Here is a 72,089-nt window from a genome sequence, read left to right as displayed (position 1 = left end):
CGAATAGCTCATATTCACAGTCAAAGAACGCCTCCACCTTCTCTTTCAACCTCTCTATCCTCGAAAAGAAAAAAGTAAAAGTAAAAGAAAGAGAGAGAGAGAGACCAATGTATGAAGGAAACTAACAGACCAAGAAAACAAAAGGAAAGAAAAATAACCTCGGATGGGAAGGAAAGGGATGATAAAATGGGGACAATTTGTAGCGATGAGATGAGAGAGAGTGGTGGAGAAGACGTTGGGACGATATCCAACAGTGCTGCTACTCTTATGAATGAATTACAATTCCTTGCATTCGTCGAGGGAAAGGAATTCATGGAGGATGAGACGGGGGTGCTTCGCGTCTTCCATAGTTTTTATTTCTCAATCTACCGGTTAACTTCGCTTGTGTGAGTTCTGCCTTAAAAGGAAAATATATATATATATGGAATAAAACTTAATTGCAGATTTCGGTTTGAATCGAACCGAACCGAACCGAACCGAACCGATTTTTATCGGTTCGGTTTGGTTCGGTTATATCATCATAATCGGTTTTTTCGGTTTTTAAAATTTTAAGATTTCGATTTTCAGTTTTTTCGTTCGGTTCGGTTCGGAACCGAACCGACTGATTGCACAGGCCTATTTGCAATAAGTGCATGTTGAATAAACTAAAAAAATAATTAATAATATTTGCTAAAACAAATACATATAAGTTACGTAAGACTTTGAAAAATAATAACAATATATTAGTTTTGCTTGCCGTAGTGATATATAGATTTGGGGGTAAGCAGTATCCAACTGAATTAATTAAGTTTGGTTTGGTTTTGATAACATAATAATAACAGCCCGTTAGATCGTGACATATATGTATGCACACAATTTGGAAGAGTTTCATAAATATTTTTATTCGGTCTGGCAGTAAAGTGTTCGACCTATGGAATATAAAAATCATATCACCAACCCCTGATTTTATCAAGGTCTAGAATACATAAACCAACTTCATCAAAGTTCGAAGCGGACAAGCAAGTCTCTTCACAACTCGCGCAACTGATCTTAGTAATCGAGATGACCCCATCTCGATATGAATTGAATGAACTGAGCACAATTTAATAAGATCAGGGAAGAGAGCCAACCTCCCACGTATCAATCATCACTTTGGTACATTTTTAGAGTTATGATTGCACGTGCGATAGGGCTGACTGACATGATGTACACGATGAACATGATATAGACCAACCGGCTTAGCATTTATTAGCCGACTGTCCACCATTATTGAGTCGCCTGGAATACCTGCCACAACGTATCACTATCCAATCTGATGGAACGTTAGACAGAGTGCACCTATGCGATTGGGATATAAATATTCCTGAATCAACCATATTCAAAGACAAACTTTCAGCTTCAATAAGAACACTACTCACTTATATCTTTCTCCAAATCTTAATATACACAAACCAGTATCCAGTCCTATTAATTTTCAACTACCCATCCAGATCTATTAACTTTTCAGTAAAATCAAACCCTTTGTCCATGCGTATACATTCCATTGAATGCACCGGATCTCAGTTCATCAACTGGTACCGTCTGTGGGAAACGAAGGAAGATTATCCAATCACTGAAATTTTCCAAACAATATCCACTGAGATCCATATGGCCAACCAAGAAAATAACCCATTGACACCTATTAGAAACGAAAACCCAATCCCAAAAACTCTCAATCCTTAGGGATTTTCTATGACATTATTCCCACTCTCCTCTGTCCAAACAATGTCCAAAATACCCTCTACCAGCAACTCCACTCCAACAAACACTATTCCTTAAACTCCCTATCAAATCAAGACCTATAAACTATATCAATGAAACTACAACAAACCATGATGTAGATAAACCAAATCATGCAACAAAGGGGCCTCACCCCACCAATGGTTATGAACTCGATACCTACCAAAACTCCTATCTAAATACCTGTAACGACCCGAAAACCGGACCGCTATCGGCGCTAGGATTCAGGTCGACTTAAGGTCGTCGGAACCTGTAGCAAGCATACTGTGCACTCTGTGTACCTGTTAAATCCCATACATGATCATACAGTTTCATAAAAATTTTGAATTTTTGCATTTACCAAGCTTGATGTAACAGCCCGGCCCCGTACGACCGGCCCTGTTACCGCTCACAGCCCGTTACACCTCCTGGGGGCGGCCACTGTGAGCAGCTCTTAACATCCCTTCACCCTCACGGGTTCCAGGCAGGATTTGTCTATTACATGGCATTTATGAACACTAATGCAATACACCCTATTATCACATGGCATTTATGATGCATGAATCATGCTCAAAACTTTGCATTTATGTAAAAACACAGTTCAGTTCCACTCACCTCGAATAACTGCTGAGCAGTCTCTGTATCTCTAACTCTGTGGGCCTCTTGGGTTCCTCGGGTCCGTACCTACACAAGTGGACTCGAATGAGGGACCGAACATACTCTAACATAGCTATAAACATCTCCCCCAAAACCCCCTAAAATATCATAAACATGCATGGAAAAATGGGCAAAGGAAGGCTGGACAGGGGACTTTCGGCGGCACCTTCGACGGCCGAACCCCTCTCCAGATCTGAAACTCATGCACTTTCGGCGGCACCTTCGGCGGCTGAAAGTCCCTTCCAGATCCGAAAGTCTAAACTTTCGGGGGCAAGGTTAGGGGCTTAAGGACTTTCCAGAGCCGAAAGTCACCCACCTTCAGCGGCATGTTCGGCGGCCGAAACTCCCCTTCAGAGCTGAAAGTCCAAACTTTCGGGGCGAGTTTAGGCGGTCAAAACAGCCTCCTCAAGGGGTTTGGGTGCCGAACCTTGCTTCGGCGGCCGAACCTGAGTTTGCCAAGAAGGCAGAACTCGGGTCAAACATATACTCAGCCTCCAAAACCAAACCAAAACACTCTCAACATGCAACCAACCTCTCATAATCATGCATATACCCTTAACCATGCATATAGGAGCTTAAACACGAGTTTAAACGCCACAAACATCATCAAAGCATCAAGTATGGCATATGAGCAATATACCCTTTAAACCTCTAGATCCACTTAAACCATACCATACAACTCCCTTAAACTCTTTAAAACATGCTTAAAACATAAGGGGAGGTGAGGATCCATGCTTACCTCTTGAAGATCGAGAGGATTGATGGTCCTAACTCGGAGATGCGGAGGAAAACAATCCAAAATCTCCAAAACTCTCAACTTTGCCTTCTTTTGCTCAAAACTTCAAAAACACAATTTAAAAACTCAATACAGCTTGCATGTTTTGAAGAACATGGTGAAAACAGCCAAAGGAGATCACAAACTCACCTTTGCACAAAAAGAGGGTGAAAACACGCCCCATTTCCGGTCAAAGGAGCTTTTATAGGTGGCCAACCGACTCCCCTTCGGCGGCCAAAGCTGCATGCGAAACCATGCAACGTTCGGCGGCCGAACTTCTCTTTTGGCTGCCGAACCTGCAATTTGCCTCCTTGGTCTTTTTCTTTTCAAAACTCAATTTTCTTAATCAAACCATAAAAACCTATAAAAATATTTTGAAAAACCTCTGTTTTACCCCTCTGGAAGGCTTCGACATCCGGGAAGTCCAAATTCCAACGAAAATTCCACCGGAAAGTAGGAATTCCGGTGCCGGTGTCTAGCCGGGTATTACAATACCCATACCTACAATCATCTCAGAAATAGAAAACCGCGAGCAAGCAATCATAGTCCATATGACCAGAAAAAGAAAGGAGGACGAACCTGTCAGGGAACCCCTAGCTAAATCTAAAAGCAGTGCGATGAGAAGCCAAATAAAAGAGGAGATTGACATGAGTAGAAGCACAACACTGGAGAGATACAAAGTAGAAAGTGAAGAAGAAGGACCAGTTCAGAAACCTCGACGAATGTCAAAAAAATTGACCCGAAAGACGAAGGAGTGGCCAAGAAGTTAGAAAGGCTAAAGGAAGAACTGCTAGCCGAACTAAAAAGCCAAGTAGGAGCACACACAAGTCTGAGGACGTCTTCCTCGTTCGTGGCCTACATTCAAGAGGAACCCATTCCCAAAAAGTTCCTGATGCCGACAATGGGGGCATATAATGGCACAAGAAACCCTAGAGACCACATAATCAATTATAAGACTTTCATGGAGCTGCAAACTCACTTTGATGCCTTACTCTATAAGGTATTCCCAACTACCCTAATCAGGATAGCCCTAATCTGGTTTAACAATTTGGAAGCAGAAAGCATCCAAACTTTTTATGACCTAGCCAAATCGTTCATGGAAAGATTCATAGCCAGTGTTCTAACTCAAAGAAAAACTAGCCACCTAGAGACGATCAAACAAAGGAAAGATGAAACCTGAGAGAATATATGGCTCGTTTTAATGTGAAAGCCCTCGAGATCCCAAACCTAGATGAGTCCAGAGTTGTAAAGGCCATGCTGGATGGAACCACCTTGGCTGAGTTTTTTGGATCTCTAAGCAGGAAGTCGCCAACCACATTAGCAGATATGATGCAACGAGCTGAGAAATACATTAGGCAGGATGATGCCATAATGAGCAGTATGTTCGCTAAGGAGTCCCGAGAAAAGGATCTGATGAGGGGACATCTAGAGGGTCAAAGGAGAGAACACGTAGATCGAAGGTTGGAACGAAGCTTGGGAGCCTTGAGCAAATACCATGATAACAAAGAAGCTGACAAGCGACCTACACCCCCTTAGCATTAGGATGTCACCCCCCTGAATGTCTCCATGGCGAAAATCCTGGTGGCAGTGCAAGATAAACACCTGATATCATGGCCTCAACCTCTACGGTCTAACCCTAAGACCCGAGACCCAAACCAATACTGCTAATTCCATCAAACTAATGGTCATGACATGAATAACTGCTACCAGTTGAGAAATAAAATAGAAAAATTGATAAAGAGGGGCCATTTAAAAAACTTTGTCAAAAAGGACACAATGCCTTGAAATAGGTCAGAGGAGAGAAGAGAGCCCGTCAGAGAAAGAGCAGTAAGGCTTATGAACAACGGATCAAGCAGAACTATCAATATGATAGTCAGGGAGGGAGCAGTGCAGCCTCCCCAGTCAAACAGGAAGTTATGCAGGTCACAAAACATATTCATGGGATAGTAAGCTTATCGGCGGCCGACGAGGAAGGGGTAGAAATGCCCCACGATGATGCTCTGATGATAGAAGCCATCCTCCACAACTTCAAAGTCTAGAAAGTTCTAGTGGATGATGGGAGTAAGGTAAACCTTCTTTCCTACTAGGTGTTCAAACCCATAAAGATAGCTGATGAAGAGATGGTGAAGGACCAGGCCCTAGTAAAAGGAATGGGCAGAGTGCTCGTGCCGGTGGAAGGGAATATTAAACTATTACTAACTCTAGGAACGCCGCCCACCACCCGGACCCAATATGCTCAATTCCTAGAGTCAAATTACTATTGGCATATAACGTAATCTTATGCCGAACTATTCTGTATGACTTGGAGGTGGCCACAAGCATCTGATACTTATGCATGAAGTTTCCCATTGGGGGGGGGGAATGGCCACCATGAAGGAAAGACAAGAAGAATCACAATCGATTTACTGGGCAACAATGGCAAGGGAAGAAGAGGAGGAGGTATGCTCGGAAATCATGAAAGTCAAGGATGAGGAGAAGGAACAAAGAACTCAGCCAGCCGGGGAGCTTGAAAGTTTCGTCCTAGATGAGGGGAATCCAGAGAAAACATTCAACATGAACGCAGACTTGAGGTAGGAGTGAAAAACTACAGTAAAGGCCTGAGTATGAGGACACACGACTAACTTTGCTTGGAGGCTAGCCATATGCTTGGCATTGACCCTCAGATTATGTCTCATAAACTGAACATACTCCCTGACACAAAACCAGTTAAATAGAAAAAAAGCATGTATGGGGTAGAAAAAAGAGAAGCCATGAGATCAGAGGTAGAGAAGTTGGTAGAAACCAAATTTGTAAGGGAAGTAGCATATCCAGAATGGTTAGCTAATCTTGTCCTTTTAAAAAATCCAACGGAAAATATCGAATGTGTATAGAATTTACCGATCTCAACTAGACCTATCCTAAATATTGTCATCCTTTGCTTGATATTAATAAATTGGTCAATGCCACGACTAGCTGTGAGTATTTGTCTTTTTTAGATGCTATGTCAGGTTATCACTAAATCTCTATGCACGAGGCAGATAAGAAAAAAAATCTCATTCATAACTGGGGATAGAACTTATTGCTACTGGGCAATGCCGTTTGGGTTGAAGAATGCAGGGACAACCTATCAATGATTGATGTTCGATATTCTATGTAAGCAAGATACTGAAGGGGACAGAGATCAGATATCCCAACATTGAAAAAGTAGCATTGGCAATCCTTTTAGCTGTTCGAAAATTCAAAGTATACCTAGAGAACCATCAGGAGATCGTGGTTACAGACCTACCACTCAGGAGAATCTTACACAAGCCGGGAATGTCAGCTCGGATGCTCGCTTAGTTGGTGGAAATGGGACCCTATTATTTAAATATAGACCTCGCACGTTAATGAAAGCGCAAGTGATGGCATATTTTATAGCCGAGTTCTCATTCAGTGAAGGAAAGAGCAGGGAAAATCTAAGCTAAGAAAGAAAAGAAGGGGAGAGATAGGCAAAAGAGGTTGGAAAAGGTGATCACTCATATCTCTAGACCCTACATGTGGACCAAATTAGAATGGAGCAAGATCAATACTGGAAGGACCAAACGGGTTGATCGTCTCGAATGCCCTATGTTTTAGTTTTCTAGTAACTAACAATATGGTCGAGTATGAGGCATTGATCAATGGAATGCAGTTAGCGTTAAGGACGGGAGTAAGTGACCTAAACATACTCAGGGATTCACAGCTTGTCGTTAACCAGGTCCGAGGGATATACAAAGCCCGAGACGAAACAATGAAATGATATTTGGCCCGAGTGCGAGAACTGCACTGAATTCAAGTCGAAGAACATCCCTCTTCGAGTAGACCTCATTGTACGAACTGAGACTGAAGAAGCCAATATGATGAGCCGAGTAACCCTTCAAGAGTTACGACAATTGCCACAAGAAGCACTCATAGAGACCATACTGCAACTGAGCTTTAAAAGGCCAGCACTTGTTATGCATGTTCATTCTGAGCCAAGCTGGATGGACCTCTTCATCAAATACCTTGACCAAGGAAAATTGCCTAGTGAGAAGAGCGAAGCAAAGAAAATCTCAGACAAAGCAGGAAACTATTTGTATGAAGACGAGATACTTTCAAAAGGGGAAAGTCTATGCCCTGGCTCAGATACATAGGGTAAGAAGAAACCTCCATCATCATTAAAGAAATTCACCAAGGCATATGTGGCACACATGAAGGAACAACTACCCTGACAAATAAGATTTTCAGGCAAGGATACTATTGGCCCACCTTAAAAGTAGATGTGAAAAAATTTGTGAAGAAGTGTGATATCTATTAGCGATATGGAAAGGCAATCAACACACCTGCAACAACTTAAACAAACATCTCGACACCATGGTCATTCTCCCAATGGGAAATTGATATCCTCGGACTTTCCCCCAAATCATTGGTCAAAGAAAGTATGCGATAGTGACTGTAGAATACTTCTCTAAATGGCTAGAGGCTGAAGCATTTAGAAGCATCATCGCACGACAAATGATCGACTTAGTCTAGGACAACATAATATGCTGATTTGGAGTGTCTTGTGTCCTCATATTAGACAATGGGAACCAATTTGATTTCAAAGAGTTCAAGAAGTTCACAAGAAACTTTGGGATAGACCATAAATTTGCATCAGTAGCTCATCCTCAAACTAACGGGCAAACCAAGGTAACCAATTGGATAATCCTGATAGGGCTAAAGAAGAGGCTGAATGGTACAAAAGCTGGTTGGGCGGATGAGCTCCCAAGCATATTGTGGGTCTGTAGGACCTTACACCGGGTAGCAACTAGAGAAACACCTTTTTCCTCTTCCACTCATCGAGTATAGTATTGCGATGAGCTAACCAACGATGAGAAATTGCGAAGCAATCTAGATGCCTTAGAAGAACGGAGAGACATTACGAGTATCCGAACTATAGCCTACCAATAGAGGGCGGTCAGATATCATGAACGTAAAGTCAAAGAAAGAACACTAAAAGCAGGAGACTTGGTCTTGCAGAAGCTAGATGCTACTGACCAAAGAGAAGGTCAGAGAAAGCTAGCCCCCACATGGGAAGAGCCATTCAGAATCATCAAAGTAGTCAGGCCGGGAGTATTTCATTGGGAAGATTTAAGCGGGCTAGAATGTACAACACCTTAAAAAGTACTATGTATAATTTTATGATTGATATGAAATAAAAGGTCTTCCGAATCCTTCCCAAACAGAATAGTTATAACTCATCAAAATCAATGTAGCTGAATGTTATCTTGAAAGCATATAGTGCACAAGCCTTATTTTTTGTAGAATAAGTTTTGAACAAAACTTTGAAGTTACCAGTAAAGCCATGAGCCTGAATCCCAAGAATCGCCAGTAAGGCCATGAGCCTGAATCTTTGAAATTGCCAGTAAGGCTATAAGCCTGAACCTTTGAAATTGTTAGTAAGGCCATGAACGTGAATCCCCGAAATCGCTAGTAAGGGCATGAGTCTGAATCTTTGAAATTGCCAGTAAGGCCACGAGTCTAAATCCCCGAAATCGCCAATAAGGTCACGAGCCTAAATTTTTGAAATCGCCAGTAAGGCCATGAGTCTGAATATTTAAAATCGCCAGTAAGACCATGAGCATATATCCCCGAATTCACCAGTAAAGTCACAAGCCTGAATCTTTGAAAGCGCTAGTAAGGCTACGAGTCTGAATCTTTAAAATCGCCAACAAGGCCATGAGCCTGAATCCTGGAAATCGCCAATAAAACTAAGAGAAAAAATGCTCGAATGGAGACCTAGGGCCACGAGCTTGAAAGATAACAAAAGAGCAATTCTCTCAAAAAATTAGGGCTAAAAAGGCTAGAATAATACAGAGAGCCAAAGAGCTCGAATGAAGAATCAGGGCTAAAGAGTCCGGAATAACGCAGAGAGCCAAAGAGTTCGGACGAAGAATCAAGGCCAAAGAGACCAGAATAATGCAGAAAGGCAAAGAGATCGAACAAAGAATCAAGGCTAAAGAGCTCGAAATAATGCAGAGGTCCAAAGAGCTCAGATGAAGAATCAAGGCTAAAGAGACCGGGATAATGTAGAGGTCCAAAGAACTTGAATGAAGAATCAGTGCTAAGGAGCCCGGAGTAATACAGAGAGCCAAAGAGCTTGAATGGATAATCAAGGCTAAAGAGCTTATAATAATGTAGAGAGTCAAAAGAGCTCGCACGAAGAATCGGGGCTAAAGAGTCCAAAATAATACAAGAAGCTAAAAAAATTTGAGCATAAAAATAATTAGGACTAAAAAGCCCGGTAAAGAGCTAAAATGCTCATAAGGGCTAAAGAGCCCGATAAAGAGCTGAAACGCTCATAAAAAATACTTAGGATTAAAGAACACCGAAAACGATGAAAGTGCTAAAAAGATTAAAAAAATAATTCAGGTCTTGAAAAGTCTAGAAGGTCTTTTCTAGAAGAAGTATGAATTGATAACATGAAAAGAAAAAAGTAAAGTATATCATGACCCTTTGAAATTTTTGAAACATAGATTTGATACAACAACTTTCGATAGCCTTTGTTATGATCTTTATCAAATAGTTTGTCTATTACTCTTTTCGTTTATATGAATCCTAAGTATCGTTACCTCAACATGCTATCAAGGCTAAAGTAAGTTATAAATGATCTATCGACCTAACGAGGCATTAAAATCTCATATAAACGATAAGGCTGATTATGCCCAATAAGAAAATAAAGTCAAACAGAAGGGTAAAAATAATGAATATTAAAGTTGAATAGCAATTAGGAAACTAAAGCAATTTCATTAATAAAAAGATATGTGTTACAAAAAACTAAAAATTATAGACTAATAAGGGCAATGAAAAACAAGCTTGCTATATATTTACAAATAAAAAAATACTCTTAAACTTCCTCAGAGGAAGCAAGTTTAGAAGCCAGGCCAGGCTCAACCTTGGAGATGGTAGGAGTAGGATGAGTAGTTTCGATAGTTGGGTCTGCAAAAATAACATCTCTTGGGGAAGAAACTTGGGCATCTGCAGCCTTTGGAGCAGTGGGATTGACAATCATCTGACCGACTGGATCACTATCCTTCCTTAAGGCATAACGGGAAGAGGTGGTAGGAGCTTTGGAAGTTAAGGTCTTCGAGACAGGGATCTTGGCAGGCTTCTTAATTGGCAAGTCGTAAGGGCCATACTGCATGTCCTCACCATCAGAATCACACTCAGCTCATCGAAGAGCACTAACAGGCTTACTTAGCTCATCTTGACTTGCCTTTAGCGCCAAATATAGCCACTAGCATAAAAATGCATAGCAGGATTAAGAATTTTGGATTTATGCTCATTAGACTGTAAGTATTTTCAATTCATGGTCCTGACAACGCCCTTAGTTTTCTTGCGCATATCCACTATGGCTGCCTCATATTCCTTACAATAGAGCGGAGAGCTCAATTACCTCCAGCTTATACTGATTCTTCATAACTTCATTAGAGCGAGCATCCTTTCGAGACTTTTCCAAATGATGGTGAGCTTGCTTCAAGTCTTCAAACATCTTTAAAAGCTCATCCTCGAGTTGGGAAGTCCGCGAAAGAAAGCCCTTAACCTTCAGCTCTATATTAGCCTGGACATAGGACAATCGAGTTGTCACTTCAAACCACTCTTTAATCAATTGACTATCCAGTTGGACAGCCAGATCATTCTGAAGATGGCTCTGCTTAAGTAACTCATTCAACCTCCTCACCTCAGCCTCATGTTTCCCTTTTAAGGTGACAACACGAGCAGCCTCTTCTTACCTAACCCTCTCAATTTCAGCATGAGCAACCCCTTGGGCACCCTTCATCTTCTCCTCCAACTCGATAAGAGCACTGAGGACCTGTGAATACAAACAGACAATTAACACGATGAAGAAAGCAGAAGTTAGTAAAACAAGTAAATAGAGAAGATACCAGGAGGACTTGTCTTTTGGAGTCAGCAAAAAGCTCTTCAACAGGCTTCGAGCTACTAGCCTCTGACTGTGCACTGAACTTAGCCAAGTGACAAAAGGTTCCGAAGAACCGAGGATCACCGATATAAGGAGAAGACCCAAAAACATGGTTACGTAGAAGCTCCGCAATAGAAGTAGGGGTCAACTCCTAAGGCAGCTCTATACTGACGTCGGTAGATAGGCTCCCCTTATCTCCCTTTACCGTGTTTGGGTTGCTTCCGGCATGACCTCCTGAAGAGACTCCCCTTCCTGGAGACTTATGCAGCTGAGATTCTTTGACCAGCCTCCTTTTCTTCTTTTGAGACTAGGGAGGGTCAAACCTTTGAGAAGCGGCCCAAGAATTCTTCCTCACCAGGCCACCCGAAGCCTCATCCTCCCCTTTCGAGGAGTAGTCAGATGGGAGAACATGGATAGCATAGGAATCGAGGGGGCTGCGAGAGTTATCTCCTTCGTGAGACATTTGCTGAACACCCCTCTCTTCAACTATTTTCCCAGCACCTACTTCCTCCATAGTCTTCACAACATCCTCCTCAGCAGCTTTATTTGAGGGAGGTCCCATGATTGTCATAGGTGGCACATTCTCCTCTTGCTGAGGATCAAGACCAAGGGCATCATGAACGACCTTCATAGTCTTTCGGATAGTAAATTGCTCAACAGCCTGCTTGATAAAATCCCTGAACAATGTGAAATTTAGGGGCATTGTGGTCTCACCTATTAGAATCTCAGAAGCTGCTAACCATAAAAATGAAAATTTTAGTCAAGGAAAGAAAAAGCAAAAAAAAAATAAAAGAAATAAAAAAAAAGAAATCAGTCAATGTATACCAGTGGTTTATTCCCAAGAGAAAGTTGTAGACATTTGAAAATATCGTACTTATAAAGGAAAGAGGTCAGACGAGCAAAATATAATTGCTCCCACCCAGACAACTAAAGAAAAATATTACACTTAGAATTAATATTCTCCTAAGTTATCTTGAAGCCCCAACTCCATTCTCCCCTTAAATAAACAACAACAAAGCTTTTGATCTAATGACAGATATAATCCTTATGACCTGTGAAAATAGACAAATCCATACGGCCACTAAAGTTTCATAACCCATTATTTGACTTGAAGATCCTAAAGAGAGACCTAAAAAGGCTCACAGATGGTTTGAATCCCCATCCTCAGCACACCACCTCAAAGGCATGCATGAATAAAATGGAATTAGGAATTAACATTCAAGGAGACACTCGATAGACTTGGAAGACCTCAACAAAGAGGTGAGAAAGAGGAAAAGATAGTCCATAGTTGAATTGTTTCAAGTAAAAGACTAGCTTTTTGTCGTGTTGAGCGTCAACTAGCTTAGGGGGAGGAGGAGAGGAGAACAGAGAAATTCTCTCAAAGGAGTGTGGAGTCTTGATATAATAGGACTCCGTTGAACTAACTCTTCAAGAATGGCTCTCCGAAGATTATTTGGAGTAATGTTAGACTGCAACCCTTCTACAAGGGGGAAATTCTAAGGGAGCTATGAAACATGGAGACGTACCTAAAGCAGGAAAACTCTCAAAGGAAGAGCTGAAGAAGGGAGTTCGAAACATGAAGGAAAGAATTCGAAAATGCCAAAGAAGTTTAAAACGTCCAAAGGAAGGGTTAAGAATTCAAAATTCAAAATCTCCAAAAAAGGATCTCGGATAACGATTCTTCAAAAACCCCCAATAATTATTGCCTTCATTTAATAGCACCTGCTAAGATCCGATAGCGATGAGGACGCATTTCTCGGAAGAAAAAGCGTCGAAAACTGTCCGCAACGGGCTCAATAGAAATAAATTCGCTCCTCCAACCGTCATAAATAACCCTCAAGGAAGCGAAAGAGCATTTGATAACATAATAATAATGGGCTCGTTAAGATCATGACATGTATACACAAGATTTAAAAGGGTTTCATAAATCTTTCCATTCAGTCTGATTGGACAGTAGAGAGTCCGATCTATGGGGTATAAAGATCAGACTACCAGCACCCTTGATTACTAAGGCCCAGAACAAACAAGCTGACCTCATCAAAGCCCAGAGCGGACAAGCAAGTTTTTTCACAACTTAAGCGACCGACCTTAGTAACCGAGAGGACCCCATCTCGATATGAATTGGGTGAGCCGAGCACAATTTAATAAGACTAAAGAAGAGAGCTGAACTCCCACATATTAGTCATCACCTCGGCACATCTCTAGAGTCATGATTTTGCATGCGGTAGGACTGATTGACATGACGTACACAATGGATAGGGTATGGGCTAACCGACTCAGTATTTATTAGCCGACTGCCCACCATTAATGAGCCGCCTGATATATCTACCAGAACATGTCATTATCCAATCTGATGGGACGTTAGACAGAGTGCATGCAGGTGATTGGGTATAATATTCCTAAACCAACCATATTCAAGGATAGACTTTCGGCTTCACCAAGAACACTACTCAAATCTTTTTCTAAACCTTAATCTACACAAATCAATATCCAGCCCTATTAATTTCCAACTACCCATTCAGATCTATTAATTTTCTAGTAAAATCAAACCTTTTGCCTACACGTACACATCTCATTAAATCCACCGAATCCTAGTTTATCAGGTTTTATACACTCTTTTCGGGTTCGATTTTGATTTTTAAAAATTTGAATATTTCAGTTTGATTTTAATTAAAAAAATGATTAAAATTGAATCGAACTAATTAGTTAGCAATATTATATCTTTTAATAATATAAGGAGATCATACTTGATTAAAGTTGAAATATTTTATTTAATTTTAGAATATTAAAATATTATATAAAAAAAAAATCTATTAGACAATTCAATTCAACAATTCAATTTGAATCAGACTTATTTCGATTTAGATTGATTTTTTCTTTAAATTAAATTATTTTAATTTATTCAATTCGATTTAACCAATAAGACCGACTATATATATATATATATATGTATAAAAGGGGTTTGACAATGTGTGGTATTTAATGAACCTTGCTAGTTCCTTGAACGCAAAGGAAGATTCATTGGAATAAGAATGCTCGACAATTCTGCTCCCTCTCCGCATCTACTGGACCTTATATGCCTCTCTCTCTCTCTTTCTGCAATAAATAAATAATCCCAGAGAAAATTCAAGTAGTCTCATGGAAGAAATCACACTCCAATCTCAACACTTTCCACCATTTCTTGTGCTATAGTCTACAGCTAGCTTCCTTCCTTCTTCCATTTTTAAGCTCTCAATCTTTACACTCTCTTATCTGTAATTTCTCTCTCTCTCTCCATGCAATCTTTTCTTTCCATCCTCTCCTCTTTCTTCTTCATCAGTTCTAGCCATGAAAATCTTGCTTTCTTCTCTCTTTAGGATCATTATTTGCCTCTCTCTTCTCTTCATCTTCTTCCATGGTTGGTGCTTTTTGTTTTCTAATAATGGTGAGGATAATATTCATGTGTCTCTATATCAAGTTCAAACTTTGAGCAATAGAAGAATGTTGTCTACCAAATTTGACTTCACCCCTTTTCTCAAGAAATCACATCGGATTCACCACTGGCATTTGCCGGTGCATCCCCACCCCGCCGGAACTGAGATTGATCCACGTTATGGTGCTGAAAAGCGACTCGTTCCAACCGGTCCAAACCCTTTGCACCATTGAGGTTTCTTTTCTTTCTTTCTTTTTTTTTTTTTTTTTCTTTTTTGGTATTTTTATTTTTTATACAGCTTTTTGTATTATTCCTGTTAATGGGTAATCATCCATTTATTCTTCAATACAAGAGTTTAGTTGTATGATTCTATACTTGTGAATTTAGAGAATGAGAAAATCTGAATTCATGTACATCTCTTCTTGGAATTTCTCTACCACTGAGTTTGTGGTCTAGACATAGTTGAAGTTTTATCTTTGCTGTTATTAATTAATTTTAAAAAAATATTAAAATGAAAATAAATTCTTTGTTTAGCATATATATATATATATACTATATGTTTTGGGATCTAATTTGCATGTGCAGATTATTTATGAATCCATATGCTTTGTGATGATTCTCTATATGATTCACAGAATTACATGTTTGATCATGCAAAGAATAATTAACTTAGGCAAGTATTAATTAATTAATTAATTAAATTAAGTGTGAGGGAAGCAATAGTGCCTGTGACGGCACGGCACGTCATGGGAAGCGAAAATTTAGCAGCATTAATTACTAATGCTTATTATTTATAGTTTATTAAAGATTAGTTAGGATATGACCTTTGAGATAATTGGTGTAGCTTCCCCTTACCTCAAAAGGTTGACTATGTGAAACATGCTTACATCATTATAGATTTAGTGGATTTTTTTTCTTCTAAATAATATATATATATATATATATAGGAAATATTGGGTTCATACTCACACCTATTTTAAAAAATTTATTAATAACACTATATAAATTTATTAATACTTTTTAAAAAAATTAAAACTATATAATATAAAATAAATTATTATATTGAAAAATACTTTTCACAAAAAATATCTTTTATAAAAATATTTTTAAATGTAAATTATTTTTTATTCGTAAATAAATAAATGCTTAATTTTTTAATCATCAGGTGGAGAATTGTGGGTCATTCAATTAAAAGAAAAAGAAAAGGAATTAACAAGAGAGAAGAGACAAATGGTATTGGAACAATAAGCAAGCATAGGATCCTCCATGGGGCAGGGCTTCCATTTTGACCATAAAAAGTGTAATGCTTTTCATGGTCAAATCTAAAGAGATAATTTCTTGATTTGAGCTTAAAGATGTCCAAAATTTCAATGCAGGGGTTGGTATTAGTTCAGATAAGGTTAAAAAGTGTTGAACAAACTCATTTCTGTGTTAGACTTTTCTTTTTTCTTGATTTCAGCTAATCCAAAAATCATCATGTGGTCTATTGCTCAATGGGTGATGTGTTGTGGACTTCTTATTCCTGATCCTGTATGAAACTTTTATCTAGTTTATTGGGTTTGACTTTCAATAAGCTTAGTGGGAACACCACTTGGTTGTTGATGATCTCTCTTCTTTTGGTCATACCCATCATCAATGGAGGATTGCAACAATCAATTTTATTTAGACAGAGAATAATGTAAAATCTGGGGTTTAAGGTCCTTCATATGAATGAAGATGAACAATAATATTAAATTTTAATAAAAATAAAGATAAAAAAGATTTAAGTTAAAAAAAGCAAGTGCTCATTGAGCTTTTACTTTTCAATAATTGATTAAATATGTGTGAAAGCCTGCCATGCTTAATGGAGCACCTTCACATGCCTGATCCCTCAATAGCTCCACATCAAATGTATAACCCAAACCACTACTGAAGGCTGAGTGCTGATAATTTCTTCCTCAAAAAGGAGCACAATCATTTAATCAACGACCAATTAATTGAACAAATATTTAATTTAAAAAAAAAAAAAAAAAAAGAGCTTGTGGCAGAATAAGAACTGAATTAGCACAAGCTATTGCTTAATGGGAAAGCACAAGGATGAAAGAGAGTTAAGAGGCAACTGCTATTGAAAACTTTGGTGGGTAATGGTTAGTGAATGTTATAGTCTGTTCAACTCTCCCACGCAGGGAAGGCAGCCACAGCCATTGCTTGAAAGCAGAAGAGGCCAGTTGTTCACCAACTGCAGCATTTCAGTCTTAGGACTAAACGGCATCTCAAAATAATTAACCAAATGACCCAATCAACTCTCAGCAAATAATTAACCTTTGTCTATAAATCCCAGAAGAAAGGACTGCTCAAAAAAGTAAAAGGGTAGGTTGATTGAAAGAAATAACACAACTCAAGCTGCATAGAGAGAGGGCGAAAGAGAGATGCAGGAGAAATGACCTTCATTGGTTACCTGCAAGAAAATGAATTTGACATTTCTAATGTAGTTAAATGATACAAGCAAGTACATTATCATTTTCAATGGAAGCATTTTTCTTGATAGCACCTCCAACGTCAATGCCAAACAGTTTCTCAAGCGCCTTTACCATCGATTCAAATTGTTAAACTAATTGAAAGCTTTGCAAATTTCTGACCTTTTCAAAACAGTTAAGTTATATTAAAAAACACCCTTAAAAACCACAAATTGTTATAGACCATTTTTACATATAATTAAATATAATTAAATCCATAATATACGCTTTAAATGTTTAATTTTATTTATGCTGATTATCAATTTTAAATTTATGATATTCTATTTATCAATTTATTAAACTACTTTACTTTATACAATTCTACTAAAATATATGTTGCATAGATTTATTTAGTTTAGCCTCTTTTTACTTTGCAGTCACCATCTAAATATAAGTTTAATTATTTTAAGCGTTTGAAATAAATGCAATTCTTTTACCTAATTAAATTATTATTATTTTAAATTTTCTACGCAAATGGTTAAATTTCAGCTAGGTACTAGTTCATTTCTTCATTAAATAATTTGAGTTGGTTTGAAAATTTCTCCAAGCCACATCAAACAAGATGTATACTCACCTATATAGAAAAATCTAAGGCTAATATCAGTATTTTTAGCCTATATGGGTCGAGCAGTATTTGGTTCAAACAGAAAAAACCGACCGAACCGAATTAATTTGAAAATTTAGTTCGATTTTTTATTCAATTCGATTCGATTTTTAATTTCAGAAATTTCAGTTATTTCGGTTCGGTTCGATTTTGATCAGAAAAAATCAAAAAAATCAAACCGAACCAATTAGTGATAATAATATGTTTTTTTAAATAATATAGAGAAATTAAATCATATTAAGATTAAAATATTTTAATTAAATTTTAAAGTACTAAAAATAAAATGTAAAAAATAAAAAATTTATTAAAAATCAAAACTGATCAAACCGAACCGAATCAAATCGGTTCAGTTCGATTCGGTTTTTGACCAACATCGATTCGGTTCGATTTTTATAAATACTGAAATTTTGATTTTCAATTTATTCGGTTTGATTCCGATCCGACCGAATGCTTACTCCATGTGCCCACACCAATACAGACTCTGGATATGGAGTTTTGACAACTACGCTCAATGACCCTATGAAAAAATGAGAGATGACTATTTAAAAAATTTCACATATAGCCAATGACTATTTATTGAGTGTTAAATATAATGTGAAATGATCTTTAATTGTATCACATCTATCCCCATAAAGCCTGTCCCGTACAGTTGGGAGCAAGGAGTGGGAAATGTGGTTCAGCTTCCATCACTAACCTTATGTTTGGAAAGAAGGATTTGAAATAATGAGATTTGACTCTGCTAATACTTAGACATCTTCTTTGATTCATTGATTTGGATTAGGTTTTCATGATTTTAGATAAATACATTAAAATACCTATATGAGCATCATTCCTAATTGACAAGTTTTCAACCACATTCACAAATTTAATCTTTATCCGTTGATCTAATTAATTAGGGAATGGCCCAAGTTTTATTCAAGCAATTCAATTCAAATATTATCCAAATTTTAAAAAAGAATCATTCTATTCACATGCATGTTAGGTTTATTTCTCAAAATTGTAGGCTAGTTATTCTGGCGGCAAATAAATGGAGAAAGAAACCTGAAGGCCTGTTGAACCATCTTAACCCCTACCAATTTCACTTACCTTCATAAAATGCTCTAGTTTACCGGATTGGTGGCTGAAGCAGTACATATTCCTGCAGATGATTTGTCAGAATATATTAGTTAATAGAGTCAAAAGCAGAGTCACAGATAACAAACATGAAACTGAACTGTAGAAAATTGTTCAGACAAATATATTGCAGAGTTCAGCAACGATGGTGATTGCATAGGATAGCAGACATGAGATTATTGCACAAGGCAATAAAGTTGAATGTCAAGGATCTAGAAAAAATTGAACACCGTTGGATGACAGTCGATCGATTTGATTTGGAATGCATCACAAAATTTCCATAAAACATGAATTTCCCTATCCACATATCATATGCATCAGTAGCAAGAAAAAAGTTTATCTGGGGACAATGCTTGTTCAGTTAAAGTCTGATCGCTGCTGTATTCTGGCTGCTTCTACAATCTAGTATTATAGATTCACAAACAATTCAATTTAGATTTTTTTTTTCTCGCTATCGCTCAAGCAACGCAAAATGAGAAGATTAAGTATCCTTACCTAGCAGTACCAGGAAAAAAAAATGACAGAAATATTTGTCAAACAAAGAATAACATGTTTAACAGGATCATATGTCTAGGCCCTTCATATCAATGTTATCACGACACCAGATTAAACGTCCTATATATCAAACAAAATAAGGAGCAATAGCAAGTCAACAGGAATTAGATGAAGGAAAATATATATATATAGGATCGTTTATAAACACAGTACAGCAAGACTTAAAATACTTAAAATAAAAATTTAGTGGCTTCCAAGGTCATAGCCAAATTTGGCTCCCAAATTCATAGCTAGTAAAAACAATAATTAACAGAATTTATTAATTGGTTTAGGGTTCCTGCAACCATAATCTGGGATTCCCAGAATTAAATCTGATTGAGGGGGAGAAGAGAAAAGTGCCGTCAACACGGACTTACAATGTAAACATATAAATGACTTACTTTATTGCTAAACTTGAGAAAATTTACAGAACTTTTGAAGACTTTTAGAGGAAATATGAGAAAGAAAGTATAAGAGAATGAGAAGAAGAGTTAGAATGGAATACAAGTGTGTGCCTTCACAAGGAGATAGGCTCCCTATTTAAAGAAAATTTTCAAATCTTTACTGTTTCCATGTGATCAGATGAATACGAAACTTTTACTGCTCATGAATAGTTTGTCTGCCACTGAATCTTTACTGTTTCTGACTTTAACAGTGCCTTGAATAGTAGTCTGTCTGCCACCAATTTTTACCGTGTCTGTTTTTATTCTGAGTCTGAAGATGAGGACGAAGGGGTGTCCTTTTTCTTTCCTTTTTACTTTAACTTTTTTTTTTCCTTTTCTCTCTTTTTCTTTTCTTTTCCTTTTTTCTTTTCTTTTTATCTTGTCTGTCTTGCTTTTTATTTTGATAACTGGAAGTATTCCATAGCAATCATCTTCATTGCTGTCACAATATGAAGAAGTCGGATTTTTACTAGAGGATGACGTACTGGGTGACGCACTGTCGACTTCGATTCCAAACTGGATTGTTTTTTATTTTTCCTTCTGCTGAGTGCTTTTCTTGATGAATCTTTACTGGAGGATTTAATTTCTTCTTGCTTTAGTTCTTCGTTCTTTACTGATTCTCCTGAGCCAAGATGATTAAACATTTGTTGGCAGATCATCCTATATTCTTCAGGAGTTTTAGCTGCTGCAAGTAGTACCTGGCACTGAGCTTTCTGTGCTCCAAATGAAGGTTGTTCTTGCAGAATTAATTTACTAGCATAAGAGACAGTGGAAAACTGAGCTCTTTTGATAATCCAATTTTTTACAACAATTTCTGTAGTGGTATTTTTAAATGATCCCCACCATTTTATTTTTTGCTTTCTTACTATGATTGGAATATTGGATCATGTCATATACTGAAAATCAAAGAACCATTGATACACCCAAGGGATAAAAAATTGCATACAAAAATACATTAAAGAAGGAATATATGTCTCACTTTGAGCTGATTTATAATTAGTTTTAAAATACTGATATACCTGAAATACTTCACTTCTGGTGATAGAATTTCATCATAATACCTCTATATTGCCACCATTTTAAAAACCAGTTGGAAAATCTGGTGGTTGTTTTAATACTATGTTGATCAAAATATATTAACCACGAGTGAGTAGTGGTAGGATTTTGAATACTAAAAATATTTTTCCATGCATCTATATAATCAAAATAATTATGAAAGTATAATATTTTTTTAAATTTTTAAATGTCAAGGCAGTGTATAAATTCGAGGTCGGCCAATCTTTTGAATGGATAACCTTTTTATTTGTATAGAAGAATATGCTATTATATTTTTATGGTTTTTATCAAAAGTATGTTTTATTTTTACTAAATCCGTTTCTTCCAAAATACTACAATAATATTCCTGAGGTTTTGAAAAATCTCTTGGTGTGAAATACCAATTCTCAGGATAATATTTTCAAATTACTTCCCATGGGTTTATATCATTAAAACCATTTTCAACTTCAATTTCAAACTCCGAAATATTCTTTAAAAGCCATTTATGAAAACCAGTATTATATCCATAAAAAGATTGGATTTTTGGCAAACCCATAGCCTTCAACGGATTTGATGAGTCTTTACTGTCCACCGTTTGAGACAGACTAGCCGTACCATGAGCGGATACGATCACTTTAGATTTAGAATTCATACCTGAGTCTCTTGAAGAAGACGCCATATTTTATATTGCTTTAATCACCTCTGGTGATTGGCTTAGTTTTTCAATCCATTTCTTTAAATCTATTTGACTCTGGTCTTTTAACTGAGGTTTTAGGGTTTGATTTAAATCTTCCGAATGCTCTGAGAGAGCTTTAGGAGTAGACCATGAACTGGACTTTATTTCTTTCTATTTATTTTTCTTTCGCCCCATTGTTCTGTAAAAATTCTCTAGTTAGAAAATCTGCTATATTGTTATTATTCCCTCTAATATACTCAATATCAAAATCAAAAATATTTAAAAGTGCTTGCCATCTAGCAAAAATTTGTTTAGAAGCAAGATTTTTAACATCTTTTTGGAAAACATCTTTTGCTGATTTACAATCAATCCTAATTAAAAATTTTTTATTTAACAAATCAGATTGAAATTTATTTATGCATATTACTATACTCAAAATCTCATTTTTAATAGTTGAATAATTTATTTGGGCTGAATTTCAGTGTCCTGAAGTGAATTGAATTATACTTTTTTTATTATTTATTCTTTATTTTAAAATTCCTCCATATCCTATATCCGAAGCATCTGTTTCTACAACTTTAAATGCTGTTGGGTTAAGAATATATAAACATAGAATTTTTTTTACTAACGATTTGATATGTTTTACGATGTCTGTATGTTTATTAGTCCACGGACTTGCATTTTTCTTTAATCTGTCATAAAGTGGTTTTATCATTTTGTTTAGGTTTGGATAAAAATCAATGATATAATTTCAACATCCAAGGAACCTTTGTAATTGAGTTTTATTTGTTATCTCATCGGGGAATTTATCTTCAAATATCATTGTTCTTTCAATTGGTTGAATTATTCCTTGTTCAATATAATGACCTAGGAATCTGGTTTTAGTTTGAAATAAATCCATTTTAGTTTTACTTTAACGCTAAACCATTCTTTTTTATAATCATACAGAATGTTTTTAGATGTTTAAAATGTTCTTCAATAGTTTGACTGAATATTAAAAGACCAGCTAAGTAAAATAGAATCTTCAGAATCCACTAAAAATGTAGCACCAGAAACACCTCAGTCAAGAAATATAAATGTAATAGAAGAAGAAGAATCGGAAACTAAAACTGAACAAAGTCAACCAGAATCAGAATATATAAAATAATTTGAAATAAATCTTATAGTACATAGAGAAATAGTTAGTAAAGCACCAGATTTAGGAATTTTAGATAAACCAAATATTACTTCTCAATTTAAATATAATGCTTCAACAGTATATGAATAGAATATAGATGGATTATCTGAATATAATATTTTAAGTTTATTACAACAAATGACAATGACAGCTAATGCATATAAAACTCAGTCGTTTGCTTCTGACAGAGCAATTGCTAGAATTTACAGGACAACTAAAAGGATGATAGGATTACCACTTAACAGATCAGGAACAATTAGACATATTAAATTCAATTCAAATAAATAGTCAAGGAGAACCGATATATAATGAGAGCGGAGAAACTATACAAGATGCAGTATCAACACTAATTTTAACAATTTTCTTACATTTTATAGAGGATCCGTTCCATTTAAAAGATAAAAATGCTGAATTATTAAGTAATTTAAAATGTAAAAATTAAGTGACTTTCAGTATTATAAAACTACATTTTTTACTAGGTTAATGTTAAGAGAAGATTCAAATCAAGATTGTGGAAAGAAAAATTCTTAGCAGGACTTCCTTATTTTCTTGGAGAAAAGGTAAGAAATAATATAAAACAACAATTTGAAAACCCAATACCTTATAGTAAAATGACATATGGACAGCTAATAAGTATAATTCAAAAGGAAGGTTTACAAATTTGTCATGATCTAAAATTACAAAGAACTTTAAAATATGAAATGCATAAAACTAAACAAGAACTAGGATCTTTTTGTAAACAGTTTGATTATGAAATAGGTCAAAATAACAGTTGTAATGGTCAATGTTCAAAATCACAACCAAGAAAATATTATAGACATTATAAGAAGAACCAATATTACAAAAAAGGCATATAAAAAAACCAAATAAAGAAGAATATTATAAAAAGAAAAATTATAAACCCTATAGAAAATATAAAAAGAATGCACAAACAAGTAAAACCCAAAATAAGAAATCATTTAAAGATTTAACATGTTATAATTGTGGAAAGAAAGGACATACATCTAAATTCTGTAAGTTTAATAAAAAAACTAAATGAATTAAATTTATAGGAAGAAGTGATAAATAAAATTCAAGAATTATGTAGACTCAGAAACTTCAGGATCAGATATAACGGAAAGTGAAAATCAAATAGATGAATTACAGACTAGTTTGTTAGAAAAACCAATAAGTGTTTTAACTAAAGACCAAAGTTCATTAATAGAATTAATAAATAATATTGAAGATAGTAGTGCTAAAGAAAAATTCCTTAAAAAATTAATTAAAAGCTATGATGAAGTAGAAGAAGTTGACCAAAATATCCTTAAAATAAATAAACAAACTTATGATTTAACTAAAATACTAAATAAAAACAAACAATCAAAAGAAAAAATATATATATAAGATTTGCATAAAGATATAAGAATAATAAAAAATAAAGTAAAAGAATTAAAATATCAACTTAAAAAAGATGCAAAAAGGATAAATTTATTGGAAGAACAACTAATTTATTAATCGTCTTCTTCATCCGACAAAGAGGAGGAGGAACAACAGAATGAAATAAGTCAATTAAATAATGAAGAAGTAGATGATAATTTTATAATACTATTACAAGAAATAACTTCTAGAAAAACAATTAAATTATTAGAAGAATTTATAATAGATACTATAGCGTTATTTGATACAGGAGCAGATTTAAATTGTATAAAATCAAACTTGATACCTAAAACATTTTGGAAAGAAACTAAAGAAAAACTAACAGCAGCAAATAAAACTAATTTAAATATTTTAGGAAAGACAAAAGCTATAATAATAAATTATGATCTAGAAATAAAAACGGTATTCTTATTATCTCAACAAATAAATCACATGGTAATACTAGGAACACCTTTTATAAACCTTATAACACCTTAATCAGTAAAAGATGATTGCATAAAATTTAAAATAAAAAACAAAACAATCATATTAGTATTTACAGAGAAACCAAAAAGAAAAAAATTAAATTAAATAAAAGCACGTTCCATTAGGACAATGGAAATAAATTCAATAATAAAATCCAAGACAGAAGACTTAAAAGATTTAAAGAATAATGTACATTTAAATAGAATAAAAAATCAATTGGAACAAAACTTTGTAAAGGCTAAAATAGAAAATCTAAGAAATTATATGGAAAAGAAATTATGTTCAGAACATCCAAATGCTTTTTGGAATAGAAAACAACATACAGTAGACTTATCATATGAAGAAAATTTTGATGAAAGTATGATATCAACTAAAGCAAGACCAATTCAAATGAAACCACTAAATAAAACACTAAAATGGATTAGGTATCCAATTCCAAATAAAAAAGACCTTTTAAATAAATTATTTAATACTAATATTTTTAGTAAATTTGATATGAAATTAGGTTACTGGCAAATTCAAATATATCCCAAAGATCGTTATAAGACTGCATTTACTGTTCCGTTTGGACAATAGGAATGGAACGTGATGCCTTTTAGTTTAAAAAACGCACCATCAGAATTTCAAAGAATTATGAATGATATTTTTAATCCATATTTAAAATTTTGTATTGTTTATATTGATGATATTTTAATATTCAGCAAACTATTGAAAAACATTTTAAACATCTAAAAACATTCTGTATGATTATAAAAAAGAATGGTTTAGCGTTAAAGTAAAACTAAAATGGATCTATTTCAAACTAAAATCAGATTCCTAGGTCATTATATTGAACAACGAATAATTCAACCAATTGAAAGAACAATGATATTTGAAGATAAATTCCCCGATGAGATAATAAATAAAACTCAATTACAAAGGTTTCTTGGATGTCGAAATTATATCATTGATTTTTATCCAAACCTAAACAAAATGATAAAACCACTTCATGACAGATTAAAGAAAAATGCAAGTCCGTGGACTAATAAACATACAAATTTGGCCCAAATAAATTATTCAACTATTAAAAAGGAGATTTTGAGTATAGTAATATGCATAAATAAATTTCAATCTGATTTGTTAAATTAAAAATTTTTAATTATGATTGATTGTAAATCATCAAAAAATATTTTACAAAAAGATGTTAAAAATCTAGCCTATAAACAAATTTTTGCTAGATAGCAAGCACTTTTAAATATTTTTTATTTTGATATTGAGTATATTAGAGGGAATAATAACAATATACCTGATTTTCTAACAAGAGAATTTTTACAAAACAATGGGGCGAAAGAAGAATAAATAGAAAGAAATAAAATCCAGTTCATGGTCTACTCCTAAAGCTCTTTCAGAGCATTCAGAAGATTTAAATCAAACTCTAAAACCCCAGTTAAAAGACCAGAGTCAAACAGATCTAAAGAAATGGATTGAAAAACTAAGCCAATCACTAGAGGTGATTAAAGCAATACAAAATATGACATCTTCTTCAAGAGACTCAGGTATGAATTCTAAATCTAAAGCGATCGTACCCGCTCATGGTACGGCTAGTCTGTCTCAAACGGTAGACAGTAAAGACTCATCAAATCCGTTAAAGACTGTGGATTTGCCAAAAATTCAATCTTTCTATGGATATAATACTGGTTTTCATAAATGGCTTTTAAAGAATATTTCGGAGTTTGAAATTGAAGTTGAAAATGGTTTTAATGATATAAACACATGGGAAGTAATTCGAAAATATTATCCTGACAATTGATATTTCACACCAAGAGATCTTTCAAAACCTCGGGAATATTATTGTAGTATTTTGGAAGAAACGGATTCAGTAAAAATAAAACATACTTTTGATAAAAACCATAAAAATATAATAGCATATTCTTCTATACAAATAAAAAGGGTTATCCATTCAAAAGATTGGCCGACCTCGAATTTATACACTGCCTTACATTTAACAATTTTAAAAAGTATTGTACTTCATGTAATTATTTTGATTATATAGATGCAAAGAAAAATATTTTTAGTATTCAAAACCCTACCACTACTCACTCGTGGTTAATATATTTTGATCAACATAGTATTAAAATAACCACCAGATTTCCCAACGGGTTTTTCAAATGGTGGCAATACAAAGGTATTACTGATGAAATTCTATCACCAGAAGTACTTCAGGTATATCAGTATTTTAAAACTAATTATAAACCAGCTCAGAGTGAGACATATATTCCTTCTTTAATATATTTTTGTATGCAATTTTTTATCCCTTACGTATATCAATGGTTCTTTGATTTTTAGTATATGACAGAATCCAATATGCCAATCATAGTAAAAAAGCATAAAATAAAATGGTGGAGATCATTCAAAAATACCACCACAAAAATTGTTGTAAAAAATTGGATTATCAAAAGAGCTCAATTTCTCACTGTCTCTTATGCTAGTAAATTAACTCTGCAAGAACAACCTTCATTTGGAGCACAAAAAGCTCAATGCCAAGCACTACTTGCGGCAGCTAAAACTCCTGAAGAATATAAGATGATTTGCTAGCAAATGTTTAATCATCTTGGCTCAGGAGAATCAGTAAAAAACGAAGAACTAAAGCTCCAGTAAAGATTCATCAAGAAAAGCACTCAGCAAAAGGAAAAATAAAAAACAATCCAGTTCGGAATCGAAGTCAACAGCGTCACCCAGTACGTCATCCTCTAGTAAAAATCCGACATCTTCATATTGTGACAGCAATGAAGATGATTGCTATGAAATACTTCCAGCTATCAAAATAAAAAGCAAGACAAACAAAATAAAAAACAAGACAGACAAGATAAAAAGAAAAGAAAAGAAAAAAGGAAAAGAAAAGAAAAAGAGAGAAAAGGAAAAAAAAAGTTAAAGAAAAAAGGAAAGAAAAAGAAGGACACCTCTTCGTCCTAATCTTTAGACTCAAAATAAAAACAGACACAGTAAAAATTGGTGGCAGACAAACTACTATTCAAGGAACAGTTAAAGCCAGAAATCGTCTTCATCTGATCACATGGAAACAGTAAAGATTCGAAAATTTTCTTTAAATAGAGAGCTTATCCCCTTGTGAAGGCACACACTTGTATTCTATTCTAACTCTTCTTCTCATTCTCTTATACTTTCTTTCTCATATTTCCTCTAAAAGTCTTCAAAAGTTCTGTAAATTTTCTCAAGTTTAGCAATAAAGTAAATCATTTATATGTTTACATTGTAAGTCCGCGTTGACGGCACATTTCTCTTCTCCCCCTCAATCAGACTTAATTCTGGGGATCCCAGGTTAAGGTTGCAGGAACCCTAAACCAATTAATAAATTCTGTTAATTACTGTTTTTAATGGCTATGATCTTGGGAGCCAAATTCGGCCATGATCTTGGAAGCCACTAAATTTTTTTTTTAAGTATTTTAAGTCTTGCTGTACTGTGTTTATAAACGATCCTTTATATTTCTTTATATTTGTTTCCAAATTCGGCTATGATCTTGGAAGCCACTAAATTTTTATTTTAAGTATTTTAAGTCTTGCTGTACTGTATTTATAAACGATCCTTTATATTTCTTTATATTTGTTGGTATAAAAGACTATAAGACTTGGCTATAAAAATATAGAACATAGAAAGCAATACCTGTCTTCACCAACACAATAGATCCATTCTTCTTTTGGTGACAAGCATGCTGCAACAAATTCTCCACCTTCTCTTTTACCAGATGAGAAACTCTTCACAACCTGCATTATAATGATTTAAAAACAAAATATTCAACAATAATCATTCCCCATTAGCCTCAAATATATTTCCTTGAGTGACTTCACATAAACTCAAACTCACCATAGTAATTTCCCAACTAAATTTCTATACATACAATTGCATCAATAAAGATCCAGTAATCAATGAAGAAACATGTCGCAAATCATGAAATCATGCATCATGTTTTTGAAGTTTATTTGCTTTTCCTTTTTTTTTGGTAAAATAACAGCAACTAGTACAATACAATGAATTTTTTCAATCATTGTATTTAGCCCAGCTAAATGTTATATTATATTATTCAGTAACCACAATTGCTTAGTGTGCTAATTCCTTACAACAAAATTCAAATATTCCTTACTCCAGACTCCAGAACACAAATCATATGGATTCCTGCTTTGTGTTTGTACTTTGTAGAGTGCCATGTCCATTAAAATGGCCTATTCTTTTAAGTGCGGTAAAAAGAAAACCAAGTTCAAGAATCAGACCAAAAATCCAGACACAGCCAGGTAACCATGCAAACAGCTGCTGCAGTAATCTTACGGATTATAATCAAATGGAGTTGGCAGACCAACATATGGTTCAATCCATAACACCTAAAAATATACTCAATGAAGATACTACATCACTTTTATTTTATTGTAGATTATGACTTGAGAGCAAAGAAATTTACAGTGCACCGAGTGGGTATCGCTAATAGTGAAACTCAAACTGAAACATCACGTTGTTGCATTTCAGTTGAGTTGAGAAGCTACCAGTCCTTGAAGTGTCATGATGCATATTGATGATGTCTTATTACAAACAACAATATGATCTGTGCTTTTAGGAAAAGATTAATAGAGTTCACAGACGCATCACCTCCCTAACAGTTCATAGAGAGAGACAATCAGGCAGGAAGTAAAACAAGATGGAGGTGGCGGCCTAAATGTATGTACACACTCTGTACTCTTCACATCCCAAACCTACTAAACGCAAATCACAATCTGTTATTCAAACAGGGAAAAGAAATGCCACTAAATGAAATTCCCAATACTAAAAACACCCACACATGCAACTTACCTTCACTGGCAATCACTGGATGCAGTAATAACATGAGTTCCATCACTTGTAAAAATGGCATCATTCACATAGGATGAGTGGCCACAGAATTCCTTCAACAACTTCCCACACCCAGACGTTAGGCCATGTATTCCACATCAAACATGAGACATGGTTACAAAACTGCAGCAGACAAGGTAAGAAAATTTATTGTTGTATGAATATTGATATAAACAAACTAGTAACATAAACAGGTATAGTAAAAAAATTTGGTGTTATATGGTGTAATATTGAAATAAAGTGCCAGTTTTTGGCAATCAACTTTTAAGTTAATATGCACAGGAAGAGACACGTAACAATAAAAGAAATACTCATAGCCAACCTGGCCGTACTGTGATGTACTTGCTGGCTTCCATCACAAGAGAAGGCAACACTAGTAACTCCTTGAGAATGCTCACGTTCGAGATGACACCAGCATTGACTAGTCCTTATCTGCCAGACCTAACAACAAATTAGGTACCAAGAAAAGTTTATCCACATTTAACTATCAAAATTTCATGTGTTGTGTTTTTGTCAGATTTTACTTCTTATCATGCAAATCTTAATTGGAAAAACACAAAATGAGAAGTCCAGATTATTGTGGTAGTTCTATGTTGATGCCAAAATGTTTTTCCTTGATTGATAAGCCGCCTTCCTAGTCCTCACAACCTTGCCAAAAAATTTAAGAACTGCACACTACCCACCATATCCAAAACATCTCACCCAAGGATGCAAATTGGACCACACCTGGAAAAACATGATGTACAAATCCAACTTGCTCCAGTCAATTTTTCTCTCACTGGCACAATTCATACCAAAATACGAACATCTTGATCCACACAATCTGCACAAAAATATCTAATTGAAAATATTTTTCTATTTAGGATTTTTTTCCCCTTTATTATATATATATGTGTATATATATATCCTAATTAGGGCTATAATCAGGATTCCTAATTAACGTTGTAAAATAGGCATTGACATTTTTGTATATTCTAATATCCTAGCTTCAGATATTCCTACTTTAGAATTATTATATAAATAAGCTGCCTTGCAACTTTCAGAATTAAGACATTTAATCTTTTGCCTTTTTTCTCAACATGTACCTATCACACACTAACTAACCATAATCAAAACATTTCCAAACATTAGGCACACATCAATTTTTTAGCTCTTCCCCAATTATTCACGAAAATTCATATTTTTATTATTATGTACAAGCCCGGTTGATCAAACAATTCACAATTCAAACAAGAGTTTTACAAGATTATACATCCATCAGCTTGTAAGCAAGCCCCATGGATGCTTTTAACAATTCCGAGAAGATCTATGTTTTAAAAACAGCAGGTGCTATTTGGGTTGAATTATAAAGAAAAAAATTTCAAAAACATAACGCTAGCACACAATTAAACTTATTTGGACTTCACTTCATGGGAACCTGATGGGATCATCTCAGAATCTGCTGAAATCAACACATAGGACAGGTTCATCATGCATCATAGAAGTTTCCTGAAATATGTTTATCAATCTTCAGTAAATGCACCATAGCAGAGGCCTGCTCACTGCAAAGCTAGCATATTAAAGATACAATGTTCATAACTATTAGAAAAAATAAGGCTTATATTCTCAACCAAAAAGTTTCATTCCTGAAAAGAAATTTTAGCATCAACAAAAGGCATAAAAGAAAAAAATGACACTTTTTTTTTATAAAAAAATAATTTAAAAAAATGGTGGTCTGTAGATAGATTAAACTATCATCAAATTAGACAAGGTTTCTTCTGGGGTGGGCATATAGTCAATTATGCATTTCTCGGATGCAAATAGTCAAGTATGCATTTCTGGACAAGTAGTTAATGATAATAATCAGCAGAACAGAAGATATTATAATACTTGAACATGTGACTGATAGTAAGGACACAGGACTCCTAGGTGAGACACTATGATAAGCTATTACAAGTGGTTGCAATGATTTTGCTTGGAAGATCAGCTCTCAACAGGGGCAAGATATTATTTTGACATGAGGTATGGTGGGGTGATGAACATTAAAAGCTTGTTTTCCAGATCCATATTCCATAACATTGGATAATATGCAATAATTGGATGGTATGTCTTAGACAAGGTTGGAGAGAGCATCAGAACTTAGTATATCAAAATATACTAACAAAAGCAAATAAGAGTTTCTTGTCACCTCTAGCAAATGAAAAAAAAAGTACTTTAAAAAAAGATTAAAACCAAAAGAAATAAAAAGCGGACTTACATCAGCGGCCTTTTTGCAAATTAAGGTTAAAAAATATATATATTTCTCCAACCCTAGTCCGAGAAAAAATTTTTCCCCAATCAGGGTGAAAAGCCATTCTATCGCGCTTATAAAGCTCGGTAGAGCCTACCACGCTCTATAAGCACGGTAGAGTGCACTGACTTTCTTTACCACGCTTTAACAGCGTGGCAAAAGAAGAAGTTTTTTTTTTAATTAAGAAAATTCTGCCGCACTTTTGAAGTGCGGTAGAATTTCTGTCAGTTCTGCACTTGACTTTGGTTTAGAGTGCGGTATACCATTATATATATATATTACCGTACTTGAAAAGTGTGATAACAATTAAAGGTACGTAATACCGCATTTTAAAAGTGCGGTAATACTATGATTTTTTATTAAATTTTTATTATATTAATTTAATTTATTTAATATATATAAATATAATTATAAAAATTATATTAATATTAATTATTTCAATGTAATTGAAATATAACATTATATTTATCATATATATAAATTTAATAATTTATAAATATAACATCATAATTTTATTTATTTAGAAAATAACATTATATATTTTATATTTATCCGTATAATTTGTTATTTTTATTAGAATCGTAATTATAAATAAATAAATTAAATATTTGAGTCATAAAAACTATAAAAAATTATATGTAAATAATTAGGAATTATGGAATGTAATACAAATAAAGCAAAATAATTACAAATGATAAAGTCAAAAAATAATGCAAAAGATATTGCAAATGTCATCTCGTGCCACATGCACGTCCCCTTCTTTCATGTGGACGTCGAGTTCTATATGGCCGACGGTCATCACTTGTACCCTCCCTCACCTTCAGCAGCAGGATTAATATTTGTGGAAGTCATGGGATTATTAAAATCAATAGCCAACGACCTCGGATCTTGTGTTGCAGTGTAATGTGATGGTAAAAAGATATCATCAGATGCAAAAGTGGAGTACTGTTGCCCCGATGTGTACTGTACAAAATTGTCAGAGAATGGTTGTGCTCCTAGACTAGATGAAGGAATATCCACATGATGTCTAACTGAAAATACATTAATGAAGCTGGCATGTCGTGCAAAAGCATCCAAAGTACTACTTATCGGGGTCTGCATCTTAAATGGATTATCTTGAATACCAACCTGCTAAAAGAACCATTGCATCGAATTATATGAGGTGATGGCATATAACTACCATGTGTCCATGTAGTATATTGCGATCTACCGTTTTATGGAATACTAGATCCTACTGATAACTATCCAACCTCACCAAATGATCAATGAGTATAGAATGAAACGAGTGCCGGAATTTTGACATTTGTCGGGATAGTGGTATGTACATCAACATCAACTTTTGGCGTGAGCTACGTCTAAGCCTAGGTCTCCTCGACAGGTCAAAAGGCTCGTCAGGGTCATTTGACATAGGTTGCACCCGAGGTGCCGACTGTGGTGGAGGTATCTCTGATATTCGTTTCTCTTCCTCCATGGCATAGGACATGACTATTGTTTGTCTTTAAATAAGATCTGTACCCGAATTAGAAAACTGTCAATTTATCAAATATATATTCTCGATACCATTCTCTCGTTGGCATTACAATAATTAAACATTGATATTTTAAATAAAAATAAATATATGAAAATTTAGTGAATAATAAAATATTACCACTGTGCTCATAGTTGCACCACAATGCGAAATCCATCGACGAGAAACTCTTCTATATCATTCTAGATACTCTAAATGATAATGAAGTTGCCCATCTAATAGTGCTACTTCAACATGCCATCTATCTTCCCATATGGAAATCCAACGCGCATGAATTATAATCCAATTACTATCAGATGATAATAAAGATGTATTGTGAAGATCAGCTGGCTGGCGTGGTGGATTTAATATTGGTTATTAAATGCCGAATTGGCACAACACCCTATCTGGTTGATGCCATTCTATCACGTGGAAGCAGATCAAGAGAACCACTGCTCTCCAACACCCTAGTTGTTGCATACCGATGGAGATATTATTGTAGGTAACTCTGTTATAAATTGGATGATGTATTGTCAAGATACTTAAAGACTTGTACCTCCCGTTAATATAATGCATGGTAGCTTTTTGCTATTAAGTTGGTTAGTCGAAAATTTTAATGAGCTACCAAATGATGCTGATGAAGAAGTGGTCCAGAAATATGCTCGTGCTTATATTTTGCGAATGATTGGAGGTTCCTATTCACTTATAGGAATCTTAGTAGGGTTAACCTAATGTTTCTGCCTCTTATTGCTAATTTACATAGAGCAGGCATGTATAGTTGGGGTTCAACTTGCCTTACTTGGTTATATAGGGAACTTTGTCGGGCCACTGATCCGATAGTGTCTCAATTAGGTTGAGCCCTACACATCTTCCGAATATGGGCATGGAATTGATTTACTTCAATATCACCATCTATAAATATATGAGATCCACATAATGATGCTACACTAGGAAGTAGGTTAGTATTTTATGCTTATTATGACATTATTATAATTTGCATATTACGCATTTAGATTAAATTCTTAAATTTTTTTATAATAATTTCAGATGGAGTAATGCACGACGTACCATTGTATTGTATGCAAGGACGTGACATTTGAAGAGCTGTGGTTCCCTTGATCTGGTTCCACGTGATAGAATGACATCAACCAGATAGGGTGTTGTGCCAATTCGGCATACAACAACCAATACCAAATCCACCACGCCAGCTAGCTGATCTTCACAATACATCTCTATTATCATCTGATAGTAATTGGATTACAATTCATGCACGTTGAATTGCCATGTGGGAAGATAGATGGCAGAGGTTGGTTGAAGCAGCACCATTAGATTGGCAACTTCATTATCATTCAAAGTACCTAGAATGGTATAGAAGAGTTTCTCGTTGATGAATTTCGCATCGTAGTGCAACTATTAGTACAGTGGTAATATTTTATTATTTAATAAATTTTCATATATTTATTTTTATTTAAAATATCAATGTTTGATTATTGTAATGTCAATAAGAGGATGATATCGAGAATATACATTTGATAAATCGACAGTTTCCTAATCCGGGCACATATCTTATTGAAAGACAAACAACAGTCATGTTCTATGCCATGGGGGAAGAGAAACGAATAATAGAGGTACCTCCACCACAGCCGGCACCTCGAGCGCAACCTATACCAGATGACCCTGACGAGCATGTTGATTCGCCGAGGAGACCTAGGCGTAAACGTAGCTCACGCTAAGAAGCTGATGTTGATGCACATACCACTATCCCGATAAATGTCATAATTCTAGCACTCGTTTCATTCCATACTCATCGATCATTTGGTGAAGTTGGACAGTCGTCAGCAGGACCTAGTGTTCTACAAGGCAGTAGATCACAATATACTACATGGACACATGGTAGTTATATGCCACCACCTCATATAACCCCGACACAGTGGTCCTTCCAACAGATTGGTATTCAAGATAATCCATTTCAGATGCAAACCCCGATAGCTAGTACTTTTGATACTTTTGCACGACATGCTAGCTTCGTTAATGCATTTTCAGCTAGACATTCTGTACATTCCTTCATCTAGCCTAGAAGCACAACCATTCTCTGGCAATTTTATACAGTACACATTAGGACAGCAGTACTCCACTTTTGCATCTGATGATATCTTTTTACCATTGCATTACACAGCAACACAAGATCCAAGGTCGGTGGCTCCTGATCTTAATATTCTCATGACTTCCACAAATATTGATCCTGCTGCTGCTGAAGGCAAGGGTACAAGCGATGACCGTCGGCCATATAGAACTCGACGTCCACATGAAAGAAGAGGACGTCCATGTGGCACGGGAGGACATTTGCAACATCCTTAACATTATTTTTTGAATTTATCATTTGTAATTATATTGCTTTATCTTTATTACATTCCACAATTTCTAATTATTTATATGTAATCTTTTATAGTTTTTATGATTCATAAATATTTAATTTATTTATTTATAATTACGATTCTAATCAAAATAACAAATTATACGGATAGATATAAAATATATAATGTTATTTTCTAAATAAATAAAACTATGATGTTATATTTATAAATTAAATTTATATATATGATAAATATAATGTTATATTTCAATTACATTAAAATAATTAATATTAATATAATTTTTATAATTATATATATATATATATATAATATAAAATTAAATAAATTAATATAATATAAATTTAATAAAAAACCCTAGTATTACAGCACTTTTAAAGTGCGACAATACGTATCTTTAATTTTATCGCACTTTTCAAGTACGGTAATATATATATATATACCCTAGTATTACAGCACTTTTAAAGTGCGGCAATACGTATCTTTAATTTTATCGCACTTTAAAAGTGCTGTAATACTAGGGTTTTTTATTAAATTTATATATATATATATATATATATATATATATATGTATATGTATGGACCGTTTACCAAATGATAATTCAGATTTTAACCCTTCGACAGTACGTGGCGTTGTAACCCAGGTTTCTTCTACGGCACAACAATTGCCGGATTGAAGAGGTCTGGTTTTCCAGCCTTTATACCACGAAAGTAACTAAATTTACCAAACAAATTTCTGATGTGGAAGATCAGCCTGAGCCGCAACCACAGAGCATACTTAAATAACAAATTTTAAAAATTTTAAAGGCTAGGGCTCCTGCAACCTTAACCTGGGATCCCCAGAGTTAAGTCAGATTGTGGGGGGAGAAAAGAAAGGTGCCGTTAACACGGGCTTATACAAGTAGCAGAAATAATTAATACAGAAATAAAACTTACTATATTTAAATAACACTTCAAACTTTACAAAAAGAAGAAGTTTACAGAGAATAAGTGAAGAGAGAATATAGAGAGAATGGGGTTACAAGTGTGTGCCTTCACAAGGGGAGAGGCTCCCTTATATAGAAAATTCTGAGCTTTTACTGTTGATTCACGAGATCCTTACTGTTGGTTCACGCGGATTTTACTGTTCATGAATAGTGTCTTGTCTGCCACTTTGTCTGATACTTTTTACTGTTGATAAATAGTCTGTCTGCCACTTCTTTATCCTTTACTCTTTTCCACCGAAATTCTGATGCCATTTTTTACTCTGAGTCTGACGAGGACGATGAGGTGTCCTTTTTCTTACTCTTATGTTTTAATTTTTCTTCCTTTTCCTTTTTTACTTTTGCCGTCTTTTTACCTTTTCCTTTGCCTGTTTTACTTCGGATTTTTACTGGCGGTAGAATTCCATAGCAATCGTCTTCATTACTGTCATAGTGTGAAGATGTCGAGTTTTTATCGGAGGATGACGTACTTGATGACGCTGTCGACTCCGCCTCTGAGCTTGACTGCTTTTTAGTCTTTCTTCTGCCAACTTTCTTTTTTATTTTTGATTTACTGGAGGATTTTACTGATGATTCCCTGCTGGAAGATTGTTTGTCTTCCGGTTTTACTGATGCTCCCGAGCTAAGCTGATTGAACATTTTCTGACAAATCAGCTTATATTCTTCAGGTGTTTTAGCTGCGGCTAACATGGCCTGGCATTGAGCCTTTTGGGCTCCAAATGTGGGCTCTCCTTGCATTGTCAATTTACCAGCATATGAGGTTTCAGGAAATTGGGCCTTTTTAATGATCCATTGTTTTACTGTTTCTTCCGTGGTCGGGTTTCTGAAAGATCCCCACCATTTTATCTTGTGCTTCTTTACTATAACAGGGATATTTAAGTCTGTCACATACTGAAAATCAAAATACCATTGATATACCCAAGGTAAAAAGAAGTTTATACAAAAATACATCAAAGGTGGTATATACTTTTCATTCTGGGGTGGTCTATAATTAGTTTTGAAATATTGATATATATGAAGTAATTCCTGGGATAAAATATCTTCAGTAGTACCTCTAGATTGCCACCATATAAAAAACCAATTTGGAAATTTGGTGAAAGTTTTAATGGCTTGTTGATCAAAATAAATTAACCATGAATGGGTTGTTGTGGGATTTTGAATACTAAAAATATTAGTCCAAGCATCAACATAATCAAAATAATTATATGAAGTAGAATATCTTTTTAATTTTTTAAATGCAATTTCAGTATATAAACTTGGCGCAGGCCAATCCTTAGGATGCATAACACTCTTTATTTGAATAGAAGAATAAGCTATTATTTCTTTATGATTTTTATCAAAATTATGCTTGACTTTAACAGATCCAGTTTCTTCCAAAATACTTTGATAATAATCCTGAGGTTTTAAAATATTTTTTGGAGTGAAATACCAATTCTCAGGATAATATTTTCTGATTACTTCCCATGGGTTTATATTATTAAAACCGTGTTCAACTTCAATTTCAAATTCAAAAGCAAGTTTTAAATACCATTTGTAAAATCCAGTGTTATACCCATGAGATGATTGGATTTTTGGCAAACCCACAGCCTTTAACAGATTTGATAAGTCTTTACTGTCTACCGTTTGAGACAGACTAGCCGTACCATAAGCGGGTACGATCGCTTTAGATTTAGAAGCCATACATGTTTCTCCTGAAGAGGAGGCCATACCTTGAAGGGCTTTAATCACTTCCGGTGATTGGCTCAGTTCTTCGATCCATACCCAAAACATATACTTCAATATTTTTCAAAATGGATTTTTTCTTTATATAAACCTGCTTATACACCAAAAATTCAAGGCTCTGATACCAAGGTCCATACATTTTGTTGGTATCAGAGCCTTGAATTTTTGGTGTATAAGCAGGTTTATATAAAGAAAAAATCCATTTTGAAAAATATTGAAGTATATGTTTTGGGTATGAAGACTGAACCCGTGTTAGCCAATTGTGTTAGGCGCCTTAGGGTAAAACAGGCAGTGGCCGCAACATAATTCAAAATTTTAGAAATGGATCCTTTCTTGTGTAGATCTGCAAGTACAGTAAAATCGGATGATTCAGAGTCTTCAGAAATAAAAAGGGTAATAAATAAAAAAAGAATTAATTCTAGAAGATTTTGTAAAAGCTATAGATGAATGGGAAATTCCTAAAGTAGATAAAGAACAGATTTATAAAATCTCAAAATTCAATGTTTTTAAAACTGATTATGTAATAAAAACTGAGGAAAGAGATTTTCAGTTAAGTAAACCTTTTGAAAGAATAACTCTCTTGTAAGCTAAAACTTTAAATCAGCATAGAAGTAAGAAATATAAATATATTCATATAGGATTAATTCAAGTAGGAATAAAATCTTTAACTAGAGAAGGATTAAACACAAGTATATTAGCAGTAGTTAGAGATGCTAGATTTTTAAATTTCCAGGATTCTTTGCTAGGATCTGTTGAAACAAGCCTAAGTGAAGGACTTATATCTTTTGAAGTATATCCAGATATGACTATTTCATTAAATGATTTAAATATCTTGGAAAGTATAGTTTTAGAAGTTAAAACTCACAATTATAAAATGAAACAAGGTTCTATCCCTATAGCATTAATATATAAAATCCATTATAAAGACTCAGCCTTTGGAACTAAATATAAATTACAACCTAAAATCGGAGAAACTAGATTTTTGCAGACAGATTTGACTAAAACAAATACAGTAATTTCTAAAACAATTCAGTGGAAAGATATAACCTTGCCAGATGAGTGGATATTAGGAGTAGTTCCTCCTCCAGAACCAGAAAAGGTAAAACCAAATACAAACCTAAGTAGAATTGAACAATTTGAAGATGGTAAAGTATCATTAAAATTTAATAGAAGTGCAAGTAGTAGGTATACAGGATCGTCATCTTCAGTAGTAACAGATGATTTAGGGAGGATCTCAAACCTACCATCTGTGATATATGCTACGTATAAAGGAGATGAACCTAAACCTATTATCCAGACCTTAGTAAAACCTAGATATTCAACCTCGGATATTCCAGAAAGAAACCTTAGAATGAAAGGAGTAGATTATAGCTCTTCAATTCCTCAAGCAGTTTATAATCCAGTAGAAAACTATTTAAATCAACAAGCTAATATGGCACCTTCATCGCCTGAGTCACCTTCAGCATCAGCTATAACAGAAAATGTAAATAATATAAACAGAGAACTAAATCTTCTTAGTAAAGAGAAAATTGAAAAGAAATTTTTAAAGGAAATAACGAAGACAAAGAATTTAAGTAAATTAAATAAAATAGTTAAAAAATATAAATTTGAGGAATTAAAAGAAGAATATTTTAATTATATTAGTCAGGATAGAGAAAAAATAGGATTTTTTTATTGGTTTAAAATAAATAAAAAAGAGAAAAGCATTAATCCAATAATAGTAAGAGATAAAAGGCTAGAATGGATAGTAAATGAAGAGGTAATTAAAAGTGATTTCCCGCCTAAAACAATGAGTAAAATCATACATGGAGATAAAGAAATAATTTGTGCACCCTATAAAATAGCCAAAGAAAATGATACAGATAAAAAGATAATTGAACAAAATAACTTTAGTAATGCAAGTCTAATATGTATAGGAACTCAGTTAAAAAAGATGGAGAGTATTTTAAAAAATAAACAGGTAGAAGAAAAAGAAGAAGTAAAACCAAAAATAAAATCACATGTTTTTAAACCATATCAGGTATCTAGTTCAAGTCAGAAAGAGTTAAAGAATAGTAAAAATGAATTTTTACAAAGTTTAAAAGATCAGTTAAGTAGAATAGAAACTTCAGAATCTAGTAAAAATATAGTACAAGATACACCTCAGTCTAAAACTATAAGTGTTATAGAAGAGGAAGATAAAGAGTCAAGTTCTGAGACTGTGCAGAGTCAGCCAAATTCAGAAGATATAGAGCAGTTTGAAATAAATCCTATATCCCATAGGGAAATAGTCAGTAAAGCTCCAGACCTAGGATTAATAGATAAACCCAATATAATATCACAATTCAAGTATAATGCTTCGACAGTCTATGAATGGAATATAGATGGATTGTCCGAGTATAACATATTAAGTATTTTACAACAGATGACTATGGCAGCTAATGCATATAAAACTCAGTCTTTTGCTTCAGATAGAGCAATAGCTGAGATTATTATAGCAGGTTTCACAGGACAATTAAAAGGTTGGTGGGATTACCACCTAACAGATCAGGAACAGTTAGACATACTAAATTCAATTCAGATAAATAGTGAAGGAGAACCAATATTAAATGAGTTAGGAGAAACCATTCAGGATGCAATATCAGCTCTGATCCTAACTATTTCCTTACATTTTATAGGAGACCCATCTCATTTAAAAGATAAGAATGCCGAGTTATTAAGTAACTTAAAATGTAAAAAATTAAGTCATTTCCAGAATTATAAAACAACATTTTTAACTAGGTTAATGTTAAGGGAGGATTCAAATCAGGATTTTTGGAAGGAGAAATTTTTGGCAGGACTTCCTTATTTCCTAGGAGAGAAAGTAAGAAATCATATAAAAAACCAGTATGGGAACCGATACCTTATAGTAAGTTAACATTTGGTCAGTTAGTAAGTATAATCCAAAAGGAAGGATTACAGATATGTCATGATCTAAAATTACAAAGAACATTAAAATATGAGATGCATAAAACTAAACATGAATTAGGATCCTTCTGTAAACAATTTGATTATGGAATAGGCCAGGATAAAGGATGTAATGGTCAGTGTTCAAAAGACAAAACCAGAAGATATCATAAAAAATACCATCATTATAAAAAGAAATATATAGCTAGGCCTAATAACAATAATAAAGAAGAATTTTATAGTAAAAAGAAAAAATATAACCCTTATAAAAAAATATAGAAATAAGGCCCCAATAGATAAAACTCAGAATAAAAAGTCCCTTAAAGACCTAACATGTTATAATTGCAGAAAGAAAGGTCACACATCAAAATTTTGTAAGTTCAATAAAAAATTAAATGAATTAAATCTGGAAGAAGAAATAGTAAATAAGATTCAAGAATTATGTATACATTTAAATTCCTCAGATTCAGAATTCATAGAAAGTGAAAATCAGATAGATGAATTAGAAACTAACTCGTCAGAAAAATCAATAAGTGTATTAACTAAAGAATAGAGTTCATTATTAGAATTAATAAACAGTATAGAGGATAATAGTACCAAAGAAAAGTTCCTTAAAAAACTAATAAAAAGTATGGATGAGACAGAAGAAATTAAAGAAAGTATTCCTAAAATAAATAGACAAACATATGATTTAACCAAAATATTAGGGAAAAATAAACAATCAGGAGAAAGGATATCAATAGAGGACTTACAAAGAGAAATTAAAATAATAAAAAGTGAGGTTAAAGACTTAAAAGGTCAGCTTCAAAAGGATGCTAAAAGGATTAAATTTCTAGAAAAACAGTTAATTTCTGAGTCGTCTTCTTCATCTAATGAAGAAAAGGAAGATGAGGATGACCAGAATAATATAGGACAACTAAGTAATAAAGATATAGATAGTAATTTTATAATGTTATTACAAGAGATAACTTCCAGAAAATACTTAATTAAATTAAAGATAAAATTATCAGAAAATTTTATTATAGATACTATAGCACTGTTTGACACAGGAGCAGATCTAAATTGTATAAAATCAAGTTTAGTACCAAGTAGATTTTGGAATAAAACTAAAGAGAAATTATCCACGGCAAATAGGACCAAATTAAATATACTAGGTAAAACAGAGGCGTTAGTAGTAAATCAGGATTTAGAGATAAAAACTGTATTTCTATTATCCCAACAGATAAATCATATGGTTATAATGGGAACACCCTTTATAAATCTAATAACCCCATATTCAGTAAAAGATGATTGCATAAAATTTAAAACAAGAAATAAAACAGTTAGATTAGATTTTACAGAAAAACCTAAAAAGAAAAATTTAAATTTAATAAAGGCACATTCCATTAGGACGATGGAAATAAATTCAATAATAAAATCTAAAACAGAAGATCTAAAGGAGTTAAAAAACAATATACATTTGGATAGAATTAAGAGTCAGTTGGAAGATAAATTCATAAAAGAAAAAATAGAGAAGTTAAGAAAAAGTATGGAAGAAGATTTATGTTCTGATCTTTCGAATGCATTTTGGAATAGAAAACAGCATATAGTAGATTTACCTTATGAAGAAAACTTTGATGAAAGGACTATCTCTACTAAAGCAAGACCAATTCAGATGGCACCAGAATTATTGGAATATTGTAAAAAGGAAATAAAAGAATTAAAAGATAAAAAATTAATAAGGAAGTCAAGGAGTCCTTGGTCATGTGCATCTTTTTATGTAAATAAAAGTGCAGAAATTGAAAGAGGAACACCTAGATTAGTTATAAATTACAAGCCGTTAAATGCAGCATTAAAATGGATTAGGTACCCCATTCCAAATAAGAAAGATCTTTTAAACAGATTATATAATGCAAATATCTTTAGTAAATTTGATATGAAATCAGAATATTGGCAGATTCAAATTCATCCTGATGATAGATATAAAACGGCATTTACAGTTTCTTTTGGACAATATGAGTGGAATGTAATGCCTTTTGGATTAAAAAATGCACCGTCAGAATTTCAAAGGATTATGAATAATATTTTCAACCCCTATTCAAAATTTTGTATAGTTTATATAGATGATGTTCTTATATTCAGCCAGACCATAGATGAACATTTTAAGCATTTAAAGACCTTCAAAATGATCATAAGGAAAAATGGTCTAGCATTAAGTAAAACTAAAATGAAATTATTTGAAACTAAAACAAGGTTTTTAGGACATTATATAGAGCAGGGTATGATACAGCCAATTGAAAGAACTTTAGTATTTGGAGATAAGTTTCCTGATGAAATAACTAATAAAACACAGTTACAAAGATTTTTAGGATGTTTAAATTATGTTATAGATTTTTACCCGAATCTAAACAGAATGATAAAACCATTACATGATAGACTTAAGAAAAATGCTGGTCCATGGACCGAAGAACATACCAGCATTATAAAGTATATAAAATCTTTGGTAAAAGAAATTCCATGTTTATATATCCCCAATCCTACAGCCTTTAAGATAGTTGAGACTGATGCATCAGACATAGGATATGGAGGAGTTTTAAAACAAAGAATAGATGATAAAGAATGTATAATCCAGTTCACTTCAGGACATTGGAATTCAGCACGATTAAATTACTCGACTATTAAAAAAGAAATTTTAAGTATTGTCGTATGCATAAATAAGTTTCAGTCTGATTTATTAAATCAGAAGTTTTTGGTAAGAATTGATTGTAAATCTGCAAAGGATATTTTGCAAAAAGATGTTAAAAATCTTGCCTCTAAACAAATTTTTGCTAGATGGCAAGCGCTTTTAAGTATTTTTGATTTTGACATTGAATATATTAAAGGAAATAAAAATAATATCCCAGATTTTCTAACAAGAGAATTTTTACAGAAAAATGGGAAGAAAGAAGAATAAAGGGAAAGAGATAAAGTCCAGTTTCAGCTCTCCTAATAAAGCCCTTTCCGAACAATCGGAAAGAATCAGTAAAACCATGGCTAAAACCACTGAACCCAGTAAAGGTTCCTTAAAACCCCAAACATCTGATAAAACCCAAGAAGAAATTAAAAAATGGATCGAAGAACTGAGCCAATCACCGGAAGTGATTAAAGCCCTTCAAGGTATGGCCTCCTCTTCAGGAGAAACAGGTATGGCTTCTAAATCTAAAGCGATCGTATCCGCTTATGGTACGGCTAGTCTGTCTCAAACGATAGACAGTAAAGACTTATCAAATCCGTTAAAGGCCGTGGGTTTGCCAAAAATCCAATCATCTCATGGGTATAACACTGGATTTTACAAATGGTATTTAAAACCTGCTTTTGAATTTGAAATTGAAGTTGAACACGGTTTTAATAATATAAACCCATGGGAAGTAATCAGAAAATATTATCCTGAGAATTGGTATTTCACTCCAAAAAATATTTTAAAACCTCAGGATTATTATCAAAGTATTTTGGAAGAAACTGGATCTGTTAAAGTCAAGCATAATTTTGATAAAAATCATAAAGAAATAATAGCTTATTCTTCTATTCAAATAAAGAGTGTTATGCATCCTAAGGATTGGCCGGCGCCAAGTTTATATACTGAAATTGCATTTAAAAAATTAAAAAGATATTCTACTTCATATAATTATTTTGATTATGTTGATGCTTGGACTAATATTTTTAGTATTCAAAATCCCACAACAACCCATTCATGGTTAATTTATTTTGATCAACAAGCCATTAAAACTGTTACCAAATTTCCAAATTGGTTTTTTATATGGTGGCAATCTAGAGGTACTACTGAAGATATTTTATCCCAGGAATTACTTCATATATATCAATATTTCAAAACTAATTATAGACCACCCCAGAATGAAAAGTATACACCACCTTTGATGTATTTTTGTATAAACTTCTTTTTACCTTGGGTATATCAATGGTATTTTAATTTTCAGTATGTGACAGACTTAAATATCCCTGTTATAGTAAAGAAGCACAAGATAAAATGGGGGGATCTTTCAGAAACCCGACCACGGAAGAAACAGTAAAACAATGGATCATTAAAAAGGCCCAATTTCCTGAAACCTCATATGCTGGTAAATTGACAATGCAAGGAGAGCCCACATTTGGAGCCCCAAAGGCTCAATGCCAGGCCATGTTAGCCGCAGCTAAAACACCTGAAGAATATAAGCTGATTTGTCAGAAAATGTTCAATCAACTTAGCTCGGGAGCATCAGTAAAACCGGAAGACAAACAATCTTCCAGCAGGAAATCATCAGTAAAATCCTCCAGTAAATCAAAAATAAAAAAGAAAGTTGGCAGAAGAAAGACTAAAAAGCAGTCAAGCTCAGAGGCGGAGTCGACAGCGTCATCAAGTACGTCATCCTCCGATAAAAACTCGACATCTTCACACTATGACAGTAATGAAGACGATTGCTATGGAATTCTACCGCCAGTAAAAATCCGAAGTAAAACAGGCAAAGGAAAAGGTAAAAAGACGGCAAAAGTAAAAAAGGAAAAGGAAGAAAAATTAAAACGGAAGAGTAAGAAAAAGAAGGACACCTCATCGTCCTCGTCAGACTCAGAGTAAAGAATGGCATCAGAATTTCGGTGGAAAAGAGTAAAGGACAAAGAAGTGGTAGACAGACTATTTATCAACAGTAAAAAGTATCAGACAAAGTGGCAGACAAGGCACTATTCATGAACAGTACAATCCGCGTGAACCAATAGTAAGGATCTCGTGAATCAACAGTAAAAGCTCAAAATTTTCTATATAAGGGAGCCTCTCCCCTTGTGAAGGCACACACTTGTAACCCCATTCTCTCTATATTCTCTCTTCACTTATTCTCTGTAAACTTCTTCTTAAAATATTCTCAGAAGTTTTGTAAAGTTTGAAGTGTTATTTAAATATAGTAAGTTTTATTTCTGTATTAATTATTTCTGCTACTTGTATAAGCCCGTGTTAACGGCACCTTTCTTTTCTCCCCCCACAATCTGACTTAACTCTGGGGATCCCAGGTTAAGGTTGCAGGAGCCCTAGCCTTTAAAATTTTTAAAATTTGTTATTTAAGTATGCTCTGTGGTTGCGGCTCAGGCTGATCTTCCACATCAGAAATTTGTTTGGTAAATTTAGTTACTTTCGTGGTATAAAGGCTGGAAAACCAGACCTCTTCAATCCGGCAATTGTTGTGCCGTAGAAGAAACATGGGTTACAATGCCACGTACTGTCGAAGGGTTAAAATCTGAATCATCATTTGGTAAACGGTCCATACATTTTGTTGGTATATATATATATATATATATATATATATATATATATATATTTTAATGGTATAGAGCACGGTAAACCAAAGTCAGGTGCAGAATTCTGCACCTGACAGAAATTCTACTGCACTTCAAAAGTGCAGTAGAATTTGCTTAATTAAAAAAAAATTATTCCTTTATTGCACTTTTAAAGTGTAGTAAAGGAAGTCAGCGCACTCTACCGCGCTTTACCGCACTTTGTAAGCGTGGTAGAGTGGCCTTTCACCTTGGTCCGAGAAAATTTTTTTCTCGGACCAAGATTTTGATAAATATATATATTTTTAATCTTAATTTGCAAAAAGCCCTACATCAGCATGGCACTAAAGATCTTTCTTGAGCTTTCCGCTTAGGTAATCCCAGACCTAGTGGAAATCAAGATGTCAAAGATCCATAAGGATTCATCCATCAATTTTTGGTTAATGGAAGAAAATTACCTCAACGAATCCATCAATAGGCATAAGACAAGGAACTGCCCATCTGGTGAAAACTGAGCACATTCTGCATGACTTTTTGTTCCAAACTGCAGCAGAAAAAATCATACACGGAGCATGAAACTAAAGCAGGTCGGCAAGTAATATAGACAGGAAATTCCTGCAAACCACTGTTCTTGGAATCTTATGCTTCTTGATTCAATTCATATGATTTGATTTGATTGTCTCTCCTACATACTTCGAATGTATGGAATTCCTAAATGCACCTATGTCATGATTGAATCCTGCAATTCAATGTGAATCTAACAATTCAGCCTGTTCTTTTTCTAGAGCATTGTTAGCCCTTATAGCTTCAAAATTTCATATTCCACTTTATTTTTACAGTGAAAATGCCTATAAGTGGCAACCATTGGTAATCTCAAGTATCTCTCAGGTTGCTCCTGCTTCATGACACCCATTGCCTGAGTTTGCATTAAAATGGCACGTGCAGTATCTAATTCTCGAAGTTCTATCATTTCTAATACAATTCGCAACATTGAAGAAAGAAAGCAATCAAAAGAATCTCCAAGGCAACAAAGTGCTTCAGAATTAAATGATTTGGAGTCTTGCTACAGATAGCTAGGGCTCATGCTCATAGTGAGCCCATTGGAGGATGGGGCAAAAGCAACTGCAGCCAGAATTATGACATGCACGATGCACCTCACTGAAGATTGAAGAAGGCTCAAAGACAATTGGAAACTATGGAGGCATAACAAGAACATCGATTAAAAAACATCTTTTCACTTCTCCATCTTTTAATTAAAAGACGTAGCAAACTTGTGCCAAGAATAACAAAGTTGTTCAAATTTAAACACAAGCAAGTTTTTGTTAAATTAGATTAACTTTTGGAGAATTATGTCGTTGAACAACTCTTATAGAAAGCGGAAACACAAAATATGGCATGACAAGAAACCTTCTATAGACAGAAACACAAACCAGAAACAAGCTTTAGCTTATCACCAATGTGGTGCAGGTTCAAGTTTCAGACTTTGAAAGAAAACCCCTATAGATATGAGCAACAAACACTGAAGTGTAAAGACTGTTCGCAAGATCTTTCTCCAAAGACCCAGCAATTCAGACGGCAATACTACAACTAGGTAATAACCAAAAAGTAACATATCAAATCTACAAACCTGCTCATACAAGTCCAATTTATTCCTGGGGAGCTTGAGCTGAGCCAGTTGAGGCAATGTAGCATCCCCTTCCACAATTGATATCAGCAACAAACGTCTCGATACCATCCACTGTATTGAGCGAGACCTGGCACTCGTTCTACAATGTCTGAAACGTTTGGTACAACGAGTTCTCTTTGCAGAACTGGAACACGATCTTGATCACACTGCCAGCAAAATTTATCAGAAGTTCTCAATTTCACCCTCAAAACAAAAAATATGCATCAGAATCCCAGAATTGAGGGAAATGCGATTAAGCAAAGGAAAGAAGCGAATTTGAGTGATTGATGGGTGAAGTAGAAGCATTGTTAGAAAGGAACTCACTCTGGAGCTTCAATTTCTAGAGTCATCATTTGCTCTTACGGGCAGGGAATCCGCTCAATCCTGTTAAGTACTAAGTAGAGAAACTTGGTTAGGGTTTTGAACCTTCCACAACATCCCTATTTGCGACTAGTCTTAGCAAAAGATACCCAAAAATTTTAGGTTGGTGGGAACCGTAAACACCATAAAATAAAATAATGGGATAATTATCAATCCTACTTTTATAATTTGAACTAATTCATTAAAATATCTTTAGATTAAAATATTTATATAATTTAATTTCATTAATTATAAAATGTATTTTTTAAGTATACTTTGTTCGATAATTGTTTTTGAAGTAATCTTCAGTATTTTAACCCAATTAAAATATTATTATTTAATAATTAAGAAAGTAATTTATGAAAAATTACTTTTTATATTATTTAACTAACCATTATCTAAACAGTTATTTACCACTATAACCACTAATAGCTATATTATCGAATAGGTTTTAATTAAAATATTTGTATTCAATCGGCATGTGTTATTTTACAAAAACAATTAAAATACATTCTTGTCAATATTTTTTTCTTTTTTTATTATATGAAAAACAAGAATTGTTCTCACATTTACAAGAATGCTAAAATAAAAAATATGAGCTTATAAATAAGTCCTGCTTTCTACTATTTTTTTATTAAAAAAATGTCATGTCATATATATATATATATAATTTATATTTTATAAAAAAAAATTTTAGAACTTTTTTTTTAAAAAGGCAATACCATTACATTTATTAAGATCTAATAGGCCTAATACAAAGAGGGTTTGAGTCAAATCATAAAATTCAAAGAGAATAAACCAAACTAGCCCAACAAAACAAAACAATACCCAGTATACAAAGCCTACAACTAGAAGCCCAAATCTAGAACCCATGACCCAAACTCGAGCCAAACCAGATCAATACCACAAATTCATATCTGGCCATCGACTCACCACCTGAGGCACCGATAGATTACTGGCGGCAAATCTAGACAAAAATTGCGGCAACACTAGGAAAAAGACAAAAAGACATATGAAACAAGCTTACTTAAAACCAGATCCAAAACGAGGAGGAATTTGATTGGACAAAAGCAGCTCAATACAGAGCAACAGCGACTCAAGAGAAGGTAAAAGCACAGAGGAAAGAAGGCATCGCAGAGCTCAACCATCATCGAGGCCAAAGGGAGCATAACTACCGGATGCATCAGTACGATCCCCGAGATTTTGGCAACATCAACAAAGGTAAGCCTTTCCATCAGTAAAAGCAAGTTGATAGCCCTCACTCAGATCCAGGAAGTGACCCTCGCGACGAATAATAAGACCTGCAAGAGAAAAGAGAAACAAACAACAAACCAAAAAAGAAACACTGCCGGCCTCCTCTGACGAAGGTAAATCAGGGAGGACGAAAGCGATCCCTGCCCGAAGGCAAGAAAGAAATACAAAAAAACTAAAGAAAAATTAAAAAGACAGCAAAACAAGAAGATTAAAGCTAGAAAATAAGAAAAACTAAGGAAGATCCCAAAAGACGACTGAAGACCGACAGCCTCCTTTCTTTCCTTTTGCTATTGTGAGAAGTAAGTTTTTCCCAAAAAAGTTTTAAGAATTATGCATCTTAATTCATGCCAAAATATATTTTTTTTAATTGTGCAAAAGAGTCACAAAGAAAAAGAAAAATATCTTCAATACCAAGTTGTCCTCCTTGAATGTCAAACTTTTCAAGTCTCACAATAAAAAATGAGAAGACAACATAAACAATAACATATGGATTTGGGTCCTTCAGAATTGCTTGCATCTCCCTTTGAATCTATGGCTTTAATCTCTTCAAATTTTTTTTTCTTTTATATGACCTATTTCTTGAGGATATCCATCTGCTATTGAGATTTGGTTATTACGTGAGAATGAAGGGGAGAATTGCAATAGAAGGATTTCTGTATTACCATAAAGGGTAATTTAGAGATTTTCTCACGAACTAATGGTTAAAAAGTTTTAAATTGAATATGTAACACCCCTTACTCGTCTATAAAATAGCTCAGTAAAGGATGCCACATACTATACTATATGCAATTATATATGTGGACTTAAGTTAGCTTTTACATTATAAATTATTATTTAGTTTGTTTAAATGCATGTTAAATCACAAAACAATTTTAAATAGAGAAATTTTAAGAGTTCCCCCTACTTATCAGCAATTATCCCTATAGAAAATAGTTATAAAATCTCAATATTTGCTCATTTCACATTATTAAATCCATAAATAGAGCATAATAACTTAAAATAGTAAACACATTTGTTTATATTCGTACTATTTTTAACACTCATTTACAGACTCTTGGTAGACTAGTAATGTACATGCCAAACATAAACAACCTCTTGTATAAAAGTTGTGAATAACTGGTTATGATGATGTCTCCGTGCTGATAGAGAACCCGATCTTTTTAGTTGATGCTTCCTTTATCTATTACCTGCGCATGGAAAAGTCCAATGCGCTGAGTTTATGCCCAGTGGGTGAATAATAATATATATTCATTCAAATATAAATACGAATACTCATGACAGATACAATGAAATCATTTTATAAAGGCGAGTGAAAATTTTATATGTTAGTGGGTGAAAAGTAGGCAAATTAAGTCATGCAATTTTATAACTATAAGGTCATTCATATTTTGGAAACCATCTTGTGTGCATGCTTGTAAGGTATTAACAAGTCATATAATTAAATCTTAGCCCCTATAAACTCTTTGCAGGATCAATTAGCTAGATAAGGGAAAATTGTATCTGTATAGCACAAAGTGCCAAACTGTATAGTCTAGGGGCCGAATGCTATGCCTGTATAGCTCAAAAGCCGAAAATATCATATCATGTAGCCAATTAGGGTGCAGTACTGTTAAACTATATATGCATGCCATACCCTTATTCTATCTCTGACTCCCACTAAGGTTTACTAGGGGCACGAATGTATATTTTCTTGTTAATTATTTATTGGTACTAAAATTATTCATTTATATGCTTAACATATTGAAACAAGCAAGTATGTCGAACTATTTATTCATAAGCAAGCACGTCGATAAGATGAATCCTTAAAGGCATACATATGCGTATAATAGACCATATTTAGTCATGAATATAATATTCAGTTATGAACATATTACTACTTCATTAAAAACATGTGTGTAAAGTTTTAGTTTATTAAGCTAGCACGTGCACAAAGAAGGCATGTGAAGCTAGCATGTGCATAATTTGGCCGCAAAACTAACACGCCAATCCCTTTTAGGTCAATATTTAGATTTAAGTTTATTTCTGTCTAAGATTGTGTCACATTTCTAAGTGTCTTATGAATATAATTAAACTTACATTTCTCATGAACTTTGTGTATTTATGTCTTAGCTTTCTAACAAGATATATTACATCTAATTCTGACCTTTCTAACTGAAGTTATGAATATTTTTTTGCAAGCTGCCCAATCAGGTTCTAATCAGTACAGTTTTGGTATCTGTTTTTAATCTAATAAAACATATCGTATGCATATATTTGCATATAGATTCAAGCTTAACTTTCTTGTACAAAGTTTTAGGTATACTTCTCAGAGTTCATTTGGCATTGGTCTTAATTGATTTTAATGAGTAAAACATTGGTTATGGTCTAAGTGATATAGACTGTTCCGGATGCATAATCCCCCGTGACCAGTTTAGATTCACTAGCAATTTACATACAATTAACTACAGATTCAAAATTTGGTCACTTTAGTAAAGTTTTAGCTTTTTGTCTTATCTTTCATTTGGTATATATTAAGCTTAATTTCAATTATTACACAATAAGTTATGAGACTTCCAACACAGGCTGTCATGTTGGAACCTATTCTGCTATTTTTATGTTTTTAGCTCCCATGTTGTATCTATTTGCTTTAAACCTTCCAATCATCATTTTGACTTTCATATTACAAATTCATATAATCAAGAGAACATTTCCAGCAATCAAAACCAATCCTTAATTTTACATATTCATAAGAAAATCAAAGGAAAAACAGAACTTCATACAAACACCAAACCTTTTGTACAATTCTTTTCAAAAGCTTTAGGTATACCTTAGTTACTCTTTTTCCTTGCCTCTCCCCTTTGATGTACCTTTCTTCTTTTGAATTTGTTCTTTATAAATAATAAGAAAAATATGAGTTTTAATTCATTTAACAATATATAATTGATTGAAAACATTAAAGAATATGTTTGCCTAATCTAATTTTCAATTTTTATCACTTACCACTTAAGCACCTAAAATTTTCTCCTTCTTCCCTCCTTCTCTATAGTTTCTTTGCTGGTTATTTCACTTAGGAAAGGATTTTGCATGGATGAAGATTTTGTCTTTATGGTGAAATATGGTGGATATGAAAGATAAGAAAGCAAAATAATTTTCTCTTTCTTTTTGGTGTAGGTACGGCAAGCATGGAGAAAAGGAGGACAACCCTTTTTTTTCATGCTTAGTCATGTCTTCATGTATAGCTAGGTGACACATAGCAGGTTTAGATTAAAAAGTAGAAAAAGATGAAGGACCAAACTTGAAATTTACTTTTAAACTTTCCATATTCACACTTTAACCTACTAAACTTTTTCACATGTTTCAATTTAGGTTTTAAACTTTCAATATTCATAGATTGACCTATTAAACTTACACTTTTATCATTTAGAAGTGCATTTCATTTGGATAAGCACGTCGGTTTTAATAAGCACCTCAAGCTAACATGTCGGAAAACTCTTAAGCACCTCCCGAAAGTAACTTGATTCTGACCTACTTATCACATTAGATGCTTTATTTTAAGATATGTCTGTTTTTTTATTTGGATTTTCTATGGTCATTCTTATTTTAATTATGTCTTTGCATGTATAACTCTATATGAAATACAAGTTGGACCTCTAAACACAACTTTTAGTACTATATCTATAGGTGAATTATGTATCAAGCGGTTATGGATAAGCTAACACCTCTCCTAATTAGCTCGAGGTTAAGCTAGCACCACCTCTGAAGCTAATTACTCTAACTTTAGAATGATACAATTTAAATCTAATAGTTTCTCTATTTCTATCCGTAGGTTTTAGAATGTGACAGAATAGTTGTCCTTTATGATTGATACGATGCGTTTCAATAAAGGATAAAATTGTAATAAAAAACTTAAATAATATGGTGTTTTTTAAGAGTTAAGGAGGCAGAGCATTTTGTGTTGATACACTGCATTTTTATTTGTCTTCCTTAGCTGTTAGAGTGTAACAGTCTAATGCATATCATTGGGCGTTTTGTATTGGGATTGAATAATCTGTTAGAGGAGAGAGAAGGTTCAAGTCGGTATATGTGATGGAGTCTATAATGCTTAATTCATTCTATTTTTCCAATACAATCTCAAGAGAATTTCTCTCTATTTTCTCTCTTTCATTTCTGTGTATATCAATTGGTATCAGAGTAGGTGACTCGTGGTTATCGAAACCAGTCAAAAATAACATTTCCGGTTATCAACAATATTACTACTGCAGATAGTGGTAAAGGATCGAATCCACAGAGAATTAAAAACTTACCTATCTTTCTTAACAAGACCAAAAGAATTAACTGAAAGCAAATAACTGAAAGAGAAGTAAATTGAAAGCGAATAAACTGAAAGTAAAATGGGGGGGTTTGAGATTGATTTAATTGATCTAATTCTGAAAGCAGTAAAAGTAAAGCGAATAATTAAATTAAAGGGAATTCAATAATGAAAAAGTTCTAGTTGAAGAGTTGAATCCACTTCAGTTGTTGGGATTGATCATTGAAACTTATGTTCTTTTGATTGATTCAATAGATTAGTTATGGAGATGAAAAACGCTTCTCACCACCATGTCTCTCCTTAATCATAAACCAATTAGGGAACGTCCTCTAATTAATTACTAATTAACAAGTTGCCAATGAACGTCCTTGGGCCTTAGGCATCAAAACAACTGTCAATTGCATTAAGAGATAGAGAGAGCCAATCCTAGCTACTCAAACGCATGAGATGTTGCTAGTTCATACAATTTGTAACGACCCGAAAATTGGACCGCTACCGGCGCTAGAATCCAGATCGGCTTAAGGCCGCCTGGACCCGTAGCAAGCCTGACATATAACCTGTAAACCTGTATAATCCCATACATGATCAACAACATGCATAAAAATTAAAAACTTTTCTTTCCATTCATACACCAAACTCAACCTGTGCATGCACTGTACATAACATAAATCATAAACATTGATCCCTCTGTGGAATCTCATCAGTGCCCCCAAATGGGTGACATAATATATGCTGAGTTGGTTTACATAAACATCATAAAAATCTCTAAGATCATGTATTAAAAGGGATAACAACATTCTATGGTCAAGCACACCTCTAATATCCATAAACATCATTACATAACTATATTGTGCTTTTACATTACATCGTTCTACGATTTGTCATGTCCACATTCTATCTATTACATAGACAAGCTTTACTCTAACCGACCTCCTCTTCTATCCTGTACCTGCAAGCCTGGGGGGTAAAGGGAGAGGGGTGAGCTAAAAGCCCAGTGAGTAGAACTATAAAACATATTAACACTATGTTCCAATGAAATGCATCATAACACAGACAATTCACATAAGGGTTGGGTGAACTTGTCACCAATTAGTCCAAGCTAACTCTGTGTCAGGCCCTAGAATGGGATCCTGGTCTTCCTGCCATAACATACATTACTTACCATTGCCCCAGGGCCTCCTCTGGGCTCCTGGTCTTCGAGTCCCATAACCGTGCCAGGCCGTAGAATGGGGTCCTGGTCTTTCCTTACTCTGTGCCAGGCCGTAGAATGGGGTCCTGGTCTTCCTGTCATGGACTAATTGGGTCATCCAATATTCACCCACATCAACAACAATCGATGCAATGCGACATATTCGTGAAAACTAATGCAATCATCCTATTGCATAATCATGATGCATGAAACATGATAAAACATTTAATTTCTCAATTTAAAAGATTAAGTTTAGTTCCACTCACCTCTGGCTGACTCTAACAACACCGAAGTAGCTGAACTCACTGTTGGGTTCCTCGGGTCCGAACCTACACAGGTGGACTCAAATGAGGGACCAAACATACTAGAACATATCTCTAAACTACTCCCCAAAAACCCCCTAAAACATCATGAAATAACCATAGAAAAACATGCAAAGGAGGCCTGGACAGGGCACTTTCGGCGGCAGGTTCGGCGGCCGAAAGTCCCTCCAGAGCCGAAAGTCAGGCAGGTTCGGCGGCACCTTCGGCGGCCGAAACTCCCAGACAGAGACGAAACTCATGCATGTTCGGCTGCACTTTCGGCGGCCGAAACTGCCAGACAGAGACGAAAGTCTTCTTTTGGGGGCAGGCTTCGGCAGCCGAAAGGCTTGCCTCCCCAGCCATGTTCGGCGGCCGAAAGTCCTTCGGTTGCCGAACCTGGTTTCTGCCAAAGGGCAGAAACTTGGCTCCTTTTGCACATTTCGCCTCCCAACCTTCCAAACATGCATCAAACCTATTCTTTAACACACAAACACAAGCATACATGTTCCTAGGGGCCTCAAATCATCATAAACCCCATCTACAACACATCAAGCATCCACATTTTTCAAGAACACACATTAAACCCATAAACATAACCATAACCTAGACATGCATTCTACCCCCATAGATCTACTTAAAACTTATTTAAAACATGCAATGAGCTTAAGATCGGCTCTTACCTCTTGAAGATCGAGAGAGAGACGACCTAAAACTCGGAGGTGGAAGAGATTGGGTTCTTGAACCTCCAAGCTCCAAAACTTTGCTCAAAAGCTCAAATCTTCAAAACAAAGTTAAAACAAATGAAAATCTTGAAAGATCTAGAGGAAGAACATCAAAGATTGGTGAGGGACGGCAGAGAACTCACCTTGGCCGACAACGGGGAGAAAAGCTCGCCCGTTTTCGGCTAAGGGACCCTTTTATAGTGGCTGGCCAGGCCACGTTCGGGGGCCGAAAGTGCCTCCGCATGCATGCCATGTTCGGCGGCCGAACTTGAGGTTCGGCGGCCGAACCTGAGGTTCGACGGCCGAACCTGGACTTCCCTCACTTATACTTTCGGGGGCCTAAAGCACACCCGCAATGCATGCATGTTCGGCGGCCGAACTTGAGGTTCGGCGGCCGAACCTGGGTTTTCCTCCTCGGTTGTTTTCATGCAAAAACTCATTTCCTTTTTACTTAAAATCATGAAATACAATAAAACATCTTTATGAAAACATGGTTTTACCCCACTAGAGGCTTCCGACATCCGAGATTCCACCGGACGGTAGGAATTCCGATACCGGAGTCTAGCCGGGTATTACATTCTCCCCCCCTTAAGAACATTCGTCCCCGAATGTTCCTCAACTAGCACATGCAAGGCATACAACATATCATACACATAAAACACATGAAACATAAAAGAAACTAACCTTAGAAAAGATAAGGGTACTGCTGGAGCATGGACTCCCGTGTCTCCCAAGTGCATTCTTCCAGATTGTGGTGGTTCCAAAGGACTTTCACCATCGGGATTTCCTTGTTTCTCAGCTTCCTGATCTGGGTGTCTATGATCCGCACTGGCTGCTCAACATAGGTGAGATCCTCTTGGATCTCCACATCAGGCTCACTAAGAACCTTGCCCGGATCTGACACAAACTTCCTCAACATTGAAACATGGAAAACCGGATGGATTCTTCCCATTGAAGCAGGTAAATCCAGCTTGTACGATACATTCCCAATCTTTTGCAAGACTTCAAAGGGTCCGATGTATCATGGGGCTAGTTTACCTTTCTTCCCAAAGCGAACCACTCCTTTCATTGGAGACACCTTGAGCAATACCAGATCCCCCTCCTGAAACTCTACTTGCCTTCTGCGGATGTCTGCATAACTCTTCTGTCTGCTTGCAGCAGTCTTGATTCTTTCTCTGATTAAGGGTACTGCCCTGCTGGTAATCTCTACTAGCTCAGGCCCTGCCAAGGCCTTTTCTCCAACTTCTTCCCAGCAAACAGGTGATCTGCACTTCCTCCCGTACAAAGCTTCATATGGAGCCATCTCGATGCTAGCATGATGGCTGTTATTGTAGGCAAACTCCACTAAAGGTAGATGCTGCCTCCAAGAACCGCCAAAGTCCAGCACACACATTCTTAGCATATCTTCTATGGTATGGATGGTCCTTTCTGATTGTCCGTCTGTCTGAGGATGGAAAGCAGTGCTAAAATCCAACCTGGTACCCATGGCATCCTGCAGACTCCGCCAAAACCTGGAGGTGAACTGGGGTCCTCTATCTGACACTATAGAAACTGGAACCCCATGCAGCCTGACGATCTCATCAACGTACACCTGCGCCAACTTGTCCACAGAATAGCCACTCCTGACAGGGATGAAGTGAGCAGATTTGGTGAGTCTGTCCACAATCACCCATATGGAGTCCAATCTGTTGGACGTCGCCGGTAACCCCACTACGAAGTCCATAGCTATATTCTCTCATTTCCACTCTGGAATAGGTAGCGGGTTAAGCATTCCAACCGGCTTCTGATATTCCAGCTTCACCCTCTGACATACTTCGCAGGCTGACACAAACTGTGCCACTTCTCTCTTCATCGCTGGCCACCAATAGACCTTCTTCAGATCTTGACACATCTTGGTGGCTCCAGGGTGAACGCTGTATCTGGCATTATGAGCTTCCCTCATAATGTCTCCTTTTAGCCCTACGTCATCTGGTACACACAATCGACTCCCGTAGCGGAGGATCCCCTTGTTGTCGAATCTGAACTCACTGTCTTTGCCTGACTGAACAGTCCTGGCAATCTTTACTAACTCTGGGTCCTCATGCTGTTTCTGAGCCACCTGCTCCAGAAACACGGGTGCCACTCTCATCTGAGCAACTAAAGCACCTGTACCACACAACTCTAACTGTAGACCTTCATTAATGAGCTTGTAAAATTCCTTCACCCCTGGTCTCCTCTCTGCTGCTATGTGGGACAAACTGCCTAGTGACTTCCGGCTTAGGGCGTCTGCCACAACATTCGCCTTACCCGGATGATACTGAATCTTGCAATCATAGTCACTCAGCAGCTCTACCCATCTTCTCTGTCTCAAGTTCAGATCTCTTTGACTCAGGATGTACTGCAGGCTCTTATGATCTGTGAAGATCTCACATTTTACCCCATAGAGGTAGTGCCTTCACATCTTGAGTGCAAAGATTACTGCTGCCATCTCTAGGTCATGCGTGGGGTAATTCAACTCATGCTTCTTCAGCTGTCTAGAAGCATAAGCAATCACCCTCTCATTCTGCATTAGCACACAACCCAGTCCCACACGGGACGCATCACAAAAGACTGTAAAGTCTGCATCACTAGATGGCAGAGCTAACACTGGTGTTGAAGTCAACCTCTTCTTAAGCTCTTCAAAACTCTCTTCGCACTGGTCAGTCCACATGAACTTCTGATTCTTCCTGGTCAGTCTGGTCAGAGGAGCTGCTATTTTCGAGAAGTCCTGAACGAACCTCCTGTAGTAACCTGCCAAACCCAAGAAACCTCTAATCTCTGTCACTGAAGTGGGTCTAGGCCAGTTAGCCACAGCTTCTACCTTCTTGGGGTCTACCTCTATTCCATTTTCTGACACCACATGCCCCAAGAATGAAATGCTCCTCAGCCAGAACTCACACTTAGAGAACTTGGCATACAAGCCATGTTCCCTCAAGGTCTGTAGAACCAACCTCAGATGATGGGCATGCTCCTCTGCATTCCTGGAATACACTAGGATATCATCTATGAAGACGATAACAAAGTGATCCAGGTACTGGCTAAACACTCTGTTCATGAGGTCCATGAATGCTGCAGGGGCGTTGGTTAACCCGAACGGCATCACAAGGAACTCAAAATGCCCATATCTGGTCCTGAAAGCTGTCTTTGGCACATCTTCTTCTCTGATCCTCAGCTGATGATACCCAGATCTCATATCTATTTTGGAGAAACAACCCGCTCCTGCTAGCTGGTCGAATAGATCGTCGATCCTTGGCAATGGGTACTTGTTCTTGGTAGTGACTTTGTTCAACTGCCTGTAGTCGATACAAAGTCTAAGGGACCCATCCTTCTTTCTTACAAACAAAACTGGAGCACCCCAGGGTGAGGTACTCGGTCGGATGAAGCCCTTGTCTACCAGCTCCTGTAACTGCTCCTTCAACTCTTTCAGTTCTGCTGGCGCCATCCTGTAGGGAGGGATAGAGATCGGTCGAGTTCTAGGCATCAGTTCTATCTCGAACTCTATCTCCCTAGCAGGTGGTAAACCTGGCAGTTCGTCTGGGAATACATCTAAGAACTCTCTAACCACTGGCACCGAGGCGGGCTCTCTGACCTGACTGCTAAGCTCTCTCACATGAGCCAAATACCCCTGACATCCCCTCCTGAGCAACCTACGAGCCTGAAGAGCTGATATCAGACCTCTAGGTGTACCCCTCCTGTCTCCTCTGAAGACAACCTCAGACCCATCCTGACCTCTAAACCTGACTACCTTGTTCCTGCAGTCCAAGGTAGCACCATGGGTAGATAACCAGTCCATCCCTAGAATGACGTCAAAATCTATCAAATCTAGAACCACCAGGTCGGCGGACAAGCATCTTCCCTCAACAAACACAGGACTACACTGGCAGACTGACTCTGCCACTGATGGATCACACTTGGGTCCACTGACCCAGAGAGGACACTCTAACCCAGAAGTCATCAGACCCAACCTCCCCACGGCTCTCGGAGCAATAAAAGAATAAGATGCACCAGGGTCCATCAAGGCATACACATCTGAACAACCAATGATTAAGTTACCTGCCACCACGGTGTTAGATGCATCTGCCTCCTGCTGTGTCATTGTGAAGATTCGTGCGGGAGCTGATGGACCTTCACCTCTAAAACTCGCTGAAGAAGAGGCTGCCCCTCTCCCTCTGCCTCTGCCACTGGCCTAAGTCATGGCTGGAGCTGCTGGCTGCGCTACACTGCCTGAGGCTGTCTGCTGGGACTGAGCCATCGGGACTGCTCTTGGACATTCTCGAGCCATATGCCCCTCCTGACCACATCTGAAGCAGGCGTTCGTCCCAAACCGACATACTCCCTTGTGTGGCCTACCACACCTCGCACAAACTGCATTATCCGCACCAGAGCTTGAGCCACTCCCAAATCCCAAACTGGACTTGACTTTGCTCCAGAACTTATTCTTCTTACCCTTGGGCTTACCCCATCTCTTACTGCCTGAAGCTGCTGCACTCAGGGTAGAGGGATCTAACCTTCCCCCACCCGGAGTTTTAGGACCAGAAGACTGTGCCACTGTCTATTTAACTGTCCCCTGAACGATGGCACTGGCCTCCATTTTCCTGGCCATATCTACTATGGCATGGAAGCTCTCTCTGTCCACGGACTGAATCAAGGAGGAATACCTGGAATGAAGTTTCATGACATACCTCCTTGACCTCTTCGAATCTGTATCCAGACTCTGCCCAGCAAAAGGCAACAGCTCCAAGAATCTGTCGGTGTACTCCTCTATACTCATATCATCTGTCTGCCTCAACTGCTCAAACTCTATCATCTTCAACTCCCTTGAACTATCGGGAAAAGCCCATCCTGCAAACTCGTTTGCAAACTCTTCCCAAGACATGCTGTCCACTCTCGGGTTCACATAATTCTTGAACCACCCTCGTGCCTTTTTGCACTTAAGCGTGAACCCGGCCATCTGAATGGCTCTACTGTCATCAGCCCCAATTTCATCTGTGATCACCTTAACCCTTTCAAGATACACAAATGGGTCATCCCCTTTTTCATACTGAGGAGCACCCAGTTTCATGTAGTCAGTCATCTTGACCTTGCTCCCACTGGCTGAGCTAGGTCTAGAAGGTTGAGTAACTGGGGCTGCTGGTTCTGTAGGTGGTGGAGGTGGTGCAACATTTTCTGAGGTAGGGTTTGCTGGATTTGGATAGTAAGGTGGGTATGGCATCTGTGTGGGATAAGGGGTAAAGCTAGGGTAATCCGATGTACCTCCCATCGAATACCCGGGGTATTCTGAGAAGTGTGGGTAGTAGGGTGGCTGAACAAATCCCGAGGCTTGAGTGCCTCCTTGGGACTCTCCCATACCTTCCTCTAACATGCTAACTCCCAGACTGCCATCCCTCCTCTGCTCTACATCCATATCATCCCCCATGCCCTCTGACATTCCTCCCTGAACTGTTCCCCTCACTGATCTGCTTCTACCCAGATCTAGAGACCTTCTAGGGTCCCATGCTGCTCTTTCTCTGTTAGACCTACTCGACATTGCCCTAGGCAATGTAGGAGGACGGGCGCTTATGCCCTCATTCTCAGGTGGTACTCCAGTCAATCGTGCAGATCGACGAGTTCCTCTCATCCTGTTTTCTGAAAGGCAGCACATAACAAGCAAACATTAGCATCATATGGTTCATGTGGGCACACATGAACCCTCATCACATACATCACATATCATAGCATATCATTAATGCACATGCATATTATCATGGCATTTCACATCATCATACAAGACAGGACTCCACATCCTATCCTAGTGGACATGACCTTTCCTATTATGCTTGACCTTCTATAACATCTATGAGCCCGGCACTTTAGGTCCGACCATATGATCCTAGGGCTCTGATACCACTTTGTAACGACCTAAAAATCGGACCACTACCGGCGCTAGAATCCAGATCGGCTTAAGGCCGCCGGGACCCATAGCAAGCCTGACATATAACCTGTAAACCTGTATAATCCCATACATGATCAACAACATGCATAAAAATTAAAAACTTTTCTTTCCATTCATACACCAAACTCAACCTGTGCATGCACTGTACATAACATAAATCATAAACATTGATCCCTCTGTGGAATCTCATTAGTGCCCCCAAATGGGTGACATAACATATGCTGAGTTGGTTTACATAAACATCATAAAAATCTCTAAGATCATGTATTAAAAGGGATAACAACATTCTATGGTCAAGCACACCTCTAATATCCATAAACATCATTACATAACTATACTGTGCTTTTACATTATATCGTTCTACGATTTGTCATGTCCACATTCTATCTATTACATAGACAAGCTTTACTCTAACCGACCTCCTCTTCTATCCTGTACCTGCAAGCCTGAGGGTAAAGAGAGAGGGGTGACCTAAAAGCCCAGTGAGTAGAACTATAAAACATATTAACACTATGTTCCAATGAAATGCATCATAACACAGACAATTCACATAAGGGTTGGGTGAACTTGTCACCAATTAGTCCAAGCTAACTCTGTGCCAGGCCGTAGCATGGGGTCCTGGTCTTCCTGCCATAACATACATTACTTACCATTGCCCCAGGGCCTCCTCTAGGCTCCTGGTCTTCGAGTCCCATAACCGTGCCAGGCCGTAGAATGGGGTCCTGGTCTTTCCTTACTCTGTGCCAGGCCGTAGAATGGGATCCTGGTCTTCCTGTCATGGACTAATTGGGTCATCCAATATTCATCCACATCAACAACAATCGATGCAATGCGGCATATTCGTGAAAACTAATGCAATCATCCTATTGCATAATCATGATGCATGAAACATGATAAAACATTTAATTTCTCAATTTAAAAGATTAAGTTTAGTTCCACTCACCTCTGGCTGACTCTGACAACACCGAAGTAGCTGAACTCACTGCTGGGTTCCTCGGGTCCGAACCTACACAGGTGGACTCAAATGAGGGACCAAACATACTAGAACATATCTCTAAACTACTCCCCCAAAACCCCCTAAAACATCATGAAAAAACCATAGAAAAACATGCAAAGGAGGCCTGGACAGGGCACTTTCGGCGGCAGGTTCGGCGGTCGAAAGTCCCTCCAGAGCCGAAAGTCAGGCAGGTTCGGCGGCACCTTCGGCGGCCGAAACTCCCAGACAGAGACGAAACTCATGCATGTTCGGCGGCACTTTCGGCGGCCGAAACTGCCAGACAGAGACGAAAGTCTCCTTTCGGGGGCAGGCTTCGGCAGCCAAAAGGCTTGCCTCCCCAGCCATGTTCGGCGGCCGAAAGTCCTTCGGCTGCTGAACCTGGTTTCTGCCAAAGGGCAGAAACTTGGCTCCTTTTGCACATTTCGCCTCCCAACCTTCCAAACATGCATCAAACCTATTCTTTAACACACAAACACAAACATACATGTTCCTAGGGGCCTCAAATCATCATAAACCCCATCTACAACACATCAAGCATCCATATTTTTCAAGAACACACATTAAACCCATAAACATAACCATAACCTAGACATGCATTCTACCCCCATAGATCTACTTAAAACTTACTTAAAACATGCAATAAGTTTAAGATCGGCTCTTACCTGTTGAAGATCGAGAGAGAGACGACCTAAAACTCGGAGGTGGAAGAGATTGGGTTCTTGAACCTCCAAGCTCCAAAACTTTGCTCAAAAGCTCAAATCTTCAAAACAAAGTTAAAACAAATGAAAATCTTGAAAGATCTAGAGGAAGAACATCAAAGATTGGTGAGGGACGGCGGAGAACTCACCTTGGCCGACAACGGGGAGAAAAGCTCGCCCGTTTTCGGCTAAGGGACCCTTTTATACACTACAAAAAAACAGTGATTTAGCGACCAAAATTTTGGTCGCTAAAAGGCAGAATTTGGTCGCTATTATGAAATAGCGACCATTTAGCGACCAAAATTAAATGGTCGCTGTTTGGCCAGTCGCTAAATTTTTGGCGACAATCTGAAAATTGGTCGCTAAAATAGCGACCAATCAGCGACCATTTTTTGGTCGCTAATTTGGTGTCAGGGCAAATTAAATATTACAAAATAGCGACCAATCAGCGACCATTTTTTGGTCGCTAATTTGATATCATGCAAATTAAGTATTACAAAATAGCAACCAATCAGCGACCATTTTTTTGGTCGCTAAATTTTGATCGCGCTTTTTTAATCGCTATTTCGTTGTTATTTAATCGCTATTTCGTTGTTATTTAATCGCCTCAGGGATGAGCATTTGACCGTTATTTCGTTGCAAATTAATAATAAAATCAAAAAAATATTTATTATTTAATTTGCTTTTGTGGTTGCTTTTATGGCCTCTGTCAAATTAACAAATAAGCAAAGGATTAACTAGAAACCAAAGAAGGGCAAGGAAACAATGATAAGCAACAAATAAGAAAATGCATTTCAAAAATAACTAGAAAAAATAAACACAATATTGTGATAGTCCTATGAATTTGATATAGGTTTCTGTTACAGGGTTGGAACAATCTGCACATAGAAAATTGTCCAACTCAAAGAAACCCAACTCAAGATATGCCAGTAAAATATACAGGCTCGTCTACTGAGCTACAGTAGGAAGTACATCTCCAAAATTTACAATACAAATGCGGTTTAATTTGGCTCCCTATTACTCCTGCGCTATGGTAGCTGTGCGCTCAGGGTTGTTCCAGTTGATCACAAGAAGGTCCTCCGGCATCACATGCTCTTTCACTTGGATGGAGATGAATAAAATTCAAAATGCCACCACCTGGGAGATGGAGGACAAAAAGAAAAGGAAAACAAACGAAAAATTAACAATGTTGTTCAATTTCAAGAGTAAGAAAGTAAACAAAGTCCACAAAAGAAACAAATGAAACCCGCAATTGATCTACACCTCTAGCTATTTAAAACTGGAATATACCCTATAATTGCAGTTCAAGAGTCTATAGAAGATTCAATGAATAGCTGAAAATGTCATGGATAGCTGAAAATTTCTACCATTCAATGAAGGATATATTTAAAGATATAGAAGATTCAATTTGCTACCATGAAACCAGACTGTACTTATAGGTCAACAGAAAACTAGGAATACATAGACAAAATGCCAAAAGAATGAAAAATAGTATCAGGCGATGCAGGACATGGCTTTCACCTGAGAATGGTTGACTGCAAAAGGGGCAGAGCTGCAGTTCATCATTCAGAGTCGATCTGCAAAAGTTAACATTATGGTCCAAGGACCAAGGTGAATGACTTTCAACAAAAAACTATCACATAAAGGCTTCTATAAATTCAATTAGAACCTCTGTGGCCCTTACTTGAAAATCTGAAAATCATTTCCACAATTCGGGCACTGCATGTAGACCAGAAAGCATAAAACAATCAGTTATGAAAGAAGCAGCAAAAGAGGTTGGTGCACAGCATACATATATGAACACATACATGTACACAAAGCCAGCAAGATTTCACACAACAATATTTAAGAAGAAAGAAATAAATGTGACTAAAAAGGTTGAAGAAGCCTCACTGTGCCACTTGAAGCATATCCCGCCCTGCCCACCAGAGGAAAGCTCCCACACCGACAATAGGTATTAGTACTGCCAGGAGTTGTAAGAAAGCATTATGATCAATTAGATTTATCTTGGCATACTGAATCCATTGCCAACTCAATATTTGTCTATGACAATATAAGGCTCAAAGTAACACAACATTGTCTACTGAAAACAGTTCTCACAAATAGAAAAAGCAAAAAACTAAGCAACCATGGGAAGATTAAATAATATAAACAATTGAAAGCTCTAGCAGTAAGTGCTTAATGCTTGACATGATTATTCATACGCAATAGATAACAATCAAACAAGAAACGACTCAAACCCTTTGTTGTCAGGAAAATGCTAAATTCAGACCCCAAACAGAGGCTGACAGCCATTCAGGTTCTAAGTAAGTATAATTCCTGACGTTGATTTTGACCTCAAAATGCAGGTTCTTGATGAAAATATATTTGGGTTCTTTAGGTCATCCATGGATCAAAGAGGATGGAGAAGCTCCTGATACTCCTCTTGACAATGCAGTATTGAGTAGGCTCAAGCAATTCAAAGCAATGAATAATTTCAAGAAAGTTGCTCTAAGGGTATGCAACAATGACCTATTAACAAATTTGCTTCAAAGGGTATGCATCAAAATTTTAATGAAAAATTGTGCAGGTCATTGCTGGCTGTCTATCTGAGGAAGAAATTATGGGATTGAAGGAGATGTTCAGGGGAATGGACACTGACAACAGTGGCACTATAACACTTGAAGAGCTGAAGCAAGGACTTGCCAAGCAAGGGACAAAGCTATCTGAATATGAAGTGAAACAAATCATGGAAGCTGTAAGTTGTTCTATTTCTATTTCAATAGTTTCTGGGGGCAATGAAACTTTTTTTCTTTTTGGTTATGGGGATATGGGGATGAGAGGACTCTGCTAAATTGAGTTTGATGCATTGACAGCTGGATTATGCCAGGATAGGCCACTAAAACCATTTTTAAAGTTCAAAAACTCTTGGATGGTTCTTTTTCTTCTAATTATCAGAAACATTTAATGCAATATCCCCACTGGCAAAACAGGCTGATGCAGACGGTAATGGAATAATAGACTATGATGAGTTCATCACAGCAACAATGCATATGAACAGAATGGATAAGTCATAATCACAACAAAAACAAAAAATATTGAGAATAATAGACTATGATAAGTCATAATCACAACAAAAACAAAAAATAAAAAATTCACACAAAATCCACATTAACAATATTCTAAAACACATCTCAATATCACGAAAACAACTCTGAATGGTAGTGTTTATTTCAAAAATTTTCAATAATCTCACTAAAACAACTCTCAGTCCGTTCACAATAATCTTTATTACAAATAATTTTCAATAATCTCACAAACGAAAACTTCACATAAATCTTAATATTTTCACAAATTTAAGAAATAAATAGATCTCACAAACCTGCAGTGACCGAGGACGCGGCGAGGAGCAGCACCGGACAGCAAGACTGGAGCAGAGGAAGCGGCGGAGAAGAGCAGGAACCGAACGCAGAAACGACGTTGACAGCGTGGAGCACGATCGGCGGGAGGCGCACCAGACGAGTGACGTAGAGGCCGAATGGGGGAGGGGAGGGCGGCAGTAGACTTTGAGAGTTGAGAGAGATTTAGGGTTGGGTTTTATGGGTTATTTTGATTGTAGGTTTATTTATGTTTATTTTTTATCTTTCAATTAAGATTTTATTTTTATAGTTTATATTATTTAAAATGTTTTATATTATATTTTTATTAATTTTGCCTTTAATAGTACAATTAAGATTAGGGATTAATTAAATATTAGGGATTAGAGATTAGGATTAGGAATTAGGTTAGAGTAGCTATGTAAACGGATCGGGTATTTTCGAGTATCTGATCCGACCGAACTCTAATAGGACGGATTTGGGTAGTTATAATTGGGTTTGGGTTTTAAAAATAATACCCGTTGCGGGTTCGGATCGGATTCGGGTTTTATGTACAGGATACCCACTACCCGAATCCATTTATATAAATAATTAATCTAATATAAAAAAATATATTTTATAATAATATTTATAAATTTTTTTTTATATATTTTTATTTAAAAATTTAAATTTAAATATTCTTTAGAAATATTATATTTTTTAAATGAAAATTATTAATGAAAAATATTTTTTATATAAATTATTAATTAAAATATATAAGATTAAACGGGTTCGGGTTTTATTCGGATAATAATAATCGGGTTTGAAACGGATTCGGATAGTTTAAATTAATTTTTAATCGGGTTCGAAACGGGTTCAGATATTACTAATATAAATCGGGTTCGGGTTCGGGTAGTTTAATTTTCACGGGTACGCTACCCGTTTACATCCCTAGGTTAGAGCATCCCTTAAATTGTCAAAACGACGTCGTTTTATATACCGAATTGAAATTACTTAATTTAAAATTTTAAATAAAATAAAATTTAATTAAAAATTAAATTAAAATTTTAAAAATAAAATGGTCACTATTTTAGAGATTAAAATTAGGGATTAGGGTTAGGGATTATGAATTAGGGATCAGGAATTCGGAATTAGGAATTAGAGATTAGGGTTAATTTTATTATGAATTAGGAATTAATTAGATATTAGGGATTAGAAATTAGGATTAGGAATTAGGTTAGAGTAGGGATGTAAACGGATCGGGTATTTTTGGGTATCCGATTCGACCGAACCCTAATAGGACGGATTTGGGTAATTATAATCGGGTTTGGGACGGGTTCGAGTTCGGATCAGATTCGGATTTTATGTACAGGTAACTCACTATCCGAATTCGTTTATATAAATAATTAATCTAATATAAAAAAATATATTTTATAATAATATTTATAATTTTTTTTATATATTTTTATTTAAAAATTTAAATTTAAATATTCTTTAGAAATATTATATTTTTTATATGAAAATTATTAATGAAAAATATTTTTTATATAAATTATTAATTAAAATATATAAAATTAAACGGGTTCGAGTTTTATTCGGATAATAATAATCGGGTTTGGAACGGATTCGGATAGTTTAAATTAATTTTTAATTGGATTCGGAACGGGTTCGGATATTACTAATATAAATCGGGTTCGGGTTCGGTTAGTTTAATTTTCATGGGTACCCTACCCGTTACGTCCCTAGATTAGAGCATCCCTTAAATTGTCAAAACGACGTGGTTTTATATACCGAATTGAAATTACTTAATTTAAAATTTTAAATAAAATAAAATATAATTAAAAATTAAATTAAAATTTTAAAAATAAAATGGTCGCTGATTGGTCGCTGATTGGTCGCTATTTAGCGATTAATTATTTTAGTCGCTAAATATGGTCGCTAAATATCCCCACCCAAAAAGTTGTCGCAATTTCGTCGCAAATATGGTCGCTAATAACTCGCGCCATTAATTCCTGCTAAATTAGCGACCATTTTATATTTGGTCGCTAAATAGCGACCAATCAGCGACCAAAAATTGGTCGTTAAGCTTTTTGTTAAATAAAAATATTATTTCATTCATTCAGTCGCAGAATGGTCGCTGATTGGTAGCTATATAGCGACCAAAAAATTTGGTCGCTAATTTTGGTCGCAATTTCACAGTTTTTTTGTAGTGATAGTGGCTGGCCAGGCCACGTTCGGGGGCCGAAAGTGCCTCCGCATGCATGCCATGTTCGGCGGCCGAACCTGGACTTCCCTCACTTATGCTTTCGGGGGCCTAAAGCACACCCGCAACGCATGCATGTTCGGCGGCCGAACCTGGGTTTTCCTCCTCGGTTGTTTTCATGCAAAAACTCATTTCCTTTTTACTTAAAATCATGAAATACAATAAAACATCTTTATGAAAACATGGTTTTACCCCACTAGAGGCTTCCGACATCCGAGATTCCACCGGACGGTAGGAATTCCGATACCGGAGTCTAGCCGGGTATTACACAATTTCCTTAGTTTTTACACCAAGTGTTCTTATGTTTGAACAATCCAAGCAATTACGGACTTAAAATTATCCAAACTAACAATATATTACCTTACAATCAAGAATCAAGTGGCCAATTTGATCAAAAAAACAAAGCAATAATGGAATCAAGCATGAAATTGTATGAATATTGAATAAACCCAAGACAAACAATGTATGTTCAAATCTCACAATCCATAAAACAACTAAAGTTTCAATCAATATTCAACTAGAATAAAAGGTTTCAGCCACTCATGGCTGAACCAAAAACCAAAAATAAAAGAAAAGAAGAAAGGTAGAAGAAGAGAAGAGGTAAGGTGGCATCGGCCTTGTGTAATCCGAAGAGATGAAGTGCAAGAAAGCTCTTCGACTGGCCTTATGTGCTTCTTAAATAGGATTAGATGCTGCCCTAAGTCTTACTTGCTGCCCAAGAGGTGCTTACTGCCCAAGTTGTGTCTGAAAAGGAAAGAAGCGCGTTGCAAGGTCTTTAGAAGGAAGGAGGCGTGCAAATTGGTCTTCAGATGGAAAGAGGGGCGCGGATTGGTTGTGCAGAAGGAAAGAGATGCTGTCCAAACTTTTCCTTTTAGGTGGAGCCTTCGTTTGAATTTCAAATCTTGAATGCTGAATGCAAGAGAGGCAAGTGCGTCTTCTTAAGATCTTGCTGCCTAAATAGGAAGATCTGACTGCTGAGGTGTCTGCACATCTTTAAACAAAAAAAGAAAGATCTGCAATTTGAATTTCAAATAGTCTGCTGACTGCGCTTTCCTTATCTATTTTTGCTTCTGCACTTTTCTTATTTGGCACTTTTCATATTTGAAAACTTTTCTTATTTGGCACTTTTTTACAGTTTTAAGAGCATTTTCACCAGATTGTCCATTTACACCTAATGTCTGCAAAATAAGATCAAAACCACAAAATTAGGCAAAAAAGGTGTAAATAAATATCAATAATATCATGATAAAATGGTCTAAATTATGCTCTATCAGTAGGCCATCCTCGATCATGGTAGAAGGTACTAGGTCATAAGATGGAGGAAAGAAATGGCTAATTTGGTGCTAGAGTCTGAGCGCAGACAAGAGACCCGTTTGTAAGAAATTATGGCTGAACTCAAGAATCTGGTAATTGGTAACAATAGGACTGAGCCACAATCTAGTGGTTCTAGAGATAAAGAACCTATGGAACAGAATGAAGTGGGTAAAGAAGATGGGAAACATTCTTGGGGCAGTAATACTAAATTGGAGTTCCTTAGGTTTGGGGGAGAAAGATTAGAAGGCTAGCTGTTGAGGTGTGAATTTTTGCTCGAAGTAGGAAAAATCACTCAGGAAAATAGGGTAAAGGTGGCTGCCATTCATCTTGAGGTTATAGCCTTGCAATGGCATCAAGGTTACATTAAAGTTTTTTGTGAAACTATCTATGGAAGTTGGGATAACTACGTTAATGCATTCAGTGCCAAATTTAGAAGCCAAGTATATGATGATCCTATTACAGCGCTCAGAAATTTAAAGCAAAGAGATTCACTACAGGAATATATGAATGCCTTTGACAGCATTCATCCTAAGACAAGTATTAATCTAGAGCAATCTTTAAGTTTTTTTTTCTATATGGATTAAGCGATGATATACAAATGGTTGTTAGAATGTTCAAACCTAAAATCTTGATAGAAGCCTATTCTCTTGCCAGGCTTCAGGAGCTCTCAGTGGCTGCCATACAGCAAAAGCCCAAGCCAAATAAACCTATGTTTTACACCACTCCAAACACCTCATAGAAACCTCTCACCTTGACCACACCTACTTCAACCTTGATTAAACAATCTTCACTTCCTAAAACTCACATTCTAAGCCTTCCAAATACTGCTAAAAATGTACCAAACAATCATAATAAGCCTCACAGACCTCTACTTACTAGCAAGGAGATGGATGAGAAAAGAGCCAAGGGATTGTATTTTTGGTGTGATCATAAATTCATGTCAAGCCATAAATGCAAAAAGAGGCAACTATTCGTTTTGCAAGTGAAAGAGATCATTGATGAGGAGGAATTGATAGAAGCTATTACAGATGATAATGAAGAAGGCTCTCAAGGAGGCCAACATATACTTAATGCTCTATGGGGAAATGGTACAAATCAAACAATGATGGTAAGAGGTCTTAGTGGCAAAGTAAGGTTACATGTACTGGTGGACATAGGCAGTACACAAAATTTCATCAATGAACAGATAGAGAAGAATTTGAACTTTCTAGTTTATGATGTTAATGGAATCTATGTGGAGATTGCTAATGGGCAGGAGATGAAATGTGATGCATTATGTAAAGATTTTATTTGGACAATGCAACAGCAGGAGTTTAAAGCCGATATGTATTTGCTGCCTTTAGGGAGT

At 35.8% G+C, this 72,089-nt stretch overlaps 1 protein-coding gene and 1 long non-coding RNA gene across 38 annotated transcripts; one reads left to right on the top strand and one right to left on the bottom strand.

Annotated features, from left to right (window-relative positions):
- Positions 1-16,282: 16,282 nt before the first annotated feature.
- LOC110615220 lies at positions 16,283-48,564 on the bottom strand. 37 transcript variants are annotated; one of them, XR_006350778.1, is made up of 9 exons: positions 48,394-48,564; positions 46,862-48,236; positions 30,766-30,836; positions 30,075-30,171; positions 29,671-29,789; positions 29,310-29,471; positions 29,109-29,212; positions 28,134-28,234; positions 26,888-27,270 (listed from the first exon to the last, which is right to left on the bottom strand). XR_006350778.1 is itself a non-coding variant. In XM_043956889.1 (4 exons), exon 4 carries the CDS (start codon positions 38,247-38,249, stop codon positions 36,738-36,740), a length of 1,512 nt encoding a protein of 503 aa, XP_043812824.1. In that variant the 5' UTR covers positions 38,250-38,544; positions 46,862-47,142; positions 48,031-48,236; positions 48,394-48,564; the 3' UTR covers positions 36,411-36,737. The 37 variants fall into 37 exon arrangements, 4 of the variants coding, with proteins under 4 accessions (XP_043812824.1, XP_021612686.1, XP_043812823.1 ...); XR_006350779.1 differs by having other exon boundaries at positions 29,671-29,780; XR_006350763.1 differs by lacking the exon at positions 26,888-27,270 and adding exons at positions 16,283-18,133; positions 18,703-18,754 and having other exon boundaries at positions 29,671-30,836.
- A 17,518-nt stretch (positions 48,565-66,082) lies between these two features.
- LOC122723750 lies at positions 66,083-66,524 on the top strand. Its single transcript, XR_006350887.1, has 3 exons — positions 66,083-66,135; positions 66,210-66,325; positions 66,399-66,524. It is a non-coding gene; the product is annotated as an uncharacterized LOC122723750 (long non-coding RNA).
- The last annotated feature ends 5,565 nt before the right edge of the window (positions 66,525-72,089 follow it).

The sequence above is a fragment of the Manihot esculenta genome, chromosome 5 (assembly GCF_001659605.2).
Source record: "Manihot esculenta cultivar AM560-2 chromosome 5, M.esculenta_v8, whole genome shotgun sequence".
NCBI classification, from domain to species: domain Eukaryota; kingdom Viridiplantae; phylum Streptophyta; class Magnoliopsida; order Malpighiales; family Euphorbiaceae; genus Manihot; species Manihot esculenta.
The sequence above is the reverse complement of the archived record's forward strand: the minus strand, read 5'-3'. Positions and strand labels throughout refer to the sequence as shown.

What these genes read in the sequence shown, in the direction of transcription:
- LOC110615220 (XM_043956888.1), bottom strand. Translation starts at nt 38,249, where the DNA reads ATGTTTTGGGTATGGATCGAAGAACTGAGCCAATCACCGGAAGTGATT.